At 42.3% G+C, this 72,089-nt stretch overlaps 2 protein-coding genes and 2 pseudogenes across 2 annotated transcripts; 2 read left to right on the forward strand and 2 right to left on the reverse strand.

The window, feature by feature from the left end:
- Nucleotides 1–7,515: 7,515 nt before the first annotated feature.
- LOC133918678 (small ribosomal subunit protein eS24z-like) lies at nt 7,516–15,857 on the reverse strand (annotated as a pseudogene).
- On the forward strand, nt 9,264–12,157 carry LOC133920194 (DNA polymerase delta small subunit-like; annotated as a pseudogene).
- A 24,532-nt stretch (nt 15,858–40,389) lies between the features above and the next one.
- On the forward strand, nt 40,390–45,582 carry LOC133918679 (monosaccharide-sensing protein 2-like). Its single transcript, XM_062362666.1, has 7 exons — nt 40,390–40,728; nt 41,004–41,190; nt 41,276–41,397; nt 42,015–42,581; nt 43,293–44,257; nt 44,507–44,694; nt 44,802–45,582. The coding sequence occupies exons 3-7, from the start codon at nt 41,319–41,321 to the stop codon at nt 45,238–45,240; spliced, it is 2,238 nt and encodes a 745-aa protein (XP_062218650.1). The 5' UTR covers nt 40,390–40,728; nt 41,004–41,190; nt 41,276–41,318; the 3' UTR covers nt 45,241–45,582.
- A 1,050-nt stretch (nt 45,583–46,632) lies between these two features.
- On the reverse strand, nt 46,633–53,153 carry LOC133918680 (kinesin-like protein KIN-14D). The gene is made up of 17 exons (XM_062362667.1): nt 52,839–53,153; nt 52,567–52,735; nt 52,326–52,450; nt 52,131–52,214; nt 51,938–52,015; nt 51,777–51,869; nt 50,246–51,487; nt 50,061–50,142; nt 49,867–49,962; nt 49,590–49,769; nt 49,355–49,461; nt 49,097–49,262; nt 48,620–48,812; nt 48,295–48,548; nt 48,048–48,211; nt 47,399–47,838; nt 46,633–47,252 (listed from the first exon to the last, which is right to left on the reverse strand). The coding sequence occupies exons 1-17, from the start codon at nt 52,875–52,877 to the stop codon at nt 47,078–47,080; spliced, it is 3,687 nt and encodes a 1,228-aa protein (XP_062218651.1). The 5' UTR covers nt 52,878–53,153; the 3' UTR covers nt 46,633–47,077.
- Nucleotides 53,154–72,089: the final 18,936 nt, after the last annotated feature.

Here is a 72,089-nt window from a genome sequence, read left to right on the forward strand (position 1 = left end):
AGTTGGGTATGAAGGTACTTGCAAGACTTAATCCATAATAGACACTTATACAAAGACTGACTCCAAGGATTATGAATTGGGATGTTAGTAAGAATACAGCCACATGGTTAAGTAAATTCATATATGAAAGCAAATTTTACATAAATATGTGTGAGCATCTATACTTGACCAAAGTGACAAACTAGCCCATAAACTGAATATAATGTAAAAGGAACCATAGTAGTAACATCTATAACGAACCATCTCAACATCTCAACCATACCAAACCACATTCATAACTCTACGGCTGCTGCAAATGGGCAAAAACATGTTCATGACCGAGAGCGTAGCATTTCGAAATATTTTTATACCCTGCAGGGTTACGACTTTACCCACAAGACTTGTGGATCATACGGCTTGCATGACCACACAGATCCATACAAGGGGGTACTCATGTCAACATTTCCTAATAAGCCCCAAACATTTGAATCGTGCATCGCTCGGTGCGAAGCCCACATTGGTCAACTCCCAGAGTAACCACAAGTGTCTCTACAAGCCCGCCCGCTCACACCATTGATGTTCAAGCCTAAATGATCACAGCTACAGATGTATTCAGCTTGTCTTACCATTAGATCAACGTGTGGTAAGTACGGTAAGTGCTAAAGCCATAATAACGATCGGTGTTTAAATAATGCAAGCGGTATACGGTGTCTGAGTCCCTCTCCTGACCTACCCAGGGAAACTCCATATTTGGGAAAGACAAACACCCCTAACATTGCCCATATCTCGCCTCATCCACCCCACTCATCCAACCGACACCATCAACTAATCATTATGATCATTATACAAGTAGTTAAAGCCTATGCTCGCAAACGATGAAACATTTTACCGCTAGACTTCTACTGAGGATCTAAGTACTTGCTAAGTATCACGAATAACATTTTAAGTTAGGCACATTATATTAAACCTAGGCTATAAGGATATGGATCAACAATTATTCAAGTGGGAAAATTAGTGCATCAACATAGTATCTACCCATCATAACCCGATATCGACTCAAACTCGTGCATAACATACATAAAGCATATTTATCATATCATATCATATGAGATCCAAAGTATTGAGAGAAATATGCTTAGATGCTTGCCTTACTACTCAGGTGTTTGCCTTATGCTACCCGCGTAACACTCACAAAACTCTGGCAGACTGGCGTCACCTTCAACCACGGTCGTGATATACTCTGATTCTTCATTCACTAAAGAAGAATGGGTGCAATGATGAGCATGAATGAAATGCACAATGTATGCTACAATATGCATAACAACAACCTAAATGTGTAAGACATACAGAGGAATAACAAAACTTGTGATCTAAATAATACCGAAAAAGTAACAGGAGGCTAGAGACTCCGAGTTAAACTTGGAGTATCCGGGTTCTGGAACCTCCGGGTGAGGGCTCTCGGTTAGCTATTTTTGAAATAACCTGGAACCTCTGGGTGAGTCCGGATACTCCAGATTGGGCTGAACACTCCGGGTGGGGCTCTCGGCTATTTACCAGACCCTCTGGGTCGAGTTCGGATACTCCGAATTGGGCCAGACACTCCGGGTTAATCCAGACTATCTAGGTTTTGGCCGAGTTGAGATCTAAAGTATTTTCTGTGGCTGATTCAACTCGCATGCTAAATCTATTCCACCAAAACATGGATGTACACTATACAAATGGTTCTAGACTCGAATTGCATCCTAAATTGTCATAGTTCCTAAGGATAATTCAATAGGGTTTCTCTAGGTTTACCTAAAGTATCCGAGTCAATCCGGATTATTCTGGTTGTCCAAGGGGGCTGCTTCAAGGGGGGAATCTCGGTCAAATTGATTTGTGAGCTTCTCCAAGCCAAAGGGAAACATGTTTGAGAGAGTTTATAGAGTCTAGAACTCACTCACCAACCTAACAACATGATTCCTAACTCAAAACTCACTCAAATTCTCATTTTAGCTACAAAGCTCAAGAACTTTGCAACCGAAGCTTCAAACTCGGGATTCATCCAACCAAAATGTGCATCTATACCATGGGAGCCTAGGAGACTCACCCAAGATGCTTTGCCAAGCTTGGGGACCATTGGTTGAAGGAGAAAAAGCTCGGAAAGAGGAAGAACGCTGGTGCTCCTTGTGCTTCAACCAAGAATACCAAAAGACATCAAAACCGGCTCGAATCCTTCGGGAAACGAAAATGAATTAGATGGATGGATAGCTCTTGAGCTCGTGATATTGAGGTACTTCAAATTATCCTCACACATTATCTCAATGTGATATCCATTTTGTCGGATATCTTTAAAGCTCAACAGATTTCTTTGAGACTTGAAGGAATATAGTGCTTCGTGTATGTTTACTTTTATCCCCATAAGGTAATATAATTATGGCTCTTTCATAGCTCTGTATCAATTTAGCACTTCCAGACATATTATAAATAGTTGTATCTTATGTCACAAGATAAGAAAAATACACTTTACTCTTTAATATGGTATGTATTATTCCACTGTCTATAAGACATATATCTTCTTCATATACAGGCTCTCGAGCGAACAGTTCGTCCATTCACTTCAAAAGAAAATGTACTAATAAATACTAATACGTTTAAAATGAATTTATAAGTAGTGAAACAATATAGACATGAATGTTAAATACAAATAATAGAAATTATTCATTCATAGATAAGGTGCAACATGCTTTATTCCTACTATTATTACATCATATTTATTCATGCATGAAGAAATAAGTAACAACTAGATGATCTATTCTTGTGTGAAGAAATCAGCAACATCTAAGTGTTGCATCATCGTGGTCATGTTCTCCATAATCTTTGAAAATATCATTACCATTGCCGTTTGCAAAGTTTATCTCTATCTTTTTCTTTTTCTTCTTAAGTGATTCTTGATATAGATCGACAAGGTATTTTGGTGTACGATAGTTACGTGCCGAATGAGTTCTTACTCCACAACGGTGGTATGTATTTTCGGTTATTTTATCTTTCTCTTTATCTCACTTTTCTTACCTTTTATGAGGATTGACTGGGTTCTTGAGTTGAACACCATAATTTTCTCTACCACGGCCACACCCAAATCCATAACCACGACCACGGCCGCGTCCATGTCCGCGACCTCGTCCACATCCTCTATTTTGATTATCATATCTAGTTGCATTTACTTTTGGGAGTGGACTTAAACCACTTGGACGGGACTTGTGGTTTTTCATCAAAAGCTCATTATTTTGTTTAGCTACTAGTAAACAAGAAATAAGTTCAGAATATTTCTTGAATCCTTTCTCACGGTATTGTTGCTGAAGCAGCACATTTAAAGCATGAAATGTAAAGTATGTTTTCTCTAATATTTCCTCATCAGTAACCTTTTCTCCACATAATAACAATTGTGAAGTAATTCTAAACATGACTGAATTGTATTAAAAAATACTCTTATAATCTTGCAACCTTAGGTGCAACCAGTCATAACGAGCTTTAGGGAGAATTACTGTTTTCTGGTGATCGTGCATTTCTTTCAATTTGTTCAAAAAAAAAAGTAGATCTTTATCAGTAAGGTATTCAGCCTTTAAACCTTCATGAAAGTGGCGGCAAATAAAGATCATAGCCTTAGTTTTGTCTTGATCAGATGCTTTATTTTCTGCTTTGATTGTTTCACCAAGCACATTGGCATTCAAGTGAATTTCAGCATCTAGCACCTAAGGCAAGTAGTTCTTGCTAGTAATATCCAAAGCCATGAAATTAAGTTTGGCAAGATTTGGCATAGCAAACTACAATATATGAATGCAAAATATAAATATAGAACATAGACAATATATAAATTAAATAGACTAGAAATAATATCTTACCATGGAAAAGGATACGATGATCAGCAAAATATTCTTAAAAAAATGTAATTCATGATAGCTTATAGAGATAGTCGTGCTAATAACGTGTTATATACTAACTACTTATTGACTATCAAAAATTGATATGCAAGAATACAGAGAACAAAAAGAATAAAAGATAAAATCAGATATTTTTATTGTCTTCTATCAGATGTATACAAACTTCTATATATATATATAGCCATATAATATTGTTTCAAGAATGGATGCTAAGAGAGTTACATCATTAATGCTATGGAGGTTACAGATTTAATGGTATAGAAGTTATGGACATTCACATAAATAAAGATTTTGTATCAAAATCATCACAAAACTACACTTTTATGACTTGTTAAAAAAGTTACACTTTCTTTTATGACTTTTGTTTTTCAAAAAAGTTACACTTTCTTTGGCCATAAGTAGCACAGAGAGACACCTCCGTTACTTGGATAGCCCGGGCACACTTTCCGTTTTGCTAGGGTGACAAAAGACTTCTATGTATGCTCCCCAATATGTCATGTCTAAGTAGGAAAATAAATACTCCCTTGATTATAAATACATATCATTTTAATTAAGATAGATCTTCAATACATAACTTTGATCATTATTTTTTATTAAAAAATATGTATAAAATTAATTGAATTTATGATATTATAAAAGTATTTTTTAAGATAAAAATACGCATCTGGTTTAAGGTTTTCAAACTAAATATTTTGAAAGTTATTATTAATTAAAATTTTAAAAGTTTGATCGAACTTTTTTACAATGACATGTATTTATGATAGGAGTGAGTATGGAATATTTATATATATAAAAGTGGGGATGAACCTGGAATACATATTAGATTTTTTCGAATAGCCAAGAAAAATATTTTGTACATGTAAAAGGTCAGGATGAACCAGATATCGTAACCAGATATTGTAATCGTCGGCTGGCGCCGCATCGATCTGAGACCGGAGGAGGAAGCAGAGAAGAAACCGATACCGGCACTTCATTGCATTGCATATATAAGCTTTGCAAAGGCACAGCATCACTTTCTGCATCTAGGAAAGCTACTTGTCAATAATTTGGCGATTAAGCTAAGCTTCTACACAGGCTAGTGAACGGCGGAGGAATCATTGCATCTGCAGCCTACCCAGCACAACACCTCACTGAAATCGTCGCCGCTCTGCACTGCATTGCACTGCACTGCACTGGTCCCCTACATCTTTGGGTCCCGGCTGCGGCCGCTGGCTTGATAACTTTGACACCGATGATGTGGATCCGCATGATATCGACATCAGTGGAGTTCGTCCCTATCATATGGATTTATTGCCGTGCAACATGCTCATATTCCATTACAAAGTTATACTATGTGGCTAGAAAATTATGCGAGCCATTGCTTCAAAACATGAACCCCAAATCTCTTTTTTTTATCTTCCCTGCAGACCGAGCAACAGCAATCAACGGACGACGAACTAGTGATCCACGAACATTTGACCTCGGAATGTCGGTTGTGAAATTACAATAAGTGATATTGTTCACTCGGTGTGTATAATACTATTCTACACCGGCGCGCGTTTAAACCCGTGCTAGCTGCGCCGTGACACGTGGCCATTCAATCTAGCCATGCGTCAGCCGAGCCCACATGCACCACGCTCGGTCGCTCCGTGCACGTGTCGCTCGTCCTGTGCCGTTTGCTCAATAGTTGTTCAATATTTGTTATCTAGTAATTCTTTAGTAATTTTATTATAGGTAGGATGTTTTCAAATATTTACTATGATTAGGATACTTTAGTAGGTATCAGTAGTGCGAGAATTTACTATAATTTAGATTCTTTAGTAATTTTGCTATGTATTAAATACTTTCAAATATAAGTGTGAAAATTTATTATGAGTTAGAAATTTATTATAGTTCAGATGTTTAAAAAAATATGAAATCTTACTATGATTCGGATGTTTCAGTAGTTTTGTTCAGTAGTTATTTCAATAGCTGTTTAGTAGTTTTAAGTTATAAAAAAGTTGTTTAGTAGGGTCAATAATCGTCAGTGATTTTATATAGTAAAATTGTTCAGTAGTGTTATAGTTATCAGTAGTATCAATAGTTTGTTTAGTAGTATTAGTACTATGAACTTAAAACTACTAAACACTAAATTATTGGACATACTGGAATAACTATTCTACACACAGGGATGTAGAATAGTTTTGTAATGCTCAATAGTGTTTAATAGTTCAGTAATCTAGTAGCGTTTAATAATTTGTTCAATGGTATTAGTAGTACTAGAAACTACTAACACCTACTGGGCGGATACGTGGCGCAGGAGTAGGCGCGCTGGTCGAGCAGGCACGCCATGTGGCACACAATTGCACGCGGGCTAGGCCGGATGAGTGTAGAATAATTATCTTGTGTGTAGAATTACATTACTAAATTTATATATATATACATGTATTTTTGAGCTGCAGATTTTCTCTTTTTTGTATGAGATTGGTGACCTGATCTAGTTGGTGTGCAAGGCTAGCTTTTGGATGTGGTCCAATATTCCCAACGCTGCGCTGCAATTCACAGCATGCTACATGGCATGGCGCTAACTTTTGGCAGGGCCCTCCATCTTCTATTCACATGATGATTGCAATTCAATATGTCTATTTAAAAAGTAAATTTTATAGATCTTATTTTATAAAAAATTTCTCTCTTCTGTAATGATATGTGTCTTTCCCTATCTCTTATTTTTAACCTAGTTATTAGATCACGAGATGGATGAAGTGAATAAAATCTCACAAGAATCTTTCTGAATAATATTCTATAAAATTTGCTTCCACCTCTGTGCTCACTCCCTGCTCTGCTCTGCTATATCCTCGGCTCTGTGCTCTGTCCCTCGCCATATTCCTCCCAGGGAACGAGCCAGGATGCGTTGTGAGCAGCTGCAGACTTTGCAGAAAGATAGGCAAAAAACACGAAGAAGAGAAAACCTCAGTCCTCACACGCATAAGGGTTGCGTAAATTTCAGAAAAATCCATCTGGTTTAAATCGAATCACGCACAAGTCCTACGTGAACGGAATCCCCCCAAACGAGCCGTTAATTATTACAAAAACTTTGGAATTACCAAAGCACGCATGCGACGATGCCATGATCTAGTGAGTGCAACTTTTGATACAAGCGTGCACCGAGGTTTTAGTGATGATCCATGCACAAGAGTTGGATTACAAACCATCGCATGCTAATCCCTCGCCGTATCGACATGAAAAGATGTACTCCGGCTTTGGTTACTCTTAATAATCGTTCTTATTTGACACGACACGAGCCGGGGGTGATGATCCATGCACAAATTGCGTCGGAGCCGGCCGGACTCCGCCGACGTCGCAGTGCACTGGCGGACGCGCCTCTGCCTCTCGACGTCGTTGGGGTTTGACTCCGGCCGACCCAAGATGACAAGATTCTCTCGCCTCTCGATCTCATTCCTTCGTTTCACAAGGAGAGCACAAGCAGCAGCTTTGCTACTCAATTTGTTTTTCTTGTTCTTTTTATTTTGGACGGAAGGTTGGGTTTGATTGCAGGCCATTCTTAACCCAGCTGGGAAGAGCCACGAAAGAAGCAGATAAACTAATATAAGTCTACAGATTTTAGAGCGCACAAGTCAGTCGATGCCAAGGATGACTCAAATGTAACTGGATGATGTAAACGCTCAAAATTCTTTCAGTACATCAGGCATTGCGTAACGGTGCCGAGATGGGGTACAAAATTTTTGATGGTCAACAGACGGAGCAGAAGGCGGCTAAGGTACATCAATATCTTTTGCCCATTTCTTCTTCCCTGCATCTCCGGCCTTTGTCTGCATAACAAGTCCAAGAAAATGATTCATTACACGAACAAGATTTTAAGTCCATGTTTGGAACACACGAATAAGACAAGAGCCAACATAATCCCAGGCAGAAATCTAGTAAAATCCTCACATTCCAAAGGAGCCCTGATTACCACGACACGGCGATATGATTAGTAGTACAAGTTAGCATACCTTCTTTACACCCCGGATCTTCTTTGCCCTGTTCTTCCTCTCCTTCATCTGCTTGCGTGACTTCTCTACCTTGGTAGCAAGACCGTTCTGTGGAAAAAGAATCACAAAGTCAAAATTAAGCAAAGCAAACAACCATAGTATGGAGTACTATCGGTTTCCTTGTACATTTCTATGCTATGCTGGACTGCATTCATATATGAATCATTAAAGAAGAGGTTGTAAACATGTAATAGTAGTTGCATCGATGGACAAGGAAACTAGCATTAGTACCAAGCCACTAAAGAAACTAATCTCCATCACATTAAGCGCAGACTAAATTACGGCCAGGGCAGTCAACACATTGGGTCCAATTGACCGAAATAGTTGAATCCAAGATCAGTATCAGCTAAAAAAGAGCACCAGAAAAGACGTAGTTAAGAAAAGGGTACATCAAATATCAAATTGTTCCTTTTCAGGTTCGGTTTTATTGGCACATTGTTTGAGATGATTTACAAAGAAAGCATTATGTAGAATGCTATTTTGTTACCAAAACATACACAAATATGTCACAGCAAATAAATAAAAAAGAGGGAGGAAGAGCAGCTGGGCCTTCTTCCTTTCCCTTTCTGGACTGAGCCTGCCAATAGGCCCTCCTCCTTTCTCTCCCACTGGGCCATGTCCAGCCGCCTCCCCTTGTTTCTTTTCTGCTGCGGCCCAGTCGTGCTCTCTTTCTTTCGGGCCTGACCGAGGTCCACCTCCTCTTTTCTATGGGCTGCGCCAGCCCGAGCTGGCCCAAGGCCGGGCAGGCCGGCCCTTTCTTCTTTTCCTCACGTTGGCCCGGCCGCCGCTTCCTCCCGAGCACCCCCATCTCCACCCGAGCAGAGCCGCCTCCAGGCGCTCCTCTTCTATCAACATCAGTCCGAGCCCCAAAACGAGAGCTTCATATAAATTTTAGAACATATTTAGTTCACGTCTAAATTTATCATATCTAAATTTAATTAAATATAATTAAAAATTCTTAATCATAAGTGTGATAAAATCTATACTTCTCTACTATTTAAAAAATACTTCCTCCTATTATAAATATATGTCCTTTTAGACTTATATATAAGAATTAAGAAAGTAGGTCAAATGAACCTTAATACTCTTTATTTATTCTGAATTGAAAAAGATAATTTATTAATTTATGAGAGTGATGGTATTTATTAAACAAGGGTAAGAAGGAAACAAAAGAGAAAAAAGTGTATAAAAATTTGAGAATGACTTATATTACTTATATTTAGAGAATAGTTAAAAAGATTAAAATAATCTATATTTATAATTAGAGGGAGTAGTAATGATTTTCGCAGCAACCAAAACGTCCTACCTCTCCCTCCCCTCCCTCCACACTGACAGTTGGTCCCATCATAAATCATTCATGCGCTCCCAGTCCGCTCTCCTCGCATGCACGCATGCCCTCCAGCCGCTCCTTCTCCCCACCGCCGCCGCCCTGCCGCCGCACTCCTCCCTGACATCGTCACCGCTGCACTTCCTGAAGCGGCCGGCATCCTTCCCCTTCCTCCTCTCCCTCTTCGTGCTCCTCACATGGCTCTCCCTCCACTTCCACCGCCCCTCCCCTCCACCCTCCCTGGGCGACCGTCCCGCCGTCGCCCGCGACCCCCAAGCCAACCTCATCCGCTTCCCTGCCGCGCTCCATCCCACGCCCATCGCCGCTGACGGGCGCGGGTGGCTCCTCGATCCTGTCGCTGCCATCCGAGACGCCAGCCTCCCAGGTGAGCTCCCCCTCGACTGACGCTTCCTATACTCCTGTCCTTTTGTGATCGATTGTACCCTCTCCGCGTGTTTGAGGACTGCGATTGTGCTCGATTAGAGCCGTGATGCTGCAAAGTACTGCTGATAATGCTGTAAGAAGCGTTGGTAGAATAGCAATGTTGGATAATGTGGTAGAATGTGAGTAGACCACATCGCGTTAATAACAATTGAAGTCGATCTGCCTGGATGCACAAACGGAACAGATACTGTTTCTCTGCAAATTTGTAGATCAGGTTTGTTCCGTTGGTATTTAATGGTGAAAGGAAGAGCTGATGTTCTGGTTATGAAGCTCATAATTGTACTCAAAGTTGAGTCATAATTGTATTTGGACTACATCCAAGTTCTACATGTGAAGTGACAGACTTTGGCTAGACCATTCTTTTGAGAACGTTGATCTTTCCATCTCTTTTCTTTTGGATTAGCAATCCCTCTCAAGCCAAGGAGTTATTGAAATGCAGGCTAAGAAAGCTGAGGAGGATATCAACGTAAAGCCTATACTGAAGAGGAAGGAGGAGCAAGGCGATTCAAAACCAAGGAAACGTGTCAGGTTCGATGCTTGTGTTAAGGACCCAGAGTCAGATTTTTGAACACGATGAAGATTCTCCTATGGTTCCTCAATCCATGGATTTTGTTACAGAAAAGGTGAACACATCCGCTCCATCTGAATCTCCTGGGGTTCCTGGCTACGTTAGGAACCCTTCGAAGTACGCACGTTACACCCTGGATGCACCAGAGGGCAATGATGAATCTAACATGAGAGCTCTTGCAGACCTGCATGATCTGTTAGGAATATCAGATCCCAACAAGGGTGCATCAGAGGTCCGATCTTTGAATTATCATATTGTTTAAAAAATGAAGCTTAGGTGAAAACAAAGTTAGGATGCACCTGTTAGGTGAAAACAAATTTGGACCTGCTTACTATTTTATACCTTAGAAGGATGTTTTTGGTTGTATAGTTATATTTTGTTCATGGAAGCGGTTCATGCAACACAGCAGCAGGTGTTTGCTTATGCATGGAGAGAGTTTAAGCACACATTTTCCGTATGTTGCAGTCACTATCCTGACGATCATCTCATTCTGGAAGATGAAAACGGAAGAGTTACACTTGCAGGAGCCATACCTCCAGCAGCATATGTGACTGGTAAGCTTTGCGCTTTCACTGAAAATTCAAAACAATGCAATCAAGGCTTCTTCCTTTATTACTGTAGAATTTCTTCTATGTTTTTACCAAATATATGATCTTGCTGACTCTGCCCCCAAAAACTTGTTGCCTGTCAATCATGCTCAACCATCAATCTTCGCAGGAGTTGTAGTAGCTCTCTATGGGAAGGAAACAAGTGCCGGCAACTTTCTTGTTGAAGATGTTCTCGAGGCTGGTCTTCCTCCCCAAACTGCGTTGTCTAGCGCAAGTAATATTCTCCACATCGCCCTGTGCGCACTTATCAACATTTTTTCCTAAATTTTAAGGGTGAGAAAATTGCTTTGAAATTGCATTTACTTTGGTTACAGATGAAGACAAATATGTGGTATTTGTGTCAAGGTTGAGTGCTGGAAGCGGCACATTCAATCATCTGCAGTTCCAACTTCTTATTGACCATATCATAGGGCATTTGAATGATGAGAATGTATGCTATTTGTCTTTGTAAAGTGTAATCTATTATACTCAATAGAGACATGAATTTGGATAATCTTCTTTCAAAATTACTCAGGAGCAAACCATAGCATCAAATATAGTACGTGTTGTGGTGGCTGGGAATTCAGTGCATATTTCACCAAGGTTCTTGAATGGTCAGGTAATGGCATTGCATTTCACTTTTTTTTTGTGGCACTTTATCCTGTTGCTTTAGCATGTTGTACTAACGGATGCTTTCAATATTTCAGATGTTAACATCAAAAGATCAATCTAGGATAGCTGAACCAATCAAGGAACTAGATATAATGCTGACCCAGGTTAGAACTATTTTTTCGCATCAATTTAGTCATTGCAACTAATCTGATCTGACATTGACCTTGATGTAATCCATGTCCTTTGCAGCTTGTGGCATCATTGCCTGTAGATATGATGCCGGGATGTCATGATCCGGCAAATTTTTCTTTGCCTCAGTAGGTGGGCTTTCGATATGAATAATACTTGTTGATTTGTATTACTAGCACTTAAGTGTATGTTTTGTGCATGCATGGCTAGCTCATCTCTTGCTTACATGCAGCCTTTGCATAGATGCCTTTTCGCTGGAGCATCCACCTATAATACTTTTTCGCCATGTTCAAATCCCCATCAATTCGAGCTTGACAACGTCCAGTGAGTGTCAGTCCTTTGACTTTCCTTGGGATTATAGCAACTTGGAGGTTTAGAGGCAAGAAAGTTCTATATTTAGATTTATTGGAACATCTCGTCAGAACATAGATGACCTCTGCAAGTACTCAGATGCCAAAGACAAGCTGGAGTTCATGGAAAAAACACTAATATGGAGCCATCTTGCTTCGACTGCTCTTAGGTAACTCTTTATCTCCAGTCCAAGTTGGCATGCCACCTGTGCCTGCCTTGGATTTAATGTCATCTTATGTAAATTTTGTTTCCGTTGCAACGCACGGACACTCAACTAGTTAGTCTAAAAAAATTGAGTATATGACATGTGAGCCAGAAGACTAACAAAGTGTAGCTTGCCACAGTTTTGACAATCAACCAAATAGCTACCTAAAAATTTATGAGATGACTAATCTTAGACGTGGCAAACTTATACGCGAACTAAACATGACCTTAATCTCTTCTTTATCTCCAATCTGCATGCTATCTCCAACGGATTCGTTTCTATCTCCTCAAATCCTAACGAGCTTGATGCCTCTGCCTATAAGAGGGGATCGATCTCTACAGAGAAGGGGGCCGAGAGGAGAGGAGGGCAGAGCCCTTGCCTGCCGTCGCCCTCGCGCCGCCGAGCCTAGGCCACCACCCTGCTGCTGGTCATGGACTTGAGCCACGCCAGGTCCCTGCAGCCGCTTCCATCACCGGAGAAGAGGCACACACCATAGTCCCTTGCCGCCCTGCCGCTGCACCAAGAACCCGGCAGGAGGCATCGGGCCTGGTGCCATTTGCCCGAGGGGAAGGCTGGGCGGAGCCCTTGGCCAAAGGCCTGCCTGTCGTGCCCCTACTTCTGCTCGCGCCACCGAGCCCGGGGCGGAGCCCCTGCCGCCCTCCGAGTCCTGCGACCGACGTGCCGCATGGCCCACTGAGAAGGAGAGCGCGGAGACTTTGCCGGATTGCGACCCCTGCCGCCGATGACCAGTGCCATCACCGCGCCTAGCCCGGCCTCTCGCTGCGTTCGAAAGCGAAGCCGAGGAGTCAGTCAAGTGTTGTGGCCCTCTGCAGCCTGACAGCCGCCATTGATTCCTAGTCGCCATTTGCCATCACCGTCCTCTTGCTGTGATGGCGAATCACGGGTCCATCATCCTCACAGGTGAGTTCAGTAGTGGTGTATACGCTTGTGCCCCTTCCTGCGATTGCTGCTATGTTGGGCACCATCGCGTTGCCCCGGCCGGCCATCATGCCGTCGCCATCGAAGTTCTCACAATCTATTTGTTATTTTGTCCGACGTATGGAGTGTTGCTGTTGTTCCAGTGGGCTGTTAGCTGACCACTCTTGCTCTCTGTCTGTGTACCGTTGTGCTTAACCTGGAGCCCAGCCGCTGTGTCTCTACCCTTGTGTTGCGCGCCATTGTGCTTGGACTCAAGCTTGGCCGTTGTATTCTTCTCTGTCTTTGTGTTGTGCGTCGTTGAAGCGTATGCTTCGGCCGCTGCGGCTATCAGCTATGTGATTGTCTGATGACCAAGTCTGCTCTGTTAATGGCTACCATAGTTCTATTGTTGAGGCCATTGGTGATATCCTGCATAATTAGTTGCCCCTTTACTGCTGGTCTTGCTACCAAAGGCCTGATGATAGCATTGGCTTGTGGCTGGTTGTTCCTTCTGCTCCCCGAAGGCTGATGCCCTTCTATCATCAGTTTACCCTTGATGTTTTGAGCATTATTTCTCATATTCTGTTATCAGACAATGATATGTTTATGTGGCTTTGACTGATGTGGATTGCCCATGATACCCCTATTGTGCTATTGCTCGATAGCCTGACGATGCATGCCTGATGCCTTTGTGATCTCCCAGATGCCTCTATGGCTCTTTACTGCCATGATGCCTTTGTGATCTCCCGGATGCCTCTGTGGCTCTTTACTGCCTTTGTGGCTGTTTTGTGCTAAGCTTCGGTATCGCCTTTTGTGGCTGGTATGAGCTGAGCACTATGGTTGCTTGTTGCCTCGGATGACCGATGAAGTAGATACTGAGGTTCGAGGGGGTTAGTGAGCTAAGCACGGCAACAGGCTCCCGGTCGCGACCCAGCTGCTGCACCGGTTGAAGGTACGTGTCGTGACATGCTCCTAGCTCACCTTTGTCGCCTTTACACTTTGTTGAGGGCACTATTGACCGATGATGCCTCGGGTTGCCTAAAACAGTCCATGATACGATATTGAGACCATCTTTTCTTTACTTCTAACATCATCACTTTGCTTTGTCTTTGATATTTGTGACTACAACCATACAGACTCGAAGACGACCTCAAGACGACGACCACCAGCGCAGCTTAATCGGAGGTAGTCTGAGGATGGATGTAATTAACCGGAGTCGCTTTACGAAGCCTCAGGAACCAAGACGAAGCAATCGCCAGATGCGAAAGACAGTCAGATTAGCATGTATGTTTGTGGAGTAACACGTTGTAATATGAGAAATCATGTACTTTATGCATACTGGCACGCCCGCATTCATTATATTCAAGTTTGCATTACAAGTTCAATATTTCCGTTACATCTTCTCTTGTTCTTTGTGTATACTTTATGCATACTGGCACGCCCGCATTCATTATATTCAAGTTTGCATTACAAGTTCGACGCAAGTTTATTGTTCGCGAACACATTACTAACTGCTAGTACACTGAACTACAATAACCTATATACACTGGTGGTATTTTCTAGTACACTTAAAATGGAAGCCCAATAACATCATGCGTGCATTAGTGATGCATATGTTGTAAACATCTAACAGTAGATGCACTGATGGACCAGGAGAATGGCATGCTAAGAAAAGCAGAAAACTAATCTCCATCCCATTATGCACAAATTAGACTACTGCCATGTCACTTTAACACATTTGCTCCAATTGACCAGAGTTATGTCCTGTGCGCGCAATACAAAATGACAAGAAAAAAAAAATCCAATGGTCAACATTATGAGGCAATCTCAAACAGGGAGGCAGAAATACTATCATTTTTGAAGTATTGGACATGGCAAGGCTCCATTTAGTTGTAAGTGGTTTGCAAGAATAACTAGCGATATAATACCAGTCATGGATATATTTCTCATCTAGAACTAACATTAGTTAGCCAGATCAATACTCCACAAGAAATTGCTAAAGCTCTGTCACGAGCGGTCTAATCCTGGAGCGCAGCAAGCCAAAAAAAACTTAATCATCGGCACTAAACTACACTAACACAAGGAAATAGCATTTTGAATCGAATGCATCAACTATAGAAACTATTATATGACAAGATTTTAGCTTTTACCGCTAGTGCATTCTACTTGGAATGGAAGCCTAGAACTCAGAGCGGATCGGTGAGCCAAAGTCGGGGGAGAAGAAGAGCGTACCCTGATGAGCCTGTACTTAGGCTCGTCCTTCTTGGCTGCCTCGAGGTTGTCGTAGATGAGACCGAATCCGGTGGACTTGCCGCCTCTGTAGTAGGTGCGGAACTTGAAGACGAAGATGCAGTTGGGGTCCTTCACCTCGAGCACGAAGATGCAGTAGGTCCTTCGCCAGATCTAGGGTCCTTGAGCTCCGCCTGCAACAGCCGATCGCACGCATCAGCCTCACCACGCCTCGCCCGAAGGAGATATATCGCCAAGGCTACGACGAGCAGTACCTTGGAGACGTTGGCGCGGCCGGGGTGGAGGACCTCGAGCACGAACTGCTTGCGGGAGAGGAAGCGGTTGGTCATGAACTTGCGGGTGCGGAGCGTCACCGCGGGCGCCACCTTCGTGTCCGCCATGCTTGATGCTGCCTGCCTGCGTCGCACGGTATTAGCTTCGCCGGAGCTAGCCCGCGGGGGCGCTTAGAGGCGGCGGTGAGTGGCGGCGGCGGCGGGGGGAGCGGGGCAGTTAAGGTGAAATCCTAGTAAGTCTTTGCGGGTGGGGCAGGTGGGCCGAATGGCGGGTTTTGGTGGGCCTTCGTTGCAGTCTAGAGAAAGATGGGCTTTAAAGTCTCGATGGGCCGATTTCGGACAGCCAGGCACTACTAGGCCAGTTATAGCAGGGCTTCAGCTCCAGCTCCCAACTTAACCGCAGATCATGAGTACGTAGGTTAAGATAAAAAAAAATTAAATATCTATTTTTAATTTAAAATATAAATAAAATAAATTAATCAAGCGTTACTTGTGTATGTTTAATTGTAGCTCTACAAATTCGTGAAGCTACGAATACATCATTCCAATAATTTTTTAAGCTGCAGCTATATCAAACGAGCTACTTTAATTAGGTGGTGTGCTCCATCATCAATTACATCACGCCAGATAGTCTTGCGAAAGAAGTCCAAAGGCTGTTGTTTCTGGCTGGATCGATTCCCGGACTTTGTAACCATCTATGAGGCCAACGATTTGGCTGAGACAGATGTGTAATGGAACTTGTGTCCACTGGATCAGAAAATGCACCAAGCCAGCATAACTGCAGACGTCTTAGAGAGAGAAAATAAAAATAAAAACTGCATGTGAAGCAGGTGCTTCGATCTGGCTAGGCCAGACTAAGGTACGGATCGCACAGTAGAAGAACGGCGCCCACAACTGAAACCTGCGGTTGCACGTGAAGCACGAGCACAACTAACGGTCTCATCACCTAGTCACCTGCGAGTCAGCCACGAGCAAACTAATAAACGACCACGACGTGTTAATGCCTACACAGACACTCTCCGGCCGCCACAAGCGAGCTTACATGTCGCCGGCGGCGTCGCTGATTGCGGTGGGCTTCCTGCTCTGCCCCTTCGCCGTTCTCATGCCGTCCGGCCATAACCTCACCGCGCTGCTGCCGGAGATCTGCGGCCTCCTGGGCTCCCTCTACCACCACTGCCGGGACGAGTATTTCTTCCTGCTGGCCGCGACCGCCCGCCGGCGACGGCGTTCCTAGCTAGCGGCATCGATGAACCGTCTCAGGTGGCCTGTACTCGCTGCATGGACGGCGGGGGTGCATGTCCTTCTAGCTCATGAGTTCATCAGGTTAGCTGACTTAGTTCATCTTAAGGTTTTGATATGAAATGATTTTCGTCAGTTCATTTTTATCTGCATCCCGAAAGAAAAAAACTTTTTATCTGTTTGTGGCTTGCTTGTATTGACATGTGTTAGCGTGATTCTTGCGCTGTGCACATGATCTGCGACGGCCTACGGCCTATTCTTCTGGGCGGTTCCTTGCTACTCGTCTGGGTGCCACCCAAGACCGATCTCTATTTGTTAGAGTTAGTTAGCAATTAATTAACACAAACGGGCACATGTAAATCAGCTATATATTCTCTGATCGAACTTAATGCAAATTAGTCAGTTAAATCTAGACTCTTTCATGATTTCAGAGTGCGTTCAATCCACTATTGATAGCATGTTCGCATATGCTGCTTCCACTGCCATGGCCACCAATTCAGCCCCCACTACTTCTTCTGCCCCACCCTCCTCCCCTAATCACACCGGGGCTAGCCCACCTATGCCTCTTGCTGTCTGTCACGTCCTCAAGTGTTAATCTCTTAGTTAAGTATTCATGAGTATTATTAGTATCATGTTTATTGTTTTGAGCAATTTTGGCTTGTAATTTAATGTGAACCAAAATTGTTAAAGTTAATCTTAGATGGTGCCTTGTGAAGCAACTCAGGAAGTTGCTATGAAAACTAGGGTTAGAAACAATTTTAGAAATTAGTCTATGACATGTGAGAAATAGTAATGAATTTTTCCAAATTTTTAGAAAATATTGTGAAGGCATAAAAATTACCACAAGTTAAACAAGGTTGCATGTTTGAAGAATTTTAGTTCAAATTTGGCTCAAACTTATTGGGTCGAACAAGTTAAAATGAGTTGCACATGAATTTAATTTCACACAAAATTTGTCCCGTAATTTTTAGACTACGAGAAGGTTTTTCTTTTGGATTGGAGAAAAGATTAGGATATTTTCTTTCGGCCTGCTACTATTCATCGCATATCCCTCCGCTCTCTGGTCAGCCACCATTGTTGACCGACGAAGCCGGCAAACTAGCCACACCGTCGAGTCACGCTATGGAGCCCCTTCCCGGGAATTCGGCGGCCGTCTTTATCCCCATGCCCCCTCTCCTTTTTCTCCCTCACTTGCTCTCTCCCTGCTACCCCTCCCCATCGCAGAGCGCATACACAAGCAGCAGCGTCGCCATGCCGCCCTCTGCTCGCACCCAGCTGTCGTCGTACGCACGTCTCCTACGTGTAGCCGCCGCCGTGTGCGTTGTTGTCGTTGCCGGTGCGTTGCCACATAGCTCCACTGCATAGCTCCACCGCGCGCGCGGCTCGCCAGTCACGCCCGTGCGTCCTCCCCAGCTCCTCTACACCGCTCGCGCAGCGCGCTCCCCAACCGGCCTTCACCGACACTCGCGCGTCTCCCACGCCACCGCGTGCGCTCGTGTGCCGTCCGCTGCACCTCTGTCCTCCGCGTCCGCCCAGCGCCGAAGTCCCTCCACCAGAGCGCTTGGCCAAGGAGCCCGCCGCAGCTGAACTTTCCGTCAGTCGGCCGTCTCCTCCCTGTCCCGGCCTGGCCTTAAGCCAAGCACGCTGCCACCACGTCGCGTCGTCGTTGTTCGTCCACGGTGAGCCCCCCTCTCCTCCTTGCTCCCTGCCGAGCAGTTGTTGTGCCATGCTGTCCTGCTCGCGTGTCATGCCATCGTGCACACAGCAGTGCTACCACTGGCCCGTCTTCTCTCCTAGCGCGTCGCCTTTCTCCCTCCACCGGCTCCCCTCTCTCCCTCCGGTCTCCTCTCTCTCTCTCTACGAGCCCCACACACACGCCCGAGAGACCACTGGGAAATCACCCGGCCTTATCCCTTTGAGCCTCCTCACTGCCAGTGGGCTCCGCCGACTGGTCTGGCCTCGATCCACCTGCCTGGTCCATTGTGGACCATCCACTTGAGCCCACCCTCTGGTCCACACCCATGAGCCGAGTCCACCAGGCTAGGTCTCACCAACCGTGGGTGTGGCTAGCTGGGGCTGGGTACAAAAAGTTTTTGAGGCATTTTAGATATTTTTGTTAGTTTAGTTTAGGAAATTTGCGAAATAGAATATTTGTTCAACTATTAAATTGATAGAAACTGGTAAAATGCATAGAAAATTAAATATTACTCTAAAAATTGTGAAACCAATTTTGTCAGCTTTGTATTATCATACGCTACACATTAAAAATACTAGGAACTATGAAAAAATGTACTGGAATTTCTATGACTAATGAAATATGTTTAAACCTTCATTATTTCATAAATAAATATTGGGAACTCCAAAATTGATGAAATCAATTTTGTTAGCTTATTAATTGATTCTCTGCTCATTAAAAATAATCAACCTCATGTTAAGTATAAATTAATTTTTTAATTAGGTTTAAGCTTTGTGTTAAGGTTAATTAATCCAGGAAATGATTAGATGCTTAACGATAATTCAAACTAAGGAAAACCTTTAACCCTTTAAAACTTATGCATGATGCATTGCATCTCTACTGTGGTCATACACTGTGAAGCCTCTTTCATTGCATGTCATTCATGCTTATCATTGCATGTGTTCTTTTAGTGAACGAAAGTCCGGAGCATGACGTGAGCGTGATCGAGGACAACACCAACCTTCTGTATTTCTGTGAGTTCTGTGCGAGAAGTATCGGACAAACCCCGGAGCAACAAGGCAAGTATCTAAGCATACTGCACCCTTTATTCAAATTGAATGGAATCTAAATTGATAAATTATGCTTTTGTATGTTTGCATGTGTTGAGTCCAGTGTCGGACTGATATGGGTAGAACCTATGTTGATGCATTGTCTCTACCTTGACTTATTGATGAATCCTTATCCTTGTAGCCTTGATGATATAGTTGGTGTCTAGCTTCAAGAATTCTCAAAATGCTTAGCAATGCTTAAGTCCTCGGTAGAATTCGAGCGACGGTGCTGTCATTATTCGCGAGCCTAGGGCTTAATCACTGTTCACAAATACAAAGGTGAGGTTGAGATGATGGTTGAGATGTGAGACTGAGGGGAGATGTGGGCGGTGTTAGGGGTATCTTCTGCCCAGGAGGAGCCCTCTGAGTAGTTCGGGAGAGGAGCTCGGATGCCACAGACCGCTTGCATTGTTTAAGGCCGTCCATCGGTGTAGTTGGCTATAGCACTTTCCGTACTCACCGCATGTTGATCTAATAGTAAGGTAAGCTGATTATCATATGACGTGCCAACACTTGTCTTGCGGCTCTATGACGCGTAAGAGAAAAAGAAAAGGAGAAGCAAGGTGTCGGAGAGCCGAAGCATGGCCGAGACTTGCTCGCGGTAACCCCGGTGCCATAAGGGCATTGCAAGTGGTGGTTCTGAGTATGAGAAAGGTGGACATGAGTCCTTCTTGTGTGTACTTTCATGAGTAGCACAAGCCGAATGATGCTCGAGTCGTGTGGGTAAAGTTGTACCCTCCTGCAGGATGTAAAAACATTTCAAAATGCCGCGATCTCGGTCATGAGCATGCTTCTATTCATTTGCATCGGTCGTAGAGTTTACGAATGTGGGATAAGATTATGGTATGATGGAAATGGTCGTTCGTTTTTGTTGATGAGATACTATGGTTCCTATACATCCATGCTCAACTTGTGGTTTGTAGGGTACACTAATATGTCGGTTATGTATAGATGCTCACACGTAGTTGTCCAGATTGCTTACTGCATATGTTTTACTTAACCATGTGGTCTTACTCTTGCTAATAGCTCAATGCATGATCTTTAGAGTCGGGCTATTTATATGTACCCTATATGGATTAAGTCTTGCGATTACCTTCGTACTCACGCTGCTCTTTTAGGTTCTCCTGGTGAGGGTGATGCGGTGTTTTCCTACTTCGTGCCCGCCGATGTAGGTGGTGGGCAAGAGTAGTGTATCCTACTCTGGTGAGGTGTAGCTTTTGAGGTTGAGCCTGAGGGCATATGGATCCACTCTCCTTTTGTTGTTGTTAAGGTTTTAATCTTTCGCTGCATAGTTTTTCTTTGGGTAAACTGTTGCAAATGGTTGCATGCTTAAGAACTTGTATTATAACTTTAATTGCTCGCTCTTTCTTAAGCTATGTTGTGATGTACATGTTGGAAAGGCATGTGTTCCGATCTTGGACATAAAACACGTGCGGGTACTACTGGGATGGTATTCTGGTTAATCACTGAGGTCATGATTATGAATAATGATCCTCCTAATGATTAATTAGAATACTGTTGGACAATTCCTCACACTCTCCCTCCTGTCCCCTCCTTTACTATAGAAATGTCAACATTCGCTCACATATTTCGATCACGCTCGATCTCTCCGAGTCTAACTACACCCAGTGGCATATGTTTTTTTGACACGGCCTTTGGCAAGTTTGCACTCGGCACCCACATCAACATCACCTCCTTGCAAGCGTCGGTCGATTTGCAATGGATCATTCACCATTGTCAACTGGCTCTACACCACCGTGTCCGAGGAGATTCTCGACCTCGTCATGAAGCCAAATAGCTTCGCTCATGACGTTTGGCGTGCCATCGAAGGGCTCTTCTGTGACAATCGTCTTGCTCGTGCCATCTCTATTGAGGCCAAGTTTCGGAGTCTGTACCAAGGTGATCTCACAATCATGCTTTATTGTTCACAACTCAAAACACTTGTAGATGCCTTGTGTGACATCGGCCAAGCCATTCAAGAGGGAAATCAGATCCTTAACCTCTTGCATGGGCTCAATCCAAAATTTTCTCCACGTTATCCTAGTCATCACTGCAAAGACCACCTACCCTTCTTTCTCTGTGTTCGTTCCTCTCTCCTATTGGAGGAACTTCAAGCGAATTAGCCTGACAAGTAGGATTGCAACTGAGGCCATGTTTGTTGGTCACACAACAATGTCAGAATCTAGTGGTGATCACACCACTAGGACAAGTGGCACCAAATTCAAGCCGAAGAAGAAGAAGGCCCCCTGTTCATCCAACAATAGGTCCTCTGCCTTTTGGGGCCAACCTCGAGCATCCCTTGCTTCTTCCTCGCCATGGACACCCAACTTCAACCCATGTATGGGCATGGTTCGTGCCTGGCCCATGCCGTGGCTTCCACCAACCACCGGCATTCTCAGCCCACAACAAGGCGCACTGCCCGCCCAACAACAAGCTCTGACGGCCTCTACATCTCCTTTGTCGGCATATGCTTTCATGCCACAAGCCTAGGATCAGACCACACTGCTCTACACCCTAAGTAGTGCGGGCATCGCCATCACCCTAGACGGAAGCTCATCCGAGTGGTTCTTGGACACCAGAGGCTCCTCGCACTTGGCTTCCAACCCAGGTATTCTTCTATTTCCCCATCCTTCCTCTCACTTCCCAATATCATCGTCGGCAATGGCCATTCTCTCCCTAACACTCATTTTGTCACGAATGTTCTCCCCACCTCCTCTAGTCCATTACTGTAATACTCAAAAATTTACAAAATTCAGAAGTAGACCGCGGGACCAATGAGGGGTACAAAAGTAGATGCCATTTTGCTCAGATGGACGATTGAAGACTGCGGATGTGTAGATCTTGTTGAGATGATTCTATTTTTTATTTAATGTCTCGTTTAGACACTCGATGAATACGTAGCGAGCCCAATAAATCTAGAGCATTGGATAGAAAAGAAAAAATGAAAAAGAAAAGGATAAGGTCTGGTGGGATCCGTCACCACCCCAATCCCGACCCAAGCCATCCCGATGCCACACACCCAAACCCAGACCTAGCCACCGCCCACCTTCACACTACCAACCACCGCCGGTGCCCTCCGTCGTCCGCACCACCGCACCATGCCTAGTCACCAATCGGCGTGCCCCGATCGACCAAGGCCGAGGGGACACTGTATTATTACAGCCACTACACTCTGAACTAGTATTTTATGGTATATTATTTCATAGAATATTCTCATAATAATCTTGGGGTATTATAGCCACTACACTATTACAGGTTATGTCATCCCAGGATGTGACACGTGTCTGCTAGTACATATGTCAACTAGCCCTTCAATAGCGTGGATGGCCACCTTCAGGCTTTTCTTAGGCCTCGTTCCCTTTGGACTCTTCGTCACTCATATAGTGGTCCTTCGCTCCTTGCTATGCCTTTGGTAGCCCTCGTCCTTCCGGCTGAGGCGTGGGGGCCCTCAGACCTTTACTCCTCGTCGGGTGGCTTTTCCGGCTTCATTGATGCATCTGGTGACTCTCACCCTTCAGGACTGAAGACTGGGCCTTCCTCTTAGCATCGGTTGTCCCTTTGGCTTCGCCTCTGCAAGACAACTTCATAGAACTCTTGTTATGTTAGCCCTGCTAATTCCTGTCTATGGTTAGCCGAGGTTGGGTGAAGTTAAATGGGAGGACTAACATGGTATCATTCCCCCAACAGAAGGCAAGGGGCAAAGGGAGAAAGAAAGAGAAAGAAGAAGAAAGAAAGAAAGACAGAAAGAAAGAAAGAAGAAGAAGAAGAAGAAAAGAAAAAAAAGAAAGGAAGGAAGGAAGGAAGAAAAGGAGGAGGAGGAGAGAAGAGAAGAAGGAAAGAGGAGAGCATTTCGCGAGAAATCACCGAAATCCATCATCGATTCAACATCCTCACCACGAAGGTGATCCCTAATTAGTCCTTAGATGCTTGTAGATCAGTGGGGATGATTGATTCCATCGTCAAATTAGTGATTTGGTCAATCCATTGCGCGTAGCAACTTATATTGAAAATTGAGGCTTAATTGGTGCTGAATTCGACCAGAAGCTTAAAATAAAAGTTATATATCTCGTCGATAGCTTTCTTTTAGCACTGATCTTGTTCAATTTGGATAAGTGGTTTAGGAGTAATTGATAAAATAGTAATTTTGTCCATCTAGATTTAGTTCGCACGGTGTTTTTGTTCTTCGCTCTTTGACCTCGTTAGAGGATGTTCGTACTCGATGTCTTGCAAGCTAAGTGGTAAATGTTTTTTCGTAGCCTAAGATGTCATGTTTATAGGGCTTCAGGAGTAGGAGCGTGTGTCTTCTTTTGTTTATGTTGTTGCGATGTCTTGGTGCGGTGCTAATTATGCGCTTATTTAGGTGGTGCCACTTCAGATCATAGCTAGTGCCCACCTTCATCGCCGATCAGGCAAGTGGATGTAGTGGATGGATATGCTTTAACTGTTATTTTGTTGCCTCCACCCTTTTAATTGCAACACATAGAACTAATCTAATAATTTGAATGTGATGCATGTACTTTATTGCTTACCTTTTTGAAGTGTATGTTATTTTTGAATTATGAAGTGCAGGAAGCGAGATATGTCGTTTGCAATTGTTCATTATTATAGTATGCAATTCTTGAAGTATATACATATCTTGGGATTTATGTTGTTATCTATGCATGAAGCATATCATAAGCATGCCACCTTGCATATTAAGTTTTGTCGCCGCACATTACCATGATTGTACCGGTACCACATCGTATGTTGCCTGCGAAGGGGTATGACGTGCACCCTTAAATTGTCCATGGAGGGGTAAGGGTGAGGAAGAGCATGTCATATGAATACATATGCATTCATATGGATGTATTTACTTTAATTGTATTGATGTCGTTCTTATATTGCAAGGAAGTCTTTAATACCATTTTGTATGATATTGCTATGGTGAATCATAGCTAGCGGATGATAGTATATGGTTGTTGATGTATTGTGAGGCTTAGTTATATTTTTCAGATATTGTTAACCTATTCAGCTTCTTATATTTATTAAAGATGAACACCTAATCAATTGTAGCTAAATAACTTGTTAAAACAATTCACTTGCTAAGATTTTTTAATCTCACTCTTGCTATCTTTCCAGGTGAGCCTTTAGGTGATGACAGAGCATGTGGGATGGGTAGCAGCATGTTTGTAGCTTGAACACCTCTACATTTTGTTTAGATATGTTGTGATGTCAATTTGGTGACTCTTAGTCACTTTGTTGTATGTTTGTGTCATTGGAGCCTGGTTGCATGTTGGAGGCATGTTCCTCTTTTGCTAGGATGCTTATATTGTTAGTGTGATACTGCGATATATCTATCTCTATCGTGTTGGTCAGTTAAACCTTAAAATATAGGGGAGGTGCTACCGAATTTTTTTAAGGTTTAGTAGCCTTGCAGGTAGATTATTAGCACTCCGAGCTTGTGGTGGTCCCCAGGGTATTACAATTACACATCAAAAACACATTATATTCCCCACATTTAATTAAAGAATTAGTCTATGTTCGTTCACTCACCCATGATAATCTGGTGACTATCGAATTTGACTCTTTTTGGCTTCTTCATCAAGGATCTTTGCACACGGGTGGATCCTTCAATGTAATAGCACTATCAAGTTGTATTCTGTTCCATCATCATCTTTGGTCGGCCTCTATGCCATAGTTGCCTTAGCTGATCTTTGGCATCAACAACCCGGCCATCTCATGAGAGCATCCCTCAATAAAATGATGTGGACATTTGATTTTTCCTATAATAAATCATCTTTTCACACTTGCCATGCATGCCAAATGAGTAAGCATGTGAAGCTACCATTTTCTCCCTCTACCTCTGTTAGCTACTACCCTTTTCAGCTAGTTCGTGCTGATGTCTGGACATCCCTAGTCATTAGCAATTCTACATACAAATTTTACTTGGTATTTCTTGATGTGTTACTCCCATTTTGCATGGACATTCCCGTTGTGGCAATAATCTAAAGTTTTTTTTTCTATTTTTCTGCACTTTTACACCTTTGTCTGCACTCAGTTCCACGACCCAATTCTATCCATCCAAACAAATAATGGTCACGAATTTGATAACCATGTTTTACGTTCTTTTCTCTCTTCTCACGGCATTATCTTGCGCCTCTCGTTCCCTTATACTTCACAGCAAAACAGGTAGGCTGAACGCATATTATGCACACTCAATGACAGTGTTCACGCCTTACTGTTCCATTCCTCTTTACTTACTTCTTTCTGAGCCAAGGCTCTTGTCACAACAATGTATCATTTAAATCAGCGACCTTGCTCGGCCACCGGTGCCACCACATGTCATGAACTTCTTCTTGGTTGTCCTCCTTATTATGACCATCTATGGGTACTCAACTGTCTTTGTTATCCTAACATAGCCTCTATTTCTCCAAACAAGCTATCATCGTGTCCTGCTACTTGTGTTTTCTTAGTATACCTAACTGGTCATCAGGAATATTGGTGCTACAATCTGACTACGTGTCGCATGATCACATCGCAGCATGTCCAATTTTTTAATCCTGCCTCCCGTTTCAGCCACATCAGGCACCACCCGCAACCATGGAGCAACACATGCCTCCATACCCGAACTCGTTGGCATCTAAGGACCTAGGTTTCCCACTACTACAACATTGCTTCATGTCCATGACCCAACCACAAGCGGTGCCTACACACCAGGATCCTCCTTGCACTCCATCCTCCTTGCATTGTTCAACAATACTTGGCTTCCCCACCATATGTCGTCAGACAACAAGTGTCCCGCACCACTTTGACAACACTCCTCCCTCTGAGCACTCTTCGGCTCCTTCACCATTGTGTGACATCTGACAACAATCATCCAGTCCAATCTACGTTGCCTTGCATCACGATCCTCTACCATTGTCGCTCTTGCGCTCCACTCTAGCAGTCTCCCACTCACCTGTGCCATTGGCTTCCCTGTCACCAAGCTCCTCCTCACCATCCACCTTACCACATGATTCGGTACAACCAGTCACATCAACATCGACCTATTTCATGATCACTCGCGGCCGTGTAGGCATCCGCAAGTGAAATCCAAAATTTGCAAACATCGCAACGAGTGTTGGTGCTTCATTGCTTCTCTCTTCAGTACGCTCGACTCTTCATGATCCAAATTGGAGCATCATGATGCAATTGTTATTTTATGTTCTCTAGGCAAAGGGCACTTGTACATTGGTTCCTCGGCCATTCAACATGAACATTGTCTTCGGTAAATGGGTTTTTCATCAAAAGTTCAAGTCGTATGGTTCTTTGGAACTCTACATGGTGCGTTGGATTGTGTGGGGCTTCTCTTAGTGTCCCGGCATGGATTTTAGTGATACTCTCAGTCCGGTAGTGAAACCCATGACTATTCAAACTGTCCTCTCCGTCATTGCTTCATGGCAATGGCCTTGCCATCAACTTGATGTCTCCAACACATTTCACCATGGCCACCTCTGTGAACGAATCTACTATCACCAGCCTACCAGCTTCCTCGACTTTGACTGGTCGAATGGCATTTGCCTCATGTCCAAGTCACTCTACGGCCTTAAGCAAGTGCCTCAAGCATGGTACATGTGGTTCATGATGTTCATCACCTCTGTTGGCTTCACTCCGATGAGGTTTGACTCATTACTCTTTGTTCTCCATCAAGGAAATGACTCGATGTTTCTCCTCCTCTACATCAACGACATGATTCTCATGGCTTCCTCCCACACACTTCTCCAACACATCATCAGTCAACTTCAAGCTGAATTTGCTGTCAAAGACATAGTGCCACTGCACCACTTCCTTGGCACTCAAGTGACATGATCACCCATAGGCTTCCTTTCTAAAGCCAACTACGCTGATGATCTCCTGGAACGTGCTAGTATGGCAAATTGCAAGGCGATCTCAACCCCAGTCAACAACAAGCAAAAACTTTCCAACTCCAGCGGTGCTCTCTTCTGAGTTGCATCTTATTACCAAAGTATGATAGGTGATTTGCAATATTTGATGGTGACATGGCTAGACATCACTTATGCTATGCACAGACTTGCCTGCACATGCACGAGCCACACAAATGTCATATGGCTCTTGTCAAAAGGATTCTACGATACATTCGTAGCACGACGTTGCTTGTCCTTACCATCTCTAGCACCAACCCAATGGAAATCACCGCATATTCGAATACCGGCTGGGCTAGGTGCTCGAATACATAGTGATCTACATCAGGTTATTGCATCTTCCTTGGCGGATCACTCATCTTTTGGTCCTTAAAGCATCAAGCAACTGTTTCCCGGTCTAATGCCAAAGATGAGTATCATGCGGTGGCCAATGGCATTGCTGAGTGTATTTGGCTTCGTCAATTGCTCAATGAACTACCCTACAACATCACCAAGTTCATGCTCGTATATTGTGACAACATATCCTCTGTGTACATGATGAGAAATATGGTTCATCACAAAAGAGAAAATCATATCGATTTGGATATTCACTTTGTTCGCGAGAAAGTTTCCATGGGCGAGATCAGGGTGCTTCATGTTCCTACAAGTCAGCAGCTTGCAGACACCATGACCAATGGAATTCCTACTTCGGCGTTTACAGAGTTTTGATTCAGTCTCAGCATCACCAACGGCAACACATCAACTTGGGGGGGGGGGGGTGTTAGTGTGATTCTTGCGCTATGCGCATGATCTGTGATGATCTATTCTTCTAGGCATTTCCTTGCTACTCACATGTGTGCCACCCAAGGCTGAGTTTGGTTTGTTAGCGTTGGTTAGAGTTAGTTAGCAACAAATTAGCACAAACATGCATATGTAAATCAACTATATATTATCTTATCGAACTCAATGCAAATCAGTCAATTAAGCTCTAGACTCTTTCAACATGTATGGCTATGAAAGAGAGAGCTCTTCAACTTATCGGTAATAACAATGGAAAGAGAGAGATTTTGAGGAAGCACACCGCACAAATCATGGCAGCCTTCAGTTTCATATTATAGCCATATATCAGTGTTACACAGGATGGAAATCCCAACATACATAGGAGGAGATAAGTCCAAGAAATATTTATCTAAACAATTCATGACTTATCTCTTAAGGAAAAAAAAATGTACACGTTAACACCCCCTTGCAGTCGAAGCATGAGGCACTTGAACACAGAGAATAGGCCAAAAGTCATGGAACAACTATATTGGAAGCACTTTAGTTATGATGTCAGCGAACTGATGACTGGAGGGAATGTGAAGCACACGAGCTTGTCCAAGAGACATCATCTTACGCACAAAGTGAATGTCAATCTCAATGTGCTTAGTGTAGAGACACAACCATGTGAGATATCGAGAGATTAAGCTGATCAACTGGCTTGACGATGCCAACTTTGGCGTGCGTGATCATGTGGTGACTAGGCGGTGGAGATGGTGTGTACGCGCACACTAGGGGGCGCCTAGCACTATGTGCACCTGGGATGCCGTGGCCACAAGTGGCACTGGCATGGAAGGCACACCAAAAATGCTAGAGGGTTTGGTGAGCACGTGTAGGGAATAGAGGATGTTGCGCCTGTGAGAGACAAGGGCACCAAGGGCACACACGCTACTAGAGTGGCTGGAGTCACACAGGGTGAGGCCAGGGTCGCACGTGGTGAGGTGAGGGTGGTGCAGGCAGGGTTGAGGTCGCGCATGGGGAGACCGAAGATGTGTGTGGTGTAGAGGATGTCAACACTATGTGCACAGAGGTCGGGGTCATGTGTGGTGTGGTTAACAATAGTGTCATGCATTAGTCTAGGGCTGAGCCAGAGTGACACCAAGTCAGGCACAGGGCACGCCATAGTTGTCAACGTACCATGATATCATGCATGAGAAGGAATAGAACTTGCCATGGGTGACATGTTATTTTGATAAAGCAGATTGAGGTGGAAGTCCAGGGAATCGTGTGGAGGCTGAGGAGTGGACATGGAAAAGGGAAAATCTGACTTACTGAACGTGACATGATGGGAGATAATTATGGGACGGGTCAATAGGTCATAGCAATGATAACCTTTGTGCTCCAATGGATAACCAATAAATACACACACACACACTGAGCAAGGTTCAAGTTTGTGTGTTGCTATCGAGAAAATATTGGAATAGCAAAGTTTACCAAAGATGTGGAGATGCCTGAATGTGGGTGGAGAAGCTAAGAGCCATTCAAATGGTATGACAAAGTGTATGGGGGGAGTTGGGGTAGGCAACATAGGTGGTGGTGGCTAAGGCTTTGGCCTAGAAGAAAGGAGGCATATTGTACAATCTAGGATACTGACTAGAGGGGGTGAATAGATAATTTTAAAACTAATTACTAAATGATCAATTCTAGTTGCGGAATTTAATCAATTGATCACTAATCAAGATAAATAGGACTACACCCAAGTTGATACAAGTTAAAGTTTTGCAATCCTAGGGTGACATATAACAATTCAATCTGTAGGAATATGAATACCAAAAATGTACATTGCACAAATATGAATTGAGATTAAGATACGACATAAAGAAGATAATGGATTTTTTCCTGTGGTATCGATTACTTTCTGGTCACCCCTAATCTACGTTGAGGTGGGTTTAAGCCTTTAATTGCTCCTCTACCAAGTCACCGATTCTCACAAAGAGATGGACTTGATCTTGAGCCAGATTAGTCTAATGAACCACTCAATACCACGATTTCACTAGAGTTGTACTTGACCGCTTTGGTAAGGTGTGCACAGGACCTCTCACAATCACAGCCAGTGCACCTTCACAAGCTTCCTAAAGGGCTCACTGATGTCACCACCTCTAAGCTATCTAGGAGTCGACAACCTTCAAGAGTAACAAGTTAATGACGCTTGCTTAAAGGATCATTAGTGCCACAAAGCTCAAACTCTCGAATCAAGCACTGGAATGCTCTTACTCTCTCGACGGATGCACATCTAAGCAATGAGGGGGAGAGAAGGAATCTATGTTATCAAGGATATAATCCAAATAGACAAGAGAGAGTCCCCTTTCACCTGGTTAGGGACTATTTATAGGCTATAGCTCAAAATATAATCGTTACATAGTGAGTCATGGGCTCCTGAGTCCCTGGCAGTCAGACCGCTTTACACATGGCAGTCAGACCACCACCAAGCCCAATGACTAGTTTTGATTTTTACACATGATGGCGGTTAGACCGTGAGACCCCATGGTTAAATGGCGAGCCATTCCAGAGAGCTCCTTCTCTATGGACTCACTGGTGGTTAGACCGCCCCCTCTTGCTATCAGACCGCCAGACTTTTCAAGCTTCAGGAGTTTGATCACCACTTTGATGGTCAATCCATTGAACCTTTCAGAGACTTTGCCCTTTTCTGCACAGATGATGGTCAGACCATAGGCGCCCATCGGCTCCCCTCCACTTTGTAATGCAAGTCTCTCAAACTAATATTTCATCTAGAATGTACTACAATTTTGTGCAAAGTGGTAACTATAGATACCTCAAGTAAATAAACATCAACCCCTCTCTAATCACCATCGACCGACAAAAAAATCTCTATTATATACATTTGCCTTGAGCTAGACATCTTCACATGTTCTTTGTGCATGTATCTTCTAGCTCTTTCATTAATTCCAGGTTTAACCTTTTACATACCTCAATTAAACAAGTTAGTCAACAAAGAAGTGTTGTCATTAATTATGAAAACACTAATTAGGGGCCTAAATGCTTCACCTGTGCACTTGGAAGAGTAGATTGTGAATTACATCATTTGCAGTCTGGATGACACGTTTAGCATTGCCATCCTGTTGGGATGTATATGTGTAAGACAACCGAAGAAAAATGCTATGGTATCTAATGAAGCCAAGGTTTAGGAAGTTGACGAACTCATGGCCGTTGTTTGCTTGAAGATAAAGAAGGGGCAAATTAAACTGGGTGCACACATATGAAGAAAAAACATATGTTGCAAAGGAAACATCCCGAAATAATGGGGAAAAAAATCATCGACTAGAATGAGATAGTATTTATTCCTAGAATTTATAACAATAGGCAATTCCCAAATGCCAAAATGAACAAACTGAAAAGGAGCAATACTAAAAGAACTAGACTCATCAAATGGTACACGAACGATGTTTTCCATGTTGACATGCATGACATGAAGAAGAACATGTTTATTACTCGAGATTAATTGAGAGTGTTGGAGGGACACCATGACATCGTGACTGGGATGACCTAGGTGATGGTGCAAAACATCAGAGGAGGTGACGAAAGGCAAGAGGACGGCATGGGTGGCACGCCAGAGACAAGACTAAGTGTATATAGGCTGCCAACACTAGTGTAGCAAAGAATCTCTAACCGGGTGCACAAATCATTAATGGAAAAAACCAAAGGGATCAAATTCAATCAACAAAAATGTCACGAGAAAATTGACGCACAGAGACAAGGTTTTTAACCAAAGAAGGAATAATGACCGACATTATTCAAATGAAAGGATGAAGAAGAGGTGGAGAAGGATGCATGGGCATGATGTGTAATAGGAACCATGTGGTCATTACCGTAGTATACAAATGAGTGGGAAAGAGGGAACAAAAGTATGGAGAATACCATCATCCGATGCCATGTGAGACATGGCACCCGAGTCCAAAACCTAGCCAGTCTAATATGAGGTTTGCATCATGTTCATGGCGGCGATGAGGGAGGCCTAATTCCACTACTGACTATAGTTGTGGACTGGTGCAAGTGTAGTTGTGTACGCTTGTGAGGGGGCTAGCACAAAACGCGGGACGAGAAGTCATAGGCCCCAAGGGTGAATGTCACCACTTTGAGGCCCTATGGGGTGTTGCAAACCTAGGGGCCGACAGTGGACGCCGAGCAGGCAGAGGCGCAACCGGTGGGGGTGGGTGGTGCATGACTGTCATTGACATGACCCTTGTGATTGCTATTCCCTTTGCCACAGCCATGGGAGGAGTCGACTGTGGTGAGCGGTGGCTCTTCTGCGCGAGTTGGAGGAGGGCTGGTCCATGCCTAGAGCGACGGTGGTGGCGCTGCTTCTCCTCGACCGTGGTGATGGCAATGGCGACCTCGAGCAATGGCGGCCACTAGTTCCTCGGATCTTGCTCGCTGGCCAGAGGCAGGCCTAGATTGGGCATAATTCCCTATCGTGGAATGCCTGTCGGTGGTTGTTTTTCCCCTATCATGTACACCTATCCCAGATGGTTCTAGATGGGAGCCGCATGCGATAAAATTTATCCCAAATAGTTCCAAAGCCATATGAGATACGCCTCGTGTATCACTGACTAGCAATCCTAGGTGGTTCAGAAACTATCTGGGAAAGGGGATTCTGAACCGTCTGGGATTTACCTTTGTGTGCTAGTGATGGAACTTCCTATTGTTATTGTTGGACCTTTTTATCTTCGCTATTGTAACTCTTCATATTTATAGTTAGACTTATTGTTTCCATGGGTGGATCCACGGAACAATTGATCTTTCTTCGTGGGATTTTCCATTCTTATTATCAGAACTTCATCATCATTATCGTAACTTACATAACTTTTCTAACCAGTGTTTAACTGACAAAGTTTGTATGCTTGCAAATGGTTAAATAGATATTAATTGATATGAAATGAAATGCTTATAAAATTCTTGGTTTCTTAGGGGACTGTTTTTCTCGCGCGGGCCGTTTATCCTTTCTGTTTTCTCAAGCCCACATCAAGCAATGCAGCTTGTTTCTTCTCCCAGACAAGGGCCACGCGTGCCATGGATACGAATATCATATTCTGGTATGCATATGCACATGAAGTTTTTATAATATATGAACTTGTTATTTTTTTCACTTTTAATTATTTTTGCAAAAGAATTTGTTAGTTATCTGGTTCTTCTTGCAGATTACTAAACACTGATGATGAAACTAACTTACCATTAAGACCATTAAGGATGGCAGTGGGATCAGGTCGGGTCAAGGCCCCATGGGTTTCAAACCCAATGGGGCAGGTCTGGGTGTAGAAATTGCCTCGCGGGGTCATCGGGTTGGGTTCGGGGTAGATATTCCTCCCCCTCCCCTTGTGGTACCTCCCCCTCGCCCGTGGCTGGTAGCCCGCACCACTATCATGTTTCGGATCCCCCATCGGGTCATGGTCCTTGCTAGGGCAGGGGCTAGGGGTGATTTTGCACCCAATAAGAATTTCAAAGCTAGTTGGGTTTGATGTCTTGGGTTTTGAGTCGGATGTGTTGTAGCTCCATCCAACTCCGATCCGACCCATTGCAACCCTTACTTATCATATTGCAACATTGATCTCTAAGGGCTCATTACTGTGCCCGTCTGATATGGATATAGCAAGAAATAGTAGAACAATTTGGCCATGTTCTTGAAAGGACCCTTTGTTTGTTGCTTCAATATATCGTCCATGGACACTCGAAATATGGGTAGCCATGCATGTAGGAGATCTACAATGACACAAGGCTGTGCGATCCCGATCCATGCCACCATGAAACATGCAATCAAGTGCTTTGGCAGATGGCTAAGCCATGTGCAAACCATCTTTATTTACTACAGGAAACTTGCAACCACACTTGTAAACACGTGGATTGGAGATCGATGCAGTTATACATATTGCAACAAAACTTTAAATTATTTCATGCTTTAGAATAAGATATTCAGGTGGCACTTATCCTTTTTATGAAACAAAAGTTCAATTTGTTATGTTATCGATCTCACGTTCAACAATAATGTAAAGCACCTACACGAAGGTTCTGTTGTATGTTTTTAAAACTTGGCCTAAAGCTTTGCTTTTCTCACTAAACTATTAAGTCGTTGGTCGCTTCGGAGTTAAGGAAACAAGCGTTTGGAAAAACTCATGAATAGAACTAAAAAAAAAGAGAAATTTTTGTAGGAATAATGCGTGCAACACATAGGACTGCAAAACAAAGAAAAATTTAGGCCATGATTCACGCATGCGCCATGATTCACTTTGACTATTGCTTTCATAATCAGGTGGTACTAATACTTAAAATTTGTCCATCCTTTTTATTAACAAAAGTTAAATTAGGCCATGTTATCTTTCGTTAATAAAAGTACGTACCTGAAAGTTTTGTGTTGTATTCCGTTCGAAAAATTGGCCAAAGCTTTGCTTCTCACTAAACTAACGAGTTGCTGGTCGCTTAGGAGTAAAGGAAATGCACGATTGGAGAAGATTGGAGAGATTAAGTGCATAAGGTTTTGTTAGAAATGCATGCAAAACAAATTCCGGAATTTATGAAACCGAGTTCAACAAATTCGTAACAATTATGACATCCTTGCAGCAAATTCTGGAACCTAGTTCAATAGTTTTGGAAACCTATTAGCAACAATTTGTAGATCTAGTTCAATAATATTTTAATCCTATCATCAATTTATGGAACCTAGTTCAACAAATTTTAAAAACACGGCAACGATATTTTTGTGAACAAGTAGTGATCTCCAAAAGAAAAGGAATTAAGGAATACAGGAATCAGAAAGGGAGAGAAGAACACACAAAGAAGCAATAAGCCAAACGTTTCCTGCTGTCGGGTAGCTACATGTTAAAATCAACTTCAAGGCATTATATGCCATGGGGTTGTTGTTCTCTACACCATTTGATGAATCTGCTAAAAGAGACGACCCTCAACTTCAAGCAGGTGTATAGTATAAGCTAGATAAATTTCTACGACAACTGTCCTACTCCTTTTTCCAGTATCTCAGGTCATCTTCGCTTTGCTTTCGAGGCCCATGCTGCTGGTCTCCCCATAATTTCCAAGCCAGATGGTGGCATTTCAAAATATCTTTTTTTTAAAAAAAAATCGCACTTAATACGTAACCTGCTTGCATTGCCCTCTTAATGTAGTACTGCACAAAATTTCGGCAGATTGTTGGAGACCATTGGCCATTGGATGCTTACATGGGATGGGGACGGGACAGGCCATTGTCACCAGTCCTCGCAAGGAAGAAGAAACAAACGGGAGGATCCCCTGGCGATCGGGGTCAAGAAAAATATACTGGCCAATAATTTGATGTATACATGCAGGCTACGTCGATACGTGCAGTTATATCGTGGTTATGGTGGATATGATACATAGTAATAGCACCGATCATGTGTTGGAGCTCCTCTAATGATGAAGTCATAACTCTGTGAGAAGCTCTTCGTCAAAGGATCTAGTGGAAGATGGGCGGCATCGTTGTCTCTAGTGCATCCCAATCTGGACGAGCTCTAAGTGTACCACCGCCACATCACTCACTTCTAGAGAAGGCAGGTTCATTGCCTTCTCCTCCTCCAGAGAAACTGGCTTCACTGCCTTCTCCTCCACATCCAGCAGTCTCGCTTCCAGAACCAATTCCATCGCCCCCAAAGAGCCTAAAGAGGAAGGAAAATAAAGCTGAGAAGAAAGGCTCCAAGAAGAACCTACTGAAGATGTTGAAGGGCATTGTACTGGCGAAGAAGTCCACGGACATTGGAGCAGCGTGGACTAGTGCCAACACGTAATTTCAATACGGGAAGCCCATGATGACGGTAGATGGCCTAGCAAGGACAGGACGAGCATGTGTTGACCTGCATAATTACTACATGTAGGCTTCTAGAGACAGCAATGCCACATCTATAGTCATACAGTACAAACGATGACATCTCTTAAGTAATAACGACGGATACTTCATTGTGAATTTCAACGACTTATACGACCTCTTCAACCTTGATAGTCTGGACGTTTCATTATTATAGATCTTCATATTGTAAGTCCCTTAAAATTGAATATATATTAATTAATACAACTAAGTTTTGAATCTAACTGTGTTATTATCTGTAGACACTTAATAAAAGAAACAAAGAAGAACAAAGATTCTATCGCATTTCTTCCCTGAGGCCATTACAATATCGGTCATCCGACTTCATCCTGATTACGCTATGGATAATGTGGTCAGGGCAATGCAACAATATTCCAAAATGCAGTATCTAATGGGCGCCCATAACACTAGTGGCCATTAGATCTTACTGATCATTTGCTCAAATGGGACTTGGTGTTGTACCTCGACTCATCAAGACCAATAGGACGAAAAAGGCAAACCTAGAGAGCGTGATTACAACGCTGTAAAAGGAATTCTCGACGCGTAAGTTCTGCCTAACTTAATTTACATATTTAACTTTTCTAACATTCAAATGCTCCCTAATCGATCCATCCTTATGCAGCGCTTTTGACAAGTACATTCGAACTTAACCTAACTATGACGCGAAAATCGGCCGCAGACTGACACACAAGGCCGGGTTCATGGTAAACGCTACCTAACAGAATACCAAATATTCTCTAGTGCTGCCTTTTCCTTTTTATCTAACACTAAATTTTCTTTTCAGAAGTGCCACCAACAACCACCGGGCAACACATGCGAATTCTATGTTGTGCGGAACATGCTCCTCCCGCTCCGCATGAAGGATATCAAATCCTCCGATGTGAGTTCAATACGAGATTATTCGTAACTAATTAGTAATTAGTTTAATTCCGTGATAACATTACATTGGTTATGCGTCAAATTATTCAGGAATTTGCCGCTCTTTTTTTTTATAATGGTGCAATTCCAGAGATTCGATGACGGATCACAGAGTTCTTGGTGCCTGAAGTCATAAGCCCACACGACGAGTTCTACTACAGAATTTCTAGGTTATGAGGTCTTATATATGTAATATGTGTTGATCGGATATTTATAACATTTGTGATTCTGTAATAAATTGATTGGAACTTTGTAACCTTTGCGATTATGTGATGAAGCGAGTTCTTATATGTGTGTTTGTCGATATAGATTTGGGTGTGTTGTTGTTGCTTGCAGGGAGAAGACGGCTGCTAAATCCTGGCTACACTCTAAGATGCAGCCTGAAAACAAAATATTTTCATAGGTAACATACATATAAGTGACGAGTAATTATCTTATCCGCCACTTATGTATTTTTCCGGCACATGGGTGACAGACATAAGTGACGTCACTTATGTCTGTCAGGTCAGTATATAGGAGACGCTCATAGGTAACGAGTAACGGTATGATCCGTTACCGATAATATTATTGGTGATCACCAATGACTAGTAATTAGTGATACATTCAGGGTAACAGATGCATGACTTATCACTCATGAGAATTATTACCCATCACTTATAAGTTTTTTTCACGTAGTGATAGCGTAGCGCAAGATTCTACAATTGCTGCTAAGGTTACTCGTCACTTATATCTGTCACCTTAGCATGTAGGAGACGCTCATATGTGACAAGTAATGGTATAATCTGTCATCGATAATATTATTAATCATCATTAAAAACTAATTATCAGTTATACGTTTAAAGTAACTTATACAAAACTCATCCGCTATAAAAATTATTAGCCGTCACTCGTACACTTTTTTCACTAGTGGTAGTCGTAGCGCAAGATTCCACAATTACTGCCCACTTTGCAGCAGCGTTCGTTCGACGTCGGTTCTTCGAGCCGGCCCGGTGCAAAGGAACGGCAGCGATAACTGTTCAAGATGCGACAACACATGCTGTGCTTCGGCATCGGCAGCGATATATTCTGCATGAATGATTGATCACACACTAGTACATTCCGATCGATGTGTTGTCCCTGATGAAACTCGATCGTCTTGGATCTTGTCAGGATGTGCACGTACATATACTACGTGTCCATTTCCGATTTCTTTTGCTAGTATGACTCAGTAGTAACTAGCTTCGTTGAGAACAACGTAGTGGTTGGAATGTTTTTATTTCATTAGCTAAAAGAGTTACCGCGCGAGACTCTAGGATCCTTTCCATGAATGAATGAATTGATCCAAGGAAGCTTGCAATGTGTACTACTAGAACATTTGCATGTGAGCATGTCTTGCGGATCCACTAACCAATATTACTCCCTCCCTTTATAAAAAACTGGTATTTTTTTACTTTACTGTTCAAAGTTTGATCACTAATTTTTATAAATATCTACGATCAAATATGTATAAGTATAGGATATAATTAAAGTACTTTTAATGACAAATCTATTAACACTTTAGCTATTTTAATGAACAAAATATATATTACATGCAGACACCTGACGACAGCATGACACATCAATTTGTTCGATATGTAGATCCTCATGGCCCCCTCACCGTTTTGTTGCTTTCAGTTTTCGTATCAGAAGTCATTCTGGTCCATCGATCATTTTGGGCATCTCCTGCAATAAATTCCGAAAACGAAACACCTGTCTGCTCTCTCCTAGGCTGCATGCACTGCACTGGGGACATGTATCCCTTTGCTTTTTTCAGCTAAGAGGCTGTTTGTTAGAGCTCTTTTTTATTTAAATTTTTTATGGAGAGTGTTTTTTTTAAGGAAGTGATTGAAAATGATTTTGTACGGAAAGTGAATCAGAGAAAGCTTTTTTTTCGGCTTCTCAACTTCTAGTTTATTTCAGAGAATTATTTCCACAAATTCTACTTAGAGAGCTAAAAACTGAAAGCTGCTGTTTATTAGAGCTCTTCTAATTCTAACCAGAAAACTGTTCTGATAGCTCTGTCAAACAGACTCTAAATCAAAATGACTGTACAAGTTGCCTTGACAGCTCACAAACATTTGGAAACAGCGATCGAAATATCTCAGGCTCTTGTTGAAACATGCATCGCAAACATTACTATCACCTTGTGAAAAGAAAAGAAAAGAATAGGTGCCAAGTATTTTTGTGCTTTCGACTTGGACCAATGAGAAAGAGGTGACGCATTATGGCCGCCTTATGACTGCACTGGAGAATCAGGCCGAACAGGCCTAATCGGCATCAGATTTTGACATATGTTTTCGTTGCTTCTCGGGACGGTGTGACCCAGGAGGAGTGAGTAGCTTCGCCAGATTTCTTGCTTGCGGGAGAGCGGCTGTTGGCCTGTTGCTCTCACTTTCTACTCATAGCCACTTATTATCAGCAGGTATTATGGTACATTTGTTTCACAAAACCTCACTACCAGTGAAATAACAAGTTTTCTTACATCCACGTCACTCTTGCAAGGCACACCTATAGCTCTATATAAGACCATCTTCAATAGCTACCTCAAATTTTCATCCTCAAAATACTATTACAGCATCCTTTATTTTTCTACTGTAGCAACACTGTAGTACTTAGATAGAGTATCGGTTGGAGATGGATTTTCAGTGCTACAGTAGACCTCAAAACACTGTAGCACGGGAAAAGGGAGATTTGAGGTCTCTCTTGAAGATGGCCTAAGCACCTTGTTCGCTTACAAGTGGCATCAAGTTGTTAGAAAACCTGATGCTTGATCGTCAAGGTGAAGTCACAATGCCATGGAACCAATTGCCTTCTAACACGTGGATTATAAATATCTGACATTTGTAAAATTCACTTTAGCATACGTTGTAAATTTTTTAGCGATTAAAAAGAACAGTATGTTCAAAGGTTTTTTGAGCCATAGCATTTTTGGATTTGACTTAATCTTTGCCACGCAAATTTTGACCGTTAATCTCTATCAATACACATCAATGTACGCCACTAAATCTTTCTTGATCACGAGACATGGACAGTTGAAGTTCATAAAATTTGGACGTCATGCACAGCTGTATTATTCTTTTTGACGGCTGGGAGAGGTCATTCCATACCAAATCAAACCAACCATGAATTCTGTCAGGTTCCTAGCGCGGTTTTAAAATTTTAGTGCCGTTTTGTCTATTTCCTAGCCCAGCCAACACAGGGACAATCTAAAACGTTATACTAGCACACACCATTCTTCCCTAAAACCAGTTCACATAGTCATTAACATATAAACTCCTTGCACCTGGATCCATACGATCATTGACAACTGCCCTCTGATATTGAAGCCCCGTCCTCGTCCACCGTATCACTCGGCTCCACTTCCCAAGGGCCGAGGAAAATCAAGCCCAAATCTTCCAGGGGATTCTTCCAGCTGATCACAACACAACGTCTATACCGTCCACCGGGTGACAGATCGGTTCCGGCTGGTTCCTGGCAGATCGCTTGGCACGACGCCGGCCGCAGAGCCTTCAAATTGCGTGAGCGTGCATGTGCTGCTCACAAGGGGAGAGGGAGAGAGAGATTGGTGGCTGCCGTGCGTGCTCCTTCGCTGGAAAAGGTGGGATCTTTAGGCATCTTGGGTGCGTTCTCGAGGGGATCTCGCCGCCGATCGCAGAAAGGCCGTTTTTTTGTTCCTTTCTCGGCGGCGGCGGCGGCGGCGGCCTAGTACTAGTTTGCTGCTTGTTTCGCCGTTGCATTTGTTTATTGTTACCGCTGCTCCGTGCCCGACTGCCTGAGGCGTCCCTCTCGTGGGGTCGTGCCATCTCTATGCGGCACCTGGCCATCTGGGTACTTGCTTCGCCTCCCACTGAGCCTTTTTGTCCTCACTCGCAGGGACGCAGGTCACCTGCTTCTTCGTCGTCTCCTTCTTCTTTTCTATTACCAGGGACAGGGAGGAGGGAGTAGATAGGTAGATTGGAGCGGTTCTTGGCTTCCACTCGAGCCGCCCTTCGCCTCCGATCTGCTTCGGTTCTTGGTCGGCTTCGGGCTTCTTCTTCCCCTCGGCTGCTCTTCTTGAGAGGTGAGGTACTCGAGTTTTGCAAGAATTGTGTTATCCCCTGTTGTGGTGCTTTGTGTTCATTTTGAGCTGGGTCGCGCAATTTCAGGGATCGGTGAGACCAGACTCTGTGCGTGTCTTTGTTGGAGAAGATGTCGGGGGCTGTTTTTGTCGCAATAGCGGCTTCCATCGGCAATCTGCTTCAGGGGTGGGACAATGCCACCATTGCAGGTAAATCTTGCGGTCTGGGTAGATTGGTTTTACTAGACATGTGTAGTCAGGGTTCTAGTTCTATGATTCTATCAGATCAGTTTCTAGGTGCTAGGAATTACAGTGACATACTCATCAATTTATTCCTCATCAAATTAGATGTTGTTCTATCTTAGTTATGGTCTTCTGGAACTTGTGGAGTGTTCTCCTCAAAGTAAGTAGGTATCACCTGGGAAAATTCAGTTGGCTAGATTTTGGTTGCAGATTTTTTTAATTAATCACTTCTATTTTCCTTGCTGCTATCCACTGTTCGTTCTAGATTTTGGTTCCCGGTTGACGGAGTTGTCAGTTGCTTTGCTGGTTTGTACTGTAAACGGTTATTGCTGGTTGCATTTCCCGGTCTTAATTCAATTACACATCTTCGGCGTGTTTTTGAAAATTTCTTAATTAAGAAAATGAATCCTGTGATCATAATGACAACTTCTTGATCTGTTCTATTGAAGTAAGAACTATTCAATTCTTAGCTGAGAGCTGTTCAACTATTACCAATTGCTATTTCTAGTTCTGAACATATTGGAAAGATTGTTTGTCTAAGATTAGCTGGGGGTAAAGATTGACAAGACAATTGTCTTCTCCAGGTGCTGTTTTGTACATAAAGAAGGAATTCAAACTAGAAAGTGAACCCACTGTGGAGGGATTGATTGTGGCCATGTCACTCATTGGTGCCACTATCATCACAACATTCTCTGGGCCGGTATCAGACTCGATTGGCCGGCGCCCTATGCTCATCCTCTCTTCAATTCTGTACTTTCTCAGCAGCCTCATCATGCTATGGTCCCCAAATGTCTATGTACTATTGCTGGCACGTCTTATAGATGGATTCGGTATCGGCTTGGCTGTCACTCTTGTGCCTTTGTACATATCAGAAACAGCTCCTGCAGAGATTAGAGGTTTGCTGAATACACTGCCACAGTTCAGTGGGTCAGGAGGGATGTTCTTGTCATACTGCATGGTTTTCGGGATGTCACTGTTGCCATCACCTGATTGGAGAATTATGCTTGGGGTCCTCTCAATTCCTTCATTGTTCTTCTTTGGACTGACAATATTTTATCTGCCGGAATCCCCAAGATGGCTTGTCAGCAAAGGGCGGATGGCAGAGGCAAAGAAAATATTGCAAAGATTACGTGGGAAGGATGATGTCTCAGGTCTGTTTTGCTAAAATATCGATGTTCATTTCTATTAGAGTACTAACTGACTAATTTCTAGTGATTATTGGCAATTGATATAAGAAGTGGTATGTGTCACTGCTAACTATTGAATGATGTTGAGTTCTAGAAGTTTTTTTCCCCCACAGTAAGATTCAGTTAGATTTTGTTGAGTCCTGATTGCATAACATTTGATCAGAAATTCTTGAAGAGCAAACTTGATGGTTTTCTTGACATCTCATTTATATTTTATGTTTTTGTATAGCTATTTTACAGTGGCATACACATACTAAAGTATATCAAAAATAGAAGTATCTGTGTTCTTACCTGCTTGTTTTGCTCTTTCAATAAATAATTGCACTGGGAAAACTATGGCTAATAGATGCAACTAGAGTTCTTTTCATTGCATAATATGCTAATTTTGGCAAGGTATACAATTTTATTGTAATTTCACCGTTAATGCTAAAAGGTTCGTATTTGACTCAAATGGATAATATAATTGAGACTTCAATATTGGTTACAGGCATAGGCAGCTAGAATGTGATTTCACTATAACTGATCCTGTTAATAATTTAAGTGTTAGCTGAGAGTCTGAGACACTGACTATTTGGTTCCACTCATATTTCAGTTTCTTGTTCATACATAGTTATTTATTTATCAGTGGCACCCACAAAGAGGTCATGCAATAATACCAAAAATGCAATTGTGCAGGCGAAATGGCTCTTCTTGTTGAAGGATTGGAGGTCAGTGGGGACACCACCATTGAAGAGTACATCATTGGCCCTGCTACTGAGCCAGCTGATGACCATGTCGCTGATGGTGATAAAGAACAAATAACGCTATATGGGCCTGAAGAGGGCCAATCATGGATTGCTCGACCTTCCAAGGGACCCAGCATGCTTGGAAGTGTGCTTTCTCTCACATCTCGTCATGGCAGCATGGTGAACCAGAGTGTACCCCTTATGGATCCTATCGTCACGCTTTTTGGTAGTGTCCATGAGAACATGCCTCATGCTGGAGGAAGTATGAGGAGCACACTGTTTCCGAACTTTGGTAGTATGTTCAGCGTCACAGATCAGCACCCCAAAACCGAGCAGTGGGATGAGGAGAACCTACATAGGGATGATGAGGAATATGCATCTGATGGTGCTGCAGGTGACTATGAAGACAATGTCCATAGCCCACTGCTATCCCGACAGACTACAAGCATGGAAGGGAAGGACATTGCACACCATGGTCACCGTGGAAGTGCTTTGAACATGAGAAGGAGAAGTCTCTTGGATGAGGGCGGTGAGGCAGCGAGCAGCACTGGTATTGGTGGGGGATGGCAGCTCGCATGGAAATGGTCAGAGCGAGAAGGTGAGGACGGTAAGAAGGAAGGGGGTTTCAAAAGAATCTACTTACACCAAGAGGGAGTCCCTGGCTCAAGAAAGGGCTCGGTTCTTTCACTTCCTGGTGGAGGTGATGCTCCTGAAGGTGGTCAGTTCATACATGCTGCTGCTTTGGTCAGCCAGCCAGCACTTTACTCAAAGGATATTACGGAACAGCGCATGGCCGGTCCAGCCACAATTCACCCATCGGAGGTAGCGACCAAAGGTCCAAGCTGGAGAGATCTGTTTGAACCTGGTGTGAGACGTGCCCTGTTAGTCGGTGTTGGAATTCAGATCCTTCAACAGGTAGATATGATACTGATTCGACCAGTTTCCCATGTGGAAGCATGTTCCTGGTGTTACTGTATGCTAGCTATGTAGAAAAAAAGGAAATAAATTTGACTTTCAAATAGCTAAATGAACCATAATTCTTGAAAGCAGTATCATACACTTCTTTCTGTTTTAGGTTCTTGTGAAATTTATAGCTTAAAACATAAGACTCTTAACTGCATCCTAACAAGAGTTCACTAACTTGATTTACTTTCCCTCGTATAGTTTGCTGGAATAAATGGGGTTCTCTACTACACTCCGCAAATTCTTGAGCAAGCTGGTGTGGCAGTACTTCTTTCCAATCTTGGCCTCAGTTCGGCATCAGCATCCATCTTGATCAGTTCTCTCACTACCCTACTAATGCTCCCTAGCATTGGATTGGCCATGAGACTTATGGATATTTCTGGAAGAAGGTAACTTCTTTCTTTGAGTCTTATCATTTTAGTATTTACCACTTACCAGAAATATGCAAAATGCACCTAAAGGACCATTATATGATACATCGCCTCCCTTTCTGCAGGTTTCTCCTACTAGGCACAATTCCAATCTTGATAGCATCTTTAATTATTCTGGTTGTGTCCAATGTTATCGACTTGGGTACAGTGCCCCATGCTGCATTCTCCACAGTTAGTGTCATCATCTACTTCTGCTGCTTCGTCATGGGCTTTGGTCCCGTCCCCAACATTCTATGTGCAGAGATTTTTCCAACTAGGGTTCGCGGCCTCTGCATTGCCATTTGCGCCTTGGCATTTTGGTTTGGAGACATTATTGTCACCTACAGTCTTCCTGTGATGCTGAATGCTATTGGCCTAGCAGGTGTGTTTGGCATATATGCAGTTGTCTGTGCGATTGCCTTTGTGTTCGTCTTCCTTAAGGTCCCCGAGACTAAGGGCATGCCCCTTGAGGTCATCACTGAGTTCTTTGCAGTTGGTGCAAAGCAAGTGGCCGCAAAGGCCTAATTCCTTGGCAACTTGCTTGCGACTTTTGCACCGTAAATTTACAAATTTGAAGAGATCTCACCAAGAGGCTTGGGAAACTTTTGATTTGTAAATGAGACAAAGAGTACATCTGTCCATGCTCCCTAAGCGACAGAAAGAGTACATCAGTGGCAAAGAACAGATTTTGAGTAGGAAAACTCCATGTCATTTACCATCAGTTGCTGTTTATTAGTACTGTATTAGGTATGTTGTTATTCATCCATGGTTGTTGGTATTGATGTTTAGAATAAAGTTGATGATCTGATTCGGAGGTGCTATATTGAAGTCCCAAATAAAGAATGTTTTTCATATCGTCTTGGAATATTTGCTATGTTTCTCAGATCAGAAAGAAGTAATCGTTAGTCACTTACTTAATTTCTTACATAATGTTCTATTGGAGGAGTTTGCTAGAAATTGGATGCCTATGGTGGCATGCAATATTAAATTTAAGAGGTTGTAATATACCGTTATATCTCCTTGATAATAAAAAATGCCACTCCAAACGCCAAAAACGCATCATGATTTCACTCAGCTCTAGTAGGGTTTGGTTGTGTCTACATAAGAACTGATATGTTCTAATGCAATGTAATATTTATTCATGATTGTATATCTGTGGAGTTATCATGTCCCCTTTCATTGCATGCTTTGTAACCTTAAAAGAAAATAATTCTATTTAGTTAGGTACAATGGCTTTGCATCGCATTGATAAATCACAGAGGCTGTTCAGCTTGAACTGTGACACAATAGGAACTTGCATACTTTGTGACAATAGCCAGGACTTACATTCAATTTGATCGAATCGAATTCCTTCACTGTTTCTACTAATACATCTAACAAAGGTATCTCATGTTGTAACATGCTACGTAATGATAGGAACTAAGCTCAATTGGTTGAGGATGTAGATGTACGTCTAGACCACCTAGACTTGCGATCTCTTCGACATGAATTTAAATATATATTTTTTCTTATTTATAATGTCATCTAGTTCTTTCTAGATTGGTTGAGTTTTTTAACATTACATAATGATACACAACACATAAAAACAAAAACAACCTATCCACCTGATACAAAATTCACTAACTGGCAAAAGACGTCAGATGCAGCATCAGTGCAGACATCATTCCAAGAAGAAAATCTTTCTGAAAGAACTATACAAAAATAAAATAAAATAAATTGGTAAGTGGTTTGGTTATGATTACAGTCTTGATCTATGGTACTCGTTTTGAAGTGCTACTAGCTCTTGCTGAAGGAGTTGCTTGAGTGGTTGTACTTCGCCGGAAACCTGTCGTCACTGTAATTATAGAAAATATGATAAGATGTACAAATAGCAAAATGGCACGTGCATTTGAGACAATGCACACTTTGAAAAATTGAAACCGCACACAGAATCTAGGGATTTGAATAGCCTCCGGGAGTAATAGTCAAGAATCTTGTGACTATAGTTCTTTGTGGAGGTTTCTATGAACTGTTTAAGAGTCACATATGTATTACAATTTTTTTAAGAATTTCAGCGAAATAGTATCAGATTAGATTGGTTGCATCAGGGGTTGGTAAGTTGCACTGCCATATCATGTATAATTCTTTCACGGCCTGCTTTATTCACTTATTTTCATACGAACGGCCTAATTCAACATGGTCAAGATGATTATGATGTTTGTCAAATATCAATGCAAAGCACAGATTAGAGGCATATCCATGCACAAACAAATGTTGCTGTAGATATCTGTCCGGTACATTCTATAAACGTTCTCCTATTCGGATCGCAAGTGGATCATCTGTGGAACTATAGAATCAGACTCAGATCTATTTACCCCAAACATCAGCTCCTCAAGCTTGGCATTCCAGAAAATTGAGTCTCGTAATATGAGTGCAAACTTAGAGGTATCTTACCTGAAGGTTTAGGAGCAGAAGGATCTCTTGGTTTAGGCCGCAAGCTTGATGCTTGGCCTACTTTTGGGACTGTTAGCTTCTGGATTCGATTTACTGCTTTGGTCCTACATGAGAAAGAATGAAGAAGTTAGAGATAACAGCCAAGACCATGGAAACAATGCCGCTTAATGCATAATTTGTATGCACTAAAGATGCCAAATGAACAAAAATATTAGCAAGTCTAAGAATATGGAGAAATGGAAGCACTCACAACCGCTCTTTTGCAGCACTAGACGTTTTCTCTTGTTCTTGGTCCACAGCATTGTTCACTGAACTATCAGTTTCTGCACCCGTGGATATAGCGCCATCAGATACATCACTTAACCTTCCGTCAGAATCAATATCACCAAGGGCAGAAACCTCAGGATCAGCAGAGCTCTGAATCAGCTGCCGGGTGTCATCAGTAGAGAGCATGGACCCAGCTTCGGAATTCCTGTCACTGGTGTCAGAGAAGTTGTCAAGATCAGAAGCTGCCCCACTGCCAAAACTTGCCGCCTTTCCTAGGGATGTCATGCCCGGAGAAGAGGACGAATGCTTCAACAGGGAGTCACCATGTTTCGTGGACTTCAATCGGGAGGTGCTAGTATTGACTAGTTGCAGCCGATCGATTTCGTCATCCTTCTTTGAAATGGTATCTTTGAGCAGCGAAAGCTGCAAGGTGAAACATTCAATGTCAACAATTTTATATTTCCTCATTAATCAAATTCTATAGCCTAGACAGTGTTTTGAACATGGCATTCCTGATTTCTTTGCACATCTAAAACTAAATTCATCATATTGACACATTGCATTCACTGTTTGATATTGATGACTCTAGCATGGATATAAGTGAAGGAAAAGAAAAGAACAAAATTAGTTACCTGATCCATTAATTCTCTGACATCTCTGCCCTCCTTATTGGTCCTGGCAGCACCTAGTTCCACCCCAGACACACGTTCTGCAAATTTTAGAGTACTTAAAGTCTCGGTGTACGACGAAACATCTGGGTTAACTTGCACAAACATTAGGGTCTTTGCATGCCCACCTACATATGAAAACTTTGTGTGTCAAGAAACTATATACAACATATATGATGATGCAAACTAGTTTTCTAGCAAAAAATAATACCCAAAGAAGTTTGCAAGACTTGTGTAAGCTTGCTATTTCTGTATGGAACATGAGCGTTCTTTTGAGACAAAGAAAATATAACATCCCCAAGAGCAGCCAAAGACTTGTTGATATGCTGTGCTTCTTTGAGCCTGTCTCCTGTGACCGCAGATCGGTCCACCCTTTCACTTCCAGCAAGGTCCACAAGATGCAGAGCACCACGCAAAGTGTTTCCAGTTTTCAAATCCTGGCCTTGGACATGAATGGTCACAACACTGCAAAAATATTAACCACCAGTAAGAAGGTTTCTTTATACAGAACAAGAGAAGCCGCACAACTAACCTACCTGTGAGATCTGCTGCTTCTCTCATTCATAGCTGTTGCGCTCATGGCCCTATTGTTATGCCCTGTTTGCATTAGCTTGATAACATGAGGAGTTGAATTAACAGGACACATTGTCGCGTCAGGAACAGCAAGTCCATTGGGCTGCGTGGTATTCTGGATCCCTAGTGTGTGCAGGTTAAGAAAAAGGATGGTTTCTTTACATCACTCCAGTCAGCAAAAAACAATGGACTGAATTCCTACAAGACGATGACACTAGAATCTGATAAAGGATGGCTATGGTGTAACCAACTAAAAGTTGCAATTTTTCTATAGACCTAATTCAAACATGTTCTTTTAATAGTATTACTTAAGTAAACTAAAATGCATAACAAAAGTGGGCGAATAGCAGTTAAGCAGCTGCAGAAAATACATGCAATCTTCTACTACGTGGAAAGCTATACTGAAACAATTCTTGAATAAGGATATTTCTTCTGTGAACCACCACTGCCAAGGAGATCACGGATTTGCTCATTGTAGATCTCAACCATTTGAACACCAAGTTCATACTTAATTGTGTCTTGCCGATCATGGGAGATACTGAAAAGGTCATTTAGTGCTCTATAGTTAACACCCCATTCCTTCTCAGTTGCCTTTTCAGGTCCCATCTATGCAGTTCATTGAAACAAGTTGTTGTGAATATACCCTCTACTGTAGAGAAATCCAAACAGACAAAAAAACTGTCCCGATAGCTTCATACCATAGTGTAGGTTTTTCCCGATCCGGTCTGACCATATGCGAAAATGCAAACATTGTAGCCATCAAGAACTGATCTAATTAGTGGCTGAATATCCTTGAAGACCATATCTATAACAAAATAAGAAGGATAAGAAAACAAATGTATACCTCATAGTGCTATTTATGAAATATGGTCCTTGACAGAAATTAATAAATTCAACAGAAGATAAGTTGTTAGATTTCATTGTCATGAGCACCTTGCGTAGTTGTAGGGCCAAAAACTTTGTTAAACGTGAAATTCTTGCCCCCTTCCTTTCCCTTTTTTGTAGGGTTTGATAAAATCAGTTCACCATTCTCACCAATATATTCAATTGAAGTGGACTTCTCATCCTCCGTGGGTCGAAAAGGTCTTATCCGGCAATAAACTCTGATATTTCCTGCTCAGCAATACTATGTTGAGCTAATATTTTTGAGCTCGCATTATCTTAAGTTAATATAGATAACCGGACAAAAGGACCTGATGGAAATAGGTACCTTTTAGTTCCTGGATCTCATTGAATAATTTTCTATTATCTGCAAGAGCTGCATGATATTTTTCCGCAGCATTGGTTACCACCTTCAGGTTTTGTCCTATTGAAAATGAAATTGGAAATGTTAGCGCTGGCCTATTGATGAAAATAAGAATATGGCAATGTGAGCCATAACTAGTCACAAGACTTCATTCTTACCAAAGCCAGATAGTTCTTCAAACCATCTTTTTTGACATTTTAGGATTTCATGCCTAACAGAAACAGAAGATAGCCTCAAATCCTGATGAAACAGAACACTGTTCACTTAAGTACATAATATAGATATTGCCATAGAGATTAGAAGAGATTAGAAAAAAAAGGACAGAAAGTGGTTTGACTAATACCTGAGCATTCTTAACTTGAAACCCCACAAATTGGTTTACCATTATTTCCTTCTGCTTCCAAAATTGGATTCTAGATTCGGATAATTCCTCAAGTTCTCTTCTCCTCTTGGTAGAATCTTCTAACATGAGTTCTACATCTTTTATCCTCTGTTCCAATTCCTTATTTACTTGAGCAGCTTTGGTCTCTAATTGCTGACTATGTGTCTCATGCAATTTTTTTGTTGTCTCAAGTTCTTGCCTGAGTTGCAAAATTATGTTGTTATTCATTTCCTTGTCTGTGAGAAGCTTAGCTATATCTTCCTTCTTAGATTCTAACAACTTGCAGCTCTCCTCATATGATGATCTTAATGATTCTAATTCCTGCTTAAGTTTCATAATTGCGTTGCTATAATCATCCTCCTTCATCAACCTAATTATGTCGCCCTTCTCCTTTATTGACATGTCTGCATCTTTACCTGTTGATTGTTTTCTGTCTTCAACATTGCCTTTCTTCAAGTTAGCTATGTCTTCCTTCTCCCTCATCAACCTAATTACAGCTTCCTTCTCTTTCAGCAACTTAGTAATCTCTTCCTTCTCTGTTGTTAACCTAACCAGGATATCATTGTTCTCCTTCATCAACCTATCTCTGTCATCATCTATTGCTTGCTTCCTATCGTCAATCTTTCCACTGCCTACGCTGACCATATCTTCCTTCTCTTTCATTAGTCTAATTATATCTTCCTTCTCCTTCAACAAAATAATCATGTCTCCCTTCTCTTTTGTCAATCGAACTACAATATCATCCTTCTCCTTAAGTAACCTATCTTTATTCTCATCTCTTATTCGCTGTGTATCTTCAACTGTGACATCTTTCATATCAACCATATCTTCCTTCTCCTTCATTAGTCTAATTACATCCTCCTTCTCCTTCAACAACCGAACCATGTCTTCCTTCTCTTTTGTCAATCTAACTACAGTATCATCCTTCTCCCTAAGTACCCTATCTCTATTCCCATTTACTGTTTGCTGTGTATCTTCAACTTTATCATTATTCAAGTCAACCATATCTCCCTTCACCTTCAACAATCTAACCATATCTTCCTTCTCCTTCAGCAACCTGACCATATCTTCCTTCTCCTTAAGCAACCTAACCATATCTTCCTTTTCTTTCATCAATCTTGAGAAATCTTCCTCGTACTTCATTAACCTAGCCACATCTTCGTCTGCTAGTTGCCCCTTGCCTTCAAGTTTGTCTTTCTCCACCTGCATAGTAAAAATGGACTTCCATATATTGAATCTCTCAATTGATGCTCAAGAGGTACTTATTCAAATGAATGGATTGCCATTATTTACACCGAGTGAAGACAAAACTCAGTCATCTCTGCTATAATTTTTTAAGCTCAGATAAAAATAAATAAATAAATAAATAGAGCTATACCATTTGGTGGTGATGCAAGGATCTTGAAAAAAAATCTCACTAAGGGCGATAGAGTACAAATTCTGGCAAAAGTGACCTATACATAGCTGGCTCAGAGAAGGTACTAGAATTTACATGTGTTTGCCCGCTTGCCCAGCCAGCTAGTGCTTCTAATACTCTTATCCTCGACTGATACTTCTCTTCGCGAGCTTTAATGAGGTTATTTTGCTGCAGACAAGTAAAAAATCACAAAGGACAAATCCAATGTCAAAACAAAGACAAACAGTTTATCTTACACTTCGTATGTGCCCAGCCTGAGTAGAAATACGCCTTTCAATCTCCACTATGACCTTTCTCAGCAGGCAAGCAATGCGCTACAATGAAAGTTTAACATTCATTTATACAAGGAAAGGTGTTAACACATACAGCGTGAAACCTCTTAAATGTGGAAAGAACAAAATGACTACATTGCTTTTTTGAGAAGCCTACATAAGGTATTTGTCCATTCTTCCTCTCGATGCTCTCATCAAGGATGCTATTCACAACCCCCAAAAGTGATTGAGTAGGTGCATTCTGCAAAATATGTTGTGTAGTCAATGTGATCAGCAGGTCAAGTTGGTGTGGAAGGATAATATAAATCCTGTTTGTTCATTTTTCAAGTGAAGATTGCTGCATTGCACTTACATCCAAGCTAGTGGATTTCATCAAATCTGAAATTTTACAACCAGAAAGATCAGAGTATCCTTGTTTCAGCTGAAATACCCCTGATGGAGAATACAGATCGGCTCCAAACGAAGGAGTGGATGGTTCTGAATACAAGTATGAGAAAAGATGTTTCAACCAGCAGTTTAAACATATTCGTAATAGATCAATTATCATTGTCATAGTATTATGGCTATGACGAGTATAACAAGACAGTGTTTACCTGACATAATGGGGCTTGTGAGTACTCTTTGCAGCTTGGCTTCCATATGCTTTCTGCTTCCTTCGCTGTCGCATCTGGTCAGGAAGGTAGAACTCCGGTCCTCACCGGCGCAGGATGCGAATCGATCCTTTAGTGCAAGAATGCAGGTAATGACAGCTGAGATTTGCCCCTGGATGGATGAATGCAGTTGCATCGCCACCAACGTCAAACACCAAGGAAGAAAATGTAATGCCGCGGCACTGAACCAGACGAGGAACAAGAATGCAACCAACCCTCTCGAGGTCGTGGGCGCTGAAGGTGGGCACGCCCATCCGCTCGACGGCGGCGCGGAACCTGCCGACATTGTCCGTGGAGGCGTCGTCCAGCAGGGCGCCCGGGCAGAGCCTCCGGAGGAGCGCGCAGAGCAGCTTACCGCTGGCGAGCGCGGCCTGCAGGTCGTCGTCGGTGGCCTCCGGCGGCAGGCCCGGGAACAGCGTGCGCAGCCACCGGACGGCGTCCCCCCGCCGCCTCGCTGCGCCCACCAATCATCACAATGAGCCAATGGACAGATTAATCCGCGGGAATTCCAAGAAACAGTCAAGAACAAATGCCAATAAATGTTCATCAGTGGCCGTTTCATTACATGGGTCCGGCGCGGCATTGGGCTCGCGGAGGGACATGGGAAGCGAGGTGGAGCGAAGCAGCGGGCGCGACGGCCGCGCGGGGGATTTAAGGCTGCTGCCATCGACGGGGCGATAGAGGAAGGAGCGGGCAGCGGCAAGGTAAGGACGGGAGGGAATGGAGCGCGCGGGACGCGCGGCCGCGTGTGCATGCGCTACTTTCTTCCTTCCGTCAGCGACCGGTCTCCGACTATTTTTGGGTGAGGTGGGGTGGGGTGGCGGAGGAGGAAGGATGCTTGGCGCGCAGGCGCAGCAGGGAGGCAACGCAGTGGCTCACTGGCTCCCGCGCTTGACTCTCCATTTCCACGGAACGGGGTCGGGGACGGAATCGGACGACCGGACGGGACGCCTCCGCGGCCAGCAGCCCGTCGGACTGATACGCTTCACTCATATATGGTTCATTCACTCACAAGTATCTAGATCAGAGGGTTGGAGAGAGCAAGTCAGTTCATCTCATTTCTCGCCCTCTCTCTCCTCGCACTTCCGTTAATATACTCTCTCGCTCGCGCGCGCCGTATCATTGGATCTGGTCTGGCACCAGGTACTTGGAGTTGGGCCATCGAGTCTGAAATCCAACCCGTTGGGCCTTGGCTTCATTCCTTCCTCCCGCCACAGCTCGCCCGAGTTCTTCAGACTTCGCAGGGTCTTCAGAGGTAGCAGCAGGTTCAGCCATGACATTCCTTCCCCATCACAGCCGGGTTGACCCCAAGCCGGTGCAGAGGGAAGTCTGTGGCGAAACGCAGATAAGGTCTCCTCGCCAAATCTTCCGATTGACCTTCCCACTGATTAAGACTTGATCCACCGCCTTGGATCCATGGCGATGTAATCTTCGCCGCAGGACGCTCTCTGGGTGTGGCGGGGGTGTGTTGTCGGACAACGATGCTGGCAACTCGTCATGGCACACCGTTGCTAGTGGAAGACCCTTGCGTAGCTGTGATACGTGCATCATAGGATGAATGCGACTTAGATGCCGGTAACGCCAGTTTGTACGTCACAACTCCCACCTTTTGTATGATCTTTTCACCGAAATAACGGAATGCCAATTTATGATTAGTACGAGCAGTGTCACCCTCGGTTTTTAAAGAATAAACTAGATATCTTCTACATGTATACAGGATCAAATTTCTATACATACAGTGATATCATCAGTGATACATAACTGTGTCATTAAATAATGGTAATATTCATTACAGAAGGACCCACAGGTCTAAAAGAAAACACCAAGATAACTTCCAGCGGCAACAGGACTTCCATCCATCCACAAGCGTTATCTGGGAGAGCGCCAGCCTATGACATGGTTTTCAGGTCATCGTCTTCTTTCACCTAGAACTCGGCTCCATCACCGGAAGGTCTTCGAAAACTTCCCCTTCTGAGCAGTATTCAGAAGTTGAGAGAAGACAAGCGTGAGTACATATAGTACTCAGCAAGTTAGGGGAAACATGATATGTAGGCTTTATGACAAGAAAAAGCTTGACTCAGAATGACTGCAACTACGTCAAACTGATCTAGGACTCAAAGACATAGCAACCTATTTACTAGGTTATGACTCTAACATTAAAGGAAACAGCTCATCGGATTCCATCCGATTACCAGACTCACCAGATATCCCACATCTAGCTACCGACTCATTGTGGGTTCACCACCCGACTACCCCAAAACCAACCATTCAAGATCCCCACTAATTATGAAGAAGTTCAAGCCCGCTCTTAACCGTGAGCACAGCTAATCGATCAATTTTATTACTCTACAGAGTTTGCACACTTTACTCACGAGTAGTGATTCCTATTTTGCTTTACACTTCCGGGGTGTAGAGCCAATGTCTCACTACAAGACCGTTATAAAGCGCCTCCAAATCTATATGCACCCACTAAGATTTCACCGCTAACAGGGATTTCATCCACTGCAAAGGCCCCCTCTTGTGCCACTTAACCGTCCATTGATGTGTAGAGAATATGAATGACAACTAATTATTTGGCCAGGCCGTACCCATATAAACCTCGTGGTTGTGCGGTTATACCGGGTAACAAGCTTCACAAACCGGTCCTTAGGATCTCCCATATGAACAACCACAGACCTGCTGTGAAGCACCACCTCAAACTAGCCATCCAGTTGGGATCCCTATACCATGTTAATACAAGATTACCATACCCAAGTTCTCGCTGTATAGACATTAGTGCATATTAATCTTTACCCCTACCATAACAGCACTAGCACATCTACCCTTTTATTTCCCATGATCCTTCAATGGCTACAAGGAATGTCACACAAATTCTAGTAAAACCATAACCATGGGATTCCATAATAAACAAGCATGCATCTAGAAAAATAAAAGCTACATTATCCTACAATGGTGTCAAAGTGGTCAAAGACACTTGCCTTCAAATACAGGTTGATCAAAATCCTCGAACGCCTGGTCCTGCAAGCTTACACACCGCTCGTCTCCTAAAGCAATCGCACACACCGGAAAACAAACAAACACAACAACTAAGTACAGTACACAAAACAATGGCAAAGCACTATAAAAAGGTTACTAATGAATAGTACTCGCTACTACGATCGTGTGAGCGCAAGAATCACCTAAATCAGAGCTCGTATGAAAAAGTCATGATGGTTTTAATCTACAGGGGCTTTTCTGAAAAATTATAGGGGCTAAATTGCAAAGACAGAAAGTTCTAGGGACCTATATGTCAAATTTAGGGACCTATTTGTAATTATATAAAAGTTTAGGGGCTAAAAGTAAAGTATAGAACTAACCAGTGCATATTTATGAAAACAGAAAAGTTTGGAGGCCTAAATGTAAAATTACATATTTTCAGGGAATAAGGGAATTATTTTTGTACTAGAAAACCTATTTATTGCATCAGCAGGCTAACTGGGCTCGGGTGGACTGACGTGGTGACTTACGCGGCTGATGACTCAGCCTAAGAGCTGATGTGGCGCCTACGGGGCTGCTGATAGGGACGGTGGACCGGCGCCATGGACTGAGTCCATGGGTCCATTGTGGACCGAAAGGGTATGGGGCTCAGTTTATCTAATCTAGGTCGTCGGTGGCAGATACAACGGCTCTCAGCATTTGGGGAGGCAGGGGCGGCGGCAGGGGCTGGCGGACAGCGGCGTCACCGCGGGTTTCGCCGAAGCATCGCCGGCGAAGCGCAATACTGAGCTACGGTCTACCAAACGCGACGAGAAAAAGCTCAAACGAACGAGATGCAGGTGGGGATTCTCACCGAGGGCTTCACGACAGCAGATAGTGACTCTGCAGTGGTCGGCGACGGAGAAGAACGGCGGCAGAGGTCGGAGCTCGACGAAATCGTGGCTACAGCGATAAAGGGGCGAATCTGAGGACCGAGGAGGCTTCCTAGGGGACATGCAGCGCCGGAGAGAGGGTCAATTGGCTGCGGGATGCCTTGGTCAGGGCTGTCGATGGCGAGGTGGCGGTGGGTCTTACCAGCGCTCGGTGGAGAGGTGGTTCCGGCGGCGGAGTGGCGACGATAAGCGGCGGATGGAGACGACGTGTTGACAAAGTCAAGTGAAGAGGATGCCGGTACAAGTGACAAGACGACCCGAGGGATCGGGAGTGGGAGAGACTTGCCGGCGGTCAGAATCGCAAGACGGAGTACATGGGTCGACGTCGGAGCGCTTGCTTAAGGTGTAAGTAAGTGACGAGTCACGTTTTGAGAAACGTGCTAGGGTTTCGCGGTTTGTGAGGACTAGAGGAGTATGTTGCACCATCGCAAAGTTTGCATCGAGGCAAAGCTAAGTCATTTAGGCGTCACGGCCATCCGATGAATCGAGAAAAAAATAAACCAAAATACCCTCAATGGTAGGTAGGAGTATACTACAAGAGAGGGATATTTTGGGAAAAAACTAGCAAACTTATGGGTCAAATTTTCTAGGCTTATAAATAGAGGGGTAGGGCTGTGGGAGGAGATGAACCAGCCATTTTGAGCCTATTGTGTCATCCATATGAGAGTCTTATGCTAGAGTTTTAGAGGAGAGGAAGAGGTTGGTGAGAGCTTTGTGAGAATTTTTTTTTAATCTGTCTAAAATAGGATTGACCACTACTGTAAAGTTTATTTTTTTTTCATGTTATTGTGTTCATCTCCTTCTAATTTCTCTCTATTGGTTTTCTTGTAAGTTTGTAGGTTTCTCAGTTTCCGAATTTTTTTAGTTTTGATTTTTGGGCTGAAATTTTAGAACCTTGTGAGGTCATTCTTCTTATTACTAGAGGTATAAAATTCGTATACACATACTTATGTGATAGGATATTAAATTCTCTTGCCTCTCGACATTCAATTTGGAGAGTTTTTCGTTACTCGATGTTCATCTCTTCTTGTTTCTTTACAAGTTATGATCTTCGAGTGTTAAGACATAATGATTGATCTTAAATTAAATCTATGATTCATATAACATTCGTGGAGTCGTGTTGCCTTGATTTTCTCTTGTTAAAATTTCTCTCTATTTTTATTTTCGTTTGAGTTTTAAGATGTGCTGGATGATCCAAATAGGATAATGTCATCGATTTCGTAATAAATTTGTTGGGACGACTATTTACCCTATTCTAATCACCAATCTCATTTCTATAGCTTGTTTCTTGTGTAAGATAATAGGATCTTCTCTTTTATCATTTAATTGTTATCGTATCAGTTTTCATACTAAGTAGACGTGTATTTAATATATGAGACATAAAAAAAGATGGAGCATTGAGAGGGGCATAAAAGCTTTCGAACACCTGATCCACGTTGATCCCGTCCAATGGACCAACGGGTTGAAGAATCATTCAGCACACCACTTAGAAGTTAGGACCATCACACCCAGATCTTGCAATATACAGCGCATTTAGCAAAGTTCTTTTCTTAGACGATCAATTATCAAAGTTGTACTGGTTTTAGTACTCTGTGTCCTCAACTTGCGTCCGAGACAGAAAAGTGCGGAAATAATAGAGGGTAACAAGAATACGTAAGAGAAGAGAGATGGATGCAAGGTTATCCAATTATCCCCTCCTGGTCCAAGAGACCTCCGTCCCAAGGCCTTCTGCCCTCCAAAGGCAAAGCGTGTGCTCAAAGGACGCTCTTCTCAAACTAATCTGTACTAGTCTAGAAACAAAATGCACTCCTGCCTACTTGTTGCGAAACCGGCATCATCCATAACGATCGAGCTCGTGGCCCAGCAGCCGATTAAACAAGAAAATCTCCTTCCTACTCACGAAGCATTGGCAGTATTTTTTATTTTATTTTTCAAAAAAAGTCTATTTAATTTGTCACTATTTCAGTCTTTATTAAAAGCTATAAATAGACTGACTCCACTCATGAAACATTGGCAGTAGCCGGTGGCTAAGTAGCTTTCGTTTCTTCGCCTTTCCCTTCCGTTGGAAAGTTGGGAAAAAGGCTCTGGATGGGCAGAATTGCAGATCTCAGCCAGACAGGCAACGATGTGATGAATTACTGCAGATTTGGATGTTGTGATTGTGTTTTGCAGCACCACAAGATTTCAGTAGGATTCCAACAAATAGCACTGTGTGGGTGTGGTGTGCACTATTCGTTCACAAGAAGATCACAAATTAATAGGACTATTTTCCGTGCGAAGTCCTGAACCACTTCCAGTGGTGGAGCAGAGCGCTAACACTCTGGACATTATTTATGAAAAGGAAACGAAACAAAAAGCAGCTCATCTCAGGTTAATAATTACAATGACGATTTTTTCTCTCCCGAAATATATATTGCAGCAATGATTAGGAGACCAACCATGCAATTGATTTTCTTATCTGAAATGATTTGGCAGAGCATTATCTGGAAACAAATAAGAAAGAAAGACTGAGGTTAGTGAAATGAAGTGCTCCAGCTTTAGTTAAGCACTATTAAGTGTCTCTGTGACAAAGGGGGCGGATACAAAATTTCTCGTTGCTTATTACGGTTTCTTTTTGAGAAAATACTGAGGAGTCTCTCACGGTGTTAACGGTCACTCGCATACGGTTTTACTAAATCGGTCTGGGTTCGAGACGCAATATCCTGCCCCTCGGTGCTTTTTTTTAGGAAATGCTTATTATGATATGTTGTTGCAAATATCGTATTGGTGGCGAATGGATTTTCAAACCTGAGAGTTGTATCATATTCGTGCAATAAATAGGACTGCATTGTGTAGTGGGAGTTGATTAAGGGAGAGTGATGGAGGACTGCATGACATAAACATTTAGAAGAAACTGGTCAATTTTTTTTACAAGGACTTGTGTTTGGAGACTACGTATAACCAAAATTCACATTTCCACTTTTCTTTTGAGATTTTTTATACGAACGCAAAAAGCTGAGTTTTTTTTCATGGATCTCCTAATCACGTTCATATCGGTCGTGATCACACTAGTTCGGCAGCCGGTTGGCGAATTATGGCTCCTTCTCCATTGCAGCAAAGCGACGGCCAATCATGCAAAATTTTGCTTGCTTGCTCTGAAAAACATTTAAAATCAGACGATGCTGCTTTGGCGCCTTTAAGAAGGTCCTTATCCGAGAGGCGACACTGTTTTTCCAGCACCGGTTTTTCTAACCCTCTAGTGTTCTACGCATGATTTCAATCGATGGCCCAAAAACGTCGAAGCTTTTCGGGGCTTTGACTGCTGGCCGTACGCGTGTCACGGGTGTTGCAGACGACTATCATATTTGTCATGCACATTTGAGCGCACACATTGCCACCTAGCCTTAATCCCTAAGAAACTGGATTTTGTTTGCATGGGGTTGTAAGGATCATTGAAAAGGAATTGTTTAATTTTGATCTCATTATTGATCCTATATAATGTATGTTTGAGCAAGGCTTGTAGAATGGGCCTAAAAGATGGATCCTTTCTTGAATCTAGAATGGAAATTAAATAAACACTACATAAGAAAGTAGCAATAAAGACACCATATTAGTGACGGCTGCTCAACACTACATAAGAAAGTAGCAATGAACACGTCAGTAATGTCTCTTCTGATCGGGACTAGATATAGACTCAGTTACTAATAAGTGGTTATTAGTGACGGGTTGTAACATGACCCGTCATTGATGATAACGGTGATGGGTTAGTTTTATGACCCGTCACTAATGACTAGATCAGGTCGTCCTAGGTTAGTTGTTAGTGACGAGTCAAGTTGTGACCTGTCACTATGATAAGGTTATCAGTGACAGATCGTTCTAGGCCAGTAATTAGTGACGGGTCAAATTATAACCCATCACTAATGATAAGGTTATTAATACGAGTCATCCTAGATCAGTAATTAGTGACGGGTCAAGTTGTGACCTGTCACTAATGATAAGACTATTAGTGACGGGTCGTTCTAGACCAATCGTTAGTGACGGGTCGCAACTTGATTCGTCAATAATAATTCACTTATTAGTGATGAGTCATCCTATGTCAGTTATTAGTGATGTGTCAACTTAGAATCCACCACTAATGGCCAACTTTCAGTCACTAATGACTATATTTACAAATATTTTTTTATTTTATTTTATTTTTCTCTTATTTTTTCTCACCTCAGCAACACTAGAATATGAACCATTGTACATTTCTGTTCAAGTTTGATGTAAAGTGTGACAGCTATGGATACAAATGCGCTGAAAACGATGCAGAAACTTTCGGGGATGCGAACTTAATCTTTTAAGCCATTTTTGACCTCGAAAAATTATCTGAACCCGACGAAGTGGGGGAGAAACAGATGTAACTTTTATTGTAGATTTCCATAGAGTCAAAAATACATCAAAATCAGAGTCCGTATGTAAAAGTTATGCCCGTTTTACTGAATGCACTCCGGTCACCTATCAAATTAAAACCCTCGATGAAATTTTACAAAATTAGTCATTAGTGATAGGTCATGGTTATGACGTATCACTAATGACCTTTGGCAAAGAAGATTAAAAGGATAAAATATCCGATTTCTATCACAACTACGTAATAGCAGAGGTGATAAGGTGACTATACATGCGACGAGGAGGTCGCAGGTTCGATACTCATAGAACGCAAACTTAAAAACAATGTGAAAAAACGTGGTTTGTGATGTATATGGGATGGACTTGAGTTAGGATGGTTCGGGTGAATTTTTTTATTTACTTTTTTTGTCAAAAAAATACAAAGAATATTCATCGGCCATTAATGATGGGTTAATATTATAACTCGTCACTAATGTTTCGTCAATAGTGATGAATCACGGTTATGATATATCATTAATGATTATAACCCGTCACTAAGCACAGGTTATTAGTGATAGGTTACGGTCATTACCCATCACCAATGACCTCATTAGTAACGGATCATCACCCGTCACTAATAACCTATCATTAATGATACATAAAAGTGACGGATATAAAACCTATCACTAATGTCAGTTATCACCCATCACTAATAATTTTTTTCACGTAGTGAAGATTTGTGACCAATTTACTTAAGAAATATGGAACAACTTATAATGTGAATCAGAACATATAATGCTATAATGACTTGTAAAGTGATTACAATGTACATTTAATCTAGTAGTTTACAACAATAATTAGGCATGTCGAAGCTTTTTACGTGGAGAAATTAGGCATGCCGGAGCCCGCCTGCTGGGACCCTGCTTGCGCATGCTACGTAGATAATCTTTTGGCGACAAGTGTCTCTTATCCAAAGTGAAATATACTGGAGATCCAATAATTGTGCTTTCGGTAACATGGGGTTAAAAGTCTTGTGCTTATCCTGGATTTGCCACGTAACTCGATCGCAAGAAGGGCAGGTGCTGAAGTGATAGGGGGCACTTTGTTGCTTTCCTGTGGCGGTTATGTTGTTCTTTGGAATTCTTCCAACTTCCAAGCATGGACCTCAAACACACTAGCTAGGATATGTAGGTCAAGAAAGAACACCTGGCATTGTTAGGAGTATTGCTTAAGATTTCGTCAAACATGGTACCATCTAGGATTTTATCAGCATGTACAAATTGGTAGCATGAACAGTAACTGTGTAATAGTCCATTGTGTTTTTACCAAATATTAACACAAATGATTCCATATATAATTGGCTTGGAATAAGCTAGAATTTTAGATAAAGACACTCAACTTCAAGTCTCCAATTGAACCCACTGTTTGTGATTCAAATGTTTGGGACCCAATTGATTTTTTCCTTTGGTGGTGATGTTTGACAATAACCAGTTCTCATTAATGGCCCCCTTCTTGATGGTAGTTGTGAGTATAGAAAGCACTTAGTATTTTTTCCGTCGTCATGATGCATTTACACCTAGATGTTTATGTGTCGAGCCATATTTCTGTAAAACCAGACATATGCTTAATGCCTCATTAGATATTCCTCATACGCTTAACTAGCTTTGCGAGAAGTAACGCTATGTTTGTTTTAGCTTCAGATTGTAAATCCGTGGAAGTTTATTCCTACTAGATTGTGAATTGTGAAATTTTATAGTATAATGTGGATTGTGAATTGTAAGAATCATATTTCACATTATGATTGTTCGCTGTTGTTTTTGCTTTTAGGCTAGAATCCATAATTAGAATAAAAACAGACTGAGCATAAATCCGATGATTTTATCTACTTTTGTTCTGTAATTCTTTCTCTGTAGCGGGTCCTTGAACCTAGCTGTTATTTAGGCAAAACCTTGTCATACGACAAGTTCCGCTGTTTCCTTGCCTACAAGCTGGAGGCATGTAGCTGTAGCTCCAAATGAGAAAACATTCTTTTTTCTTTCAGATGCCCAGAGAAACTGGAGTCATAACCGTGGCTGAAATTGAGGTGCCAAACCAAAGCAGCAGCAGCAAGCCGGCCAGAAGCCATCCAAACCTGCAAGGCTGTACCTCCCTTTGGAGTTGGAGTGGACCCTTTCCACAACCAATAATACAGCACCATCCATTCCATCTTCCCTTTTGGACCCAAACAGCGATAACTAACCAACAAAGTTTTGGACAAATAGCATACCGATGAGATGGCTTATCCGACCACTTATCGTGCATTCAGATTTGTGTACTGCAACAAACCAGAGTCACGAAGCAAACACTCCCTTGAAGCTGGAATGATTGCCGGGAAAGGCAACTTCATATAATGTGTGGACATACGGGTTATCTCGTGTGTTTATCTCTTATTTAATATACATCTATCTGTTAATTCTTTCGTATATCTTATGATTTTTTTCATTTATCTTCCCAATATGAATTTCAAAACGATCTCGATAGCCCATACATTCCTAAGGCTATTGAAAATTTCCCTTCCATTGATTACTCACCTCACTAGCTGTCATTAGCATCTGTCAATCTTATTTTGGAAGAGAAATTCTATATTACCTTTCTATGAAAAATCTCTATGAGACCCTGATCCAACCTAAAAGTGCATCTAGACCCCCTAAGTGGGTTTTGACTAATTGAAGACAAAATGATTAAGGGACTAATAAGTTTATTAAAACTATGAACAAGTTTTAGTTTTATTGATGAAGTTATACGACGTTGGCGTCCCTCAAAAAGAAAAGAGAAGTGGTTTGCAATACTCAATAGGATTTAATTTGATTTTATCTTTAAAATTGAGTTTAGGAAAGCCATACTATCAAGATGGATGCAATTGATAATTTTGATGGTGTCTTAGTGCTCAAAGTGACCTTTTAGAACCAAATTTTAAGAGACATATTCACCAACGGACACCGGAAAATAGGCTAAAGTGTTCTGAGTCCGGAGTCTTCGGTGTGCACCGGATATTCCGATACTTAGTGTTTTCGGCCGGAGTCTCCGAGTGAGACTCTGCCAGAGAGTCTTGGTTTCGATTTAATTTTTAAAATACCGGAGACTCCGGTGCCTGATGCTTTTGGCCGGAGTCTCCGAGTGAGACTCCACCAGAGAGTCTCGGTTCGAATTTATTTTAAAAATATCGAAGTCTCCGAGGTTCACCGGATATTCCGGTATCTGGAGAGGCCGGAGAGTCCGGCAAGTCTTCGGGTCAGTTCAGTTCAATAGAACTGTAACGGCTAGTTCTGACACTGTTCTGAGCCCCGTTTTGAAATGCTGTTCGGAGTCTCCGGTGTTCACCGGATACTCCCGGTTAGGTCAACCAGAACAGCAACTACTAGTTTTTGAGGGATAGCTATAAATACTACCCCATCTCTTTGCATTGAATGCTTGCTGTTGCTGCTGAGCTACTCCTTGACAAAGCCTCCCAAAACATTCAACAGCCCCTCCAAACCTCTCTAGTGCTTAGATAGTTGCAAGAATTGAGAGATAGGGTTTGGAAGAGAGATTTGAGTTGTTGAACCAAAATCCAATCTTTGAGCATTGAGTTCGTCGTCAAGCGTTCATTTGTGATCTTTTTCTCTTGGAGCCTCGTGCTTCTAGACGACAAGGCATCGCCCGTAGAGCACCCAAGAATTGTGGAGTGCCACGGGAAGTTTGTAATCACCCGTTGACTTGAGTAAGAAAACTTAGCTTGATCTTTGTGGTCGCTAGGAGAGGATAGGGTTGAAAGAGACCCAGCTCTTTGTGAGCTCCTCAACGGAGACTTAGGCGCTTCTTAGTGAGGTGGCCGAACTTTGGGATAAATCCTTTGTCTTATTTATTTTCTTGCAAGTTTTACTTGTTCTTGTCATTTAGGGGATTTTCCCAAATCCTATTACTTGTGAGTATTCTACTGCAGGGTGTTGTTGATAAGGTCATCATACATCTATTAGAACCTGTAGTAACACTTAGATTCAAGTAGACTTGCTTAGATTCATTTTGATTTCGCAATCCTGTATAGGTCGGATAATCCGGATAAGACCGGATACTCCGGACACCGGAGTATCCGAACTTGACCAGAGTATCCGGACTCTGTTTTAATCCGCTGTTGAGTTTTAAATTTCAGAAACGCCTATTTACCCCCCTCTAAGCGATATCAAGTACATTCAATTGGTATCAGAGCCAACCCTCCTACAAAGCTTCACCGCTTGGAGGTTTCTCGATGTCGACATCCGGGGCAAAAGGTCCAAAAGACGACGGGAGCCCGAAGTCTCCCAAAGATGATTCATCGAAGAACGGCGAAGGTAGTGGTAATGGTAAGGGAAATGAAATACCTTTCAATTACGATCGTTTAAATTCTTCTAATTCTAATATCTCCATGCCTTCCGGGTGTGCATCATATTTTGATGGTATATATTATGCTGCTTGGAGGCACAAAATGAAATTGCATCTAATATCTCTTCATCCAAGTGTTTAGAAGATTGTTTGCACAAGTTTTGAGTTGTCGGATGAAGACCAAGAGCTCACTCCCGAACAAGAGCAAAATCTTCATCGCAATGCACAAACCGCAAGTGTATTGCTTGGTGCCTTGATCCCCGAGGAATTCAATAAGGTTGATGGGCTTGAGGAGGCCAAGCAAATATGGGACACTCTCCAAGTTGCTCATGAAGGCACCACAAGCGTGAGAGAGTCCAAGATTGAATTTCTAGAAGGCAAGTTGGGAAGGTTCGTCATGGAGGATGATGAGACTCCTCAAGCTATGTATGATAGAATGATGGTGCTTGTGAACAAGCTAAGAGGCCTCGGGAGTGAAGATATTGATGATCACAAGGTGGTGAAGAGACTACTTAGAGCTTTTGCACCTAGAAATCTCACTTTGGTGACACTCCTCCGAGAAAGAAGAGATTACAAGAGGCTCAAACCGAGTGATGTGCTCGGGAGGATTCTTTCACATGAGCTCATGGAAGAAGAAGCAAATGAAGTAAAGAGCCATGCCAATCTAAGCTCCACCTCCAAGAACAAGGAGATTGCATTCAAGGCAAGCAAGAGCAAACAAGTTTAAAAATCTAGCTCAAGTGAATATGAGAGCTCCGAAGATGAAGAAATGACATTCTTTGTGAAGAGGTTCAAGAAATTCATGAAGAAGAGTGGCTATGGCAAATACAAGAGGGATATGTCCAAGAGAAGAACATCCAAGAGGGTGTGCTATGAGTGTGGCGAAGTTGACCACTTCATTGCCGATTGCCCCAACTAGAAGAAGGGTAAAGACAAAGAAGAAAAGAAAAGCAAGCCATTCAAGAAAGACAAGTGAAAGACCCACAAGAAGAAGTACTCGGGTCAAGCACACATTGGAGAGGAGTGGGATTCCAATTCTGACTTCGACTCCGACTCCGATGATGAAGGGATTGCCACAATCGTCATTCGCAAGTCTACACCAACAAAATCATTATTTGGCGAAATGAACGACGACGACTCCCCCAAGTGCTTCATGGCTAAAGGCCGCAAGGTAAAATCACAATCCATGCTCCTAGATAGTGATAGTGGTAGTGATGGTAATTGTGAGTCCTTACTTAAAGGTTTAAATAAAAATACCATGTCTAAGCTAAAAGAAATAATGGAAACAATAGAGAGTCTTGAGGTAACCATTGAGAGACAAGATGACTTGCTCATCCTTGAAAAGGAGAGAAACCTTGAGCTCGAGGGGCTCCTTGCTAAAAAGAAGGAGAAAGAAGAAAAATTATCCAAAGATCTTGATTTGGCCAACTCCTCGATTGCTAGTCTTGAGAGTAGCAATTTCACACTTCAAGAGAAATTGTCATGCTTGAGTGAAAATCATAAAACTCTTGAAGTGCAAATTGATACCCTAAAAAATAGCTCACCCAACTCTAATGATGCAAAATTGCTCTCTAATACTTCCACTAGCAATGGTTGCTCTTGTTGCTTTAATGCTGATATAAATGATTGTGCTACTAATGTTGAATATTTGTGAGCTTTACAAAAAGAGAATGAAAGGCTTAATGCTCTAGTTAAGTATGGGTGCATCAAGACTTAAAAATCCAAAGATGCCCTATACAAGACCATTCAAGCCAAAGATAACAAGCAAAAGAGAGGGTTTGGATTTGATCAATACACAAGCAAGCCAAATGGGTGTGTGATGATGAATGGAGTGGAGTGCCTCAACTTTGTCAAGGGAGGCAAGCAAAATAACTCCATCACACAAGTCAAGCAACTAAAGAGCTATGCTTCTCAATCTAGTTTTTATGCTTCCTATATGCTTAAGAGATACCATCGTGGTAAAATAGTTGCTCTATATGTTGGTCTCCACACACAAGATAGAATTGTGAAAATGAATGTGTGGGTACCAAAAGTGCTTGTAACTAATGCTAAAGGACCTAAACAAATTTGGGTACCTAAAACAAAGGCATAAACTTGTTTTGTAGGCTTATTCTTCTGGTGGATCAAGTTGGGTGATCGATAGCGGTTGCACAAATCACATGACTGGAGAGAAAAGCATGTTTACCTCATTTGAAGAAAATAGTGGTTCATATAAAAATATCACATTTGGAGATGATGGCAAAGGAGAGGTAATTGGTCTAGGTAAAATTACTATTTCCAATGATAATTCTATCGCAAATATTTTGTTAGTTAAATCTCTTAGTTATAATTTGTTGTCCGTGTCACAATTATGTGAGATAGGTTACAATTGCCTTTTTATTAATGAGGGTGTGACCGTCTCTAGAAGGAAGGACTCCTCAATAGCTTTCACCGGCAAGTTGAAAGGTAAACTTTATCTCGTTGATTTTTCAACGGATGAAGTGAAGCCTAAAACTTGCTTGATGGCTAAGTCTAGCATGGGTTGGCTATGGCATCGCCGACTAGCTCATGCTGGCACGAGGAATTTGTCCAAACTTCTCAAAGGAGAGCACATCCTAGGACTAAGAAATGTCTCTTTTGAAAAAGATAGAATTTGTAGTGCATGTCAAGCTGGGAAGCAAATTGGAGCACCTCACCCCGTCAAAAATTGTGATAACGACCACAAGGCCATTGGAGCTTCTTCACATGAATTTATTCGATCCAATCGCCTATATAAGCATTGGCGGTAACAAATATGGCTTTGTAGTTGTTGATGATTATTCTCGTTTTACTTGGGTATTCTTTTTTGCATGATAAGAGTGAAACTCAAGCCATATTCAAGAAATTTATGAGAAAAGCTCAAAATGAATTTGAAGTGAAGATCAAGAGAGTTAGAAGCGACAATGGAAGTGAATTCAAGAACACTCAAGTTGAAGATTTTCTTGATGAAGAAGGAATCAAGCATAAGTTCTTGGCACCCTACTCCCCTCAACAAAATGGGATTGTCGAGAGGAAGAATATAACTCTTATAGAGTCGACAAGGACAATACTTGATGAATACAAGGTGTCAGATCAATTTTGAGCGGAGGCAATCAACACCGCATGTCATGCCATCAACTGGTTATATCTCCATAAGATCTTGAAGAAGACCGCTTTTGAGCTTCTAATTGGTAACAAACCAAATGTTTCATACTTTAAAGTCTTTGGTAGCAAATTATTTATTTTGAATAAGAAAGCAAAGAGTTCTAAATTTGCTCCTAAAGTAGATGAAGGCTTTATGCTTGGTTATGGATCAAATACCTATGCCTATCGTGTTTTCAACAAAACCTCCAGTTGTGTTGAAATTGCATGGGATGTGACATTTGATGAATCTAACGGCTCCCAAGTGGAGCAAGTTGATCCTAATATTTTAGGTGATGAAGAAATTCCAAGCGAAGCAATCAAGAAGATGGCAATTACTGAAATCAAGCCTCAAGAACCGCAAGAGCAACAAGTGGCTCAAAATGATCAAACTCAACCATCTTCATCAACTCTAGTGGAGCCACCAACATCAATTCAAGATCAAGGTGAAAATAAACTTCAAGACCAAGATCAAGCTCATGATGACTCCAATAAATTCTTGGATGATGATGAAGTGAAAGATATTCAACCCCAATCCCAAGTGCCACACGCACGTGTTCATCAAAGCATCCAAAGAGATTACCCGGTGGACAACATACTTAGTGATATACAAAAGGGGGTAACTACTCGTTCTAGAATTGCAAATTTTTGTGAATATTACTCCTTTGTTTTCTCTTTAGAACCTTTGAAGGTAGAAGATTCTCTTAGAGATCCGGATTGGGTGATGGTCATGCAAGAGGAGTTGAATAACTTCAAGAGGAATGAAGTTTGGACGTTGGTGGAAAGACCAAATCAAAACATAATTGGCACTAAATGGGTCTTCCGCAACAAACAAGATGAGAACTGGATCGTGACAAGAAACAAAGTGAGGTTGGTTGCTCAAGGCTTCACACAAATAGAAGGTTTGGATTTTGGTGAGACTTATGCTCCCGTAGCTAGGCTTGAGTCAATTCGTATATTATTAGCATATGCTACTTACCATGATTTCAAGCTATATCAAATGGATGTGAAAAGCGCTTTCTTAAATGAACCAATCTACGAATTGGTATATGTGGAGCAACCACCCGGATTTGAAGATCCTAAGTATTTTTCTCATGTCTATAAACTCTATAAGGCATTTTATGGGCTAAAGCAAGCACCTAAAGCATGATATAAATGCCTTAGGGATTTTCTTGTTAAAAAGGGCTTTGAAATAGGCAAAGCCGATTCTACACTCTTTACTAAAAATATTGATAATGATTTATTCGTTTGCCAAATATATGTCGATGATATTATATTTGGTTCTACTAATCAACTCTTTTGTGAAGAATTTAGTAGGATCATGACAAAGGGGTTTAAGATGTCAACGATGGGAGTCTTTCTTAGATTTCAAATCAAACAACTCAAGGAAGGGACTTTCATTTTTCAAACCAAATATATCAAGGATATGCTCAAGAAATTTGATATGAAGAATGCCAAACCCATCAAGACACCCATGCAAGCAAATGGTCATCTCATTCTTAATGAAGATGGCAAGGGCATGAATCAAAAGGTATATCGCTCCATGATTGGTTCTTTACTTTAACTTTATGCATCTAGGCCCGATATTATATTAGTGTGTGCATGTGTGTAAGATTTCAAGCTGCTCCAAAAGAGTGCCTTTTAGTGGCCGTTAAGAGAATTCTTCGATATTTGGTTCATACACCTTTCCTTGGCTTATGGTATCCTAAAAGGTCATCCTTCAACCTTATCGGCTATTTGGATTCCGATTATGCCAGTTGCAAAGTGGATAGGAAGAGCATATCAGGGACTTGCCAATTCTTGGGTAGGTCCTTGATGTCTTGGTCATCAAAGAAACAAAACTACGTAGCCCTATCCACCGCCGAAGCCGAGTATGTTGCTGCGGGAGCTTGTTGTGCTCAACTTCTATGGATGAGGCAAACCTTGAGAGATTATGGCTACAATATGACCAACGTCCCACTTTTGTGTGACAATGAGAGTGCCATCAAAATAGCCAACAATCCCGTGCAACACTCAAGAACCAAACACATAGATATTAGATACTATTTCTTGAGAGACCACTCAACCAAAGGGGATATCGACATTCGCCATGTGAGAACCGAAAAACAACTAGCCGATATCCTCACAAAGCTACTAGATGAGCAAAGGTTTTGCGAGTTGAGAAGTGAGTTAAATATCCTAGATTCTCACAACGTGGCTTGAACTGTTGCATATATTTGATTGTTGTAGTTTTATAGCTTTGATAGTTAGAAGTTTGCAAAAAATGTATTTTGTGTGCTATTTTCAAAAATATTTGATTCTTTGATCTTACGATTATAATTTGCTACTTGTGATCATAGTTATGTAATGATGTTTGTTGGCTGATCACAAGTGGCAAAAGTGTCTTATATGTCCAACTATCCATCTCCCGAAACTTCCCTTCGAATCTTAGCTCAAACTTCCAATTCTGTCAAAGTTCCAGGTACCGGAATGTCCGGACCAGGCTGGAGTATCCGGCACCTGATACTGTTTCTGAGTATGCTGAGTTCTGTCGAGTTGACAGAACCCGGACTCTCCGATCTAGGCTGGAGTGCCAGGATCTGTCAGCTCTGGAGTCTCCGGACCAGACCGGAGTCTCCGAACCTCCCAGGTTTTTAACCCTCCCCTACCCAAGCAGTTACTCTCTTTCTACCACAAACTCATCCTTTCAACCCCTCTCTCCACAAAGAACTCCCTCCGGCGATTTCTAAGTTTGGCCAAGGATTTTTGGTGTTCCTCATCGATTCACCACCAACCCAAGGTCGGAATCTCCGGACCTTCCTGTAGATCGACTCTCCATGGTTCTTTTACCCTAAAAAGGTAATCTCTTGAAGAATCACTCGATCTCTCAATGCTTTCATCTAGAGTAGATTTCCTTTGGTCAATTTGCTCATTATCCTTCCTAGAACTCATGGCTCTAAGGGATTTGCATTGTCTTGGCTAATCCCTCAAACCCTAAAGTTTTGGCTCAGAGTCGGGCTACCCGGAGTATCCGAGGTAGACCGGATACTCCAGCCCTGTCAAATTTTTCTAGCAGCCCTATAATCATCTATGCTAATCCTCGTGTAATCTTCTCTCAATCTCAAAGCCTGTTTCTCTTGTGAATCTGAAGAGCTTTAATATGAGAGGAGATAGATTTGTACAAGGTCATGCTTTTGAAAGAAAGAAAAAGCAAAAGAGCGATCATCAAGCTCAAGGTCAAAATGCTCCGCCACAACCAAAGGATAGTGGCAGTGGATATGGAAGTGGTGAGTGTGTCCGCAAGGTTGTGAAGAAGGTCAAGTGACCCCAAGCTACTGGGCGTGGTATTCGGCTTGATGAAGAAATAGTTGATGAAGGGCTACCAAGAGCAAATGTGGGTCAAGGGAGAACCAAGAGTCAAGTCAGAAGAGGAAGGGGAACAGCCTCAGTTACAGCAGGTAGAAGTAGAGGAACCTTGCCAACAAGAGAAGAGAGAGGCAAGGGCATTGCTATGGGCACCAGTTCGGGCTCTCCTAAGGATGATTTTGAGGAAGAACAAGAGAAGGAGCAAGAAGAAATGTGGTGATAGGCCCTTTGAAGCTTTATAAGCCTATTAAGAAAACCTCATCTTTTGAGACACCAAAGCAAACAGTCAACTATATGAAGAATGCTTCAAAAGTGAATTCTGAGAGACATGTTAACCCATATGAATATGAG

Source organism: Phragmites australis, chromosome 5 (genome assembly GCF_958298935.1).
Source record: "Phragmites australis chromosome 5, lpPhrAust1.1, whole genome shotgun sequence".
In the NCBI taxonomy this organism is placed as follows: Eukaryota; Viridiplantae; Streptophyta; class Magnoliopsida; order Poales; family Poaceae; genus Phragmites; species Phragmites australis.

What these genes read in the sequence shown, in the direction of transcription:
- LOC133918680 (XM_062362667.1), bottom strand. Translation starts at nt 52,877, where the DNA reads ATGGGCGTGCCCACCTTCAGCGCCCACGACCTCGAGAGG. An exon ending in GGGCAAGCGGGCAAACACAT is followed by an intron (nt 51,488 to 51,776) that starts GTAAATTCTAGT and finishes TTTACTATGCAG; the next exon opens with GTGGAGAAAGACAAACTTGA. An exon ending in TCAGAGAATTAATGGATCAG is followed by an intron (nt 47,839 to 48,047) that starts GTAACTAATTTT and finishes TTCACCTTGCAG; the next exon opens with CTTTCGCTGCTCAAAGATAC.
- LOC133918679 (XM_062362666.1), top strand. Translation starts at nt 41,319, where the DNA reads ATGTCGGGGGCTGTTTTTGTCGCAATAGCGGCTTCCATCGGCAATCTG. An exon ending in TGGGAAGGATGATGTCTCAG is followed by an intron (nt 42,582 to 43,292) that starts GTCTGTTTTGCT and finishes GCAATTGTGCAG; the next exon opens with GCGAAATGGCTCTTCTTGTT. An exon ending in ATGGATATTTCTGGAAGAAG is followed by an intron (nt 44,695 to 44,801) that starts GTAACTTCTTTC and finishes CCCTTTCTGCAG; the next exon opens with GTTTCTCCTACTAGGCACAA.